The following is a 72089-nucleotide window of genomic DNA, read 5'->3' as shown; positions in this document are numbered from 1 at the left end:
TATAACACGATGTATGAGCAATATATAAGATAAATATGCAGTAAAGACTAAGGCACGATTTATGGAAGTTCGAAGTCTTAATCCTTCTACGTCTCTCCTTCTTCCACTTAGGAAGGAATTCACTAGAAGACTTTGGTTATTACAACGTCTTGCAATACACCACTTCAGACTTAGGACTTATCCAATGCCTAATCCGAAACTCCTAGATTTACACAGATAAGATTCTAAGTTCTTATCAGACTGGTGGAAGCTTTCAGAGTAGCTTCAAGTCTCTTCAATAATGAATACAGTCCGGTTGAGCTTCTCAAACTGCAGAGCGGTCGAGAGGCTTGGAAACCCTAGGATGATCCTTGAAGATCAGATATGTAAACTGTAGGCGAGGGTTTATTTGAGCAGCAAGTGAATGATCTTGTAAGTGTGCTCAAGTATTTCTTCAGTATATCAGATGAGGACTTCTGATAGTATTCAAGTGATTGAGTTGATTGAGATTTTTCGTGTTGCTTGTCTTCTTGTCACTTCTTGAGCAATCTTCCCTTTATATAGGTCAATCAACAACGTCTTTATTTTTGAACGTTCTGATGCTGCATTGAATGCACATTTAATGCTTCATAAATGCATTGATGATTCTGCATGAAGATCGTACACTTCTTTAAATGCAGACAACTTTCAGGGTTCAAAACTGGTATAAACGGTCGAATGCTTTATCTGTAGCCATTCTGCGTTTTTGCCATTTTAGTGCAACCTGTTGTCTCGATGCAAGAGTCAACAGATCTTCTGATACGCCGGTTTATCTCTCGATGCAAGAGTCAACAGATCTTCTGATACGTCGGTTCTGCTTTTGATAAAAGATCTTGCAATGAAGGTCTTGTCTCAAGTATTTGTCTTGAGATATCTTGATAAGCAGTGGACATTCTACCGGTAGATAGATTTATCCTCTGCTGGTTTGAATAACCAGTCGATAGGCTTGTGACTTCAACCGGTCGAGAGACAAAGGCGGTTGACAAGCTTCCGGTAGATAACTTGAAGGGTTTAGACGGTTGCGGTAGGAGTTGTAGTAGATTCCTGAAATACAAAAGATTGGCAGCACATTCCTATACAATGAGTTGTTGTTTATTATCACCAAAATGTCGGATTCAACAATTTCCCCCTTTTTGGTGATGACAAAACTTAAGTGCTCCGAAAGCAATATGAAAGCATTAAAATGAACTTCATTGAGAGAATGAATTTCATTAATTACAATAAGCATTCTTATTACACCTAATGAAGAAAAACAAAATGAGATACAGCTGCGATAAGTAAAGAAGAGACAAGTTGTTCATCTTTTGAACCAACTGGCTCCTCCTGACCTATCGCCTTCTCTTCTTCTTCTGTCGGCTTCTTCCTTTCTTCTGGATTCTTCTTCATGTCTTCTTGCCTCTGCTGCTCTTCGTTGCTCTTCTTCCCCCTTTTTGGCATCACCTTGGTTGAGTCGAAGGATGATCTCAGTGAGTTGAGTGCCAAGGCAGGCTTGCATAGTATCAATTTTTGCATCTAGTTGAGCAATTAGAGTAGCTTGCATAGTGTCCATCCGATCATTCAACTGCCTATGAAGGCGGTTTTCGGATCTGACAACTTGTTCGGAGACGGTAGAGAGCGTTTTGATTTGAGTGCGATGATGGGCAGTGATCTCTTTGGACAGATGAGCAAGGTCTCTAGACACGGTCTCAAAATGCCGAATCATCGTCTTGCGTGAATTGTCAACCCATGAGGATGTGTTTGTGATGTCTTGTGAAAAGGATCGAACTGTTTGCATGAGCTCATGAAGCCTATTTATCAATGTGTGATCCAGAGCTGCTGCCATGGCTTCAATATATGAGTCATCAGTCTGAAGCATTTGACTCTGTGTGTCATTCCTTGGTGAAGCCGGGCCAGACTCAAGATGATGTGGTGCTGGTGATCTGGCTGGTGAGCTAGCTGATGTACCTTCCAATAGTGGTACAGTTGGAGATGTAGGGGTCTCGACTGCAGCCAAGATGGTTGGTGGAGTAGCAGGATCAGCACTCGGTTCATCCATTAGGAGATCTTCCACAAACTTTTCAGTAGATGGAGACGGTTGAAGTACTGGGTCAGCATCAGTCACTGGCTGTTCTGGAGGTGCAAGTAATACAATAGTGCTTGGTATCTCTGTTGGGGGCACTACTGCTTCACTGCTGCAAGGAGCATCTGTCACAGAGGTGACAGGAATTTCTTGTTCAATCACTTCTAAAAAATCTTGTAGACGACTGGGAGAGGTGTGAGCGATCGCCGCTGGAGATGAGTGAGCAGTCACAGCTGCTTCCGGTTGAATTACTGCTTGAACTGCGGTTGAGGCGGGGTCGACCGATGAAGATAATCCCACAATCGATCCTAGAGCGGATGACTGAAACAGGTCAGCAGTGATGAGACCGGTCAGAATCCCATCTGAAAGAGTAATAGCAGAGACGTCTTCTTCACCCTGGTCTTGGGTAAGAAAAGTCTTCATCATCACCTGTGCTTCCAGTCCATAAGCCTGTATACAAGCTGCTGAAGCTGTCGTCTTTATGTTGTTAAGAGCTTGGAAGTGCTGAAGTAGTTGAGTGATTTGACGTAGACTATTCTGTAGTCCAGTCAAAATCACAAAGTCATCGGTGGCGGTAGGACTCTTGGATTTGAAGTTCTTGAGACGCTCAGTAATCAACAGAGATATCAGGCTTCCTCGAAGCTTCAAGTCGATGAGCTGTCTTCTTCCCAGAGCCTCCACGATGTCTTCAGTGTCAGCAAAAAGAAGCATCTTCTGCTCAATAACGTTCAGAGCTTTCCACTTAGGAAATATTTGAGCAAGCGTCAGGTGAGTACGGGAATGATGCCATCTGTCAAAACGCTGTAGGTGACGCTTGACAGTGCGGAGAACGTGAGAGATGATCAAGTTGAGCTCTACAGTAGCTGCTGGTTGAGCCTTAGGTGAGTAGATCATCACACCTTTCCCTTTGTCCTTGGGATCGAGAGTGACCTTTGGAGTTGATGAGGCACCTTCCATGATTATCACACCCTTAGTAGGACGTGGAGCAGTAGTAGCAGTAGTGGTAGTAGTCTCGACCGTTGGCAGAATTGGTGTTGGAACGGTAGGAGCAAGTCCAGAAAGGGACTTTAACTTCTTGTGCTGCCTCTTCTTCTCGCCTGCAGGCGTGGATGGCACAGCTGCTTTGGAGACAGAAGGAGACGACTTGCTAAAGGCTTGAATCAGTGGAACGTTCTCACGTGATTCTTCTTCAGAGTCAGACTCTATGATAAGTTGACGCTTCGCAGATTTCTTGGTATGGGCTGGTTTGGCCGCTACCGGGACTGTTGAAAGCGGTTGAGTGACAGCAACAACACTTTCGGTTGAAGGCAGAGTGTCGACCGCAACCTCTTTCTTGTTCAGAAACTTGAAGATTGTAGACTTGTTGAGCCATTTGGTGGGATGCAGAGGCTCAGTCTTGGAGAAGTCTACTCCAAGGACGCTCAAGGTGTGGCAAATTTGCAGAGCAAATCCCTCGGATTGCCCTTTTCCCCTGATCATTTCACATAAAGTAGTGAACAATATGTCTGACCAGTTGATGTTGATTTTGGAGGCGATACAAGCCATGTATTGGAATTTCTCCATCGTCACCTTGTCGTACGATCCAGCCTTGGCAAGAAGATTCTTGGCCACGATGTTGGTCAATAGCCTGAATGGAGCTTTAAGAGATGTCTTCTGAGCCGGCAGTTTGATCGGAGCATCAGTGGTTGAGAATTCCTTCAACCAGTATGAGCAGTTACCATCGGGAAGATCCGCGCATTTTTTCAAACCCCTGGAGGGCAGATCAAATGTGCTGGCGAAGAACTTTTGATTGAAGGAGTAGGACTCTGTCCGGATCAAGCATTTGACAGTCCCATGCTCGATTTGAGCGGTTGCAAAGAACTCCTTCAAGACAGGCAGATCGCAGATGGCGCTGCTTCCCAAAAACTTCTTCAGTCCAGAGGCTTCAAGCATGGTGAAGACCTCAGTGATTCCTGCATTGTTTGCCTCAATAACGGAATCAAAGTTGATTGCAAGGCAAGTCTTCTGGATCGACATGATAGCTGTAGATAAGAACTCGAGCAGAGAGTAAGCAAAAGCTTGATAGTAATACGATAGAACTTTTAATGCAATATGAAAGCTTTAGCAACGGTGAAAGGTTGATATACGAGTGTAAAGAAGTATATATAGGAACCTATGGGCCATATGGTGATGTCATGAAAAGTATTTTTGAAATTCAAAAAGTTTTGAAGAGTATAATCACCGCGCCCAATCAATGTCATTTGGTTCAAAGCACAAAGCTGTTAGTACGGAGCCTGTCAGAGACTAGCTAAAGGCGGATGATATGCCAACATTTATGGCAATGTAACAGCTAAGCTATTAAAGTCATACTAGCAATCATTCCCCCTAAAAGCATGCATACTAACTTAGATCTACTAAGCCAAGAATATTTCGAAAATATGAAAACTTAGCGTCCGGTAAAGGCTTGGTGAATATGTCTGCTGCTTGCTGATCGGTAGAGATGTATTCCATCCTGATTTCCTTCTTTAAGAAATGATCTCGGATAAAGTGATGCCTGACATCAATGTGCTTTGTCCTAGAGTGCATCACTGGATTGTGAGTGATGACTATGGCACTTGTATTGTCACAGTAGATTGGAGCTTCACTCGACCGGATTCCATAATCATTAAGCTGCTGTTGAATCCAGAGTATTTGAGCACAACAGCTGCCAGCAGCAAGGTATTCTGCTTCGGCGGTCGAGGTAGCAATTGATGTCTGCTTCTTACTTGACCACGAAATTAGTCTATCTCCAAGGAATTGACATGTGCCACTTGCACTTTTGCGATCAATTCTACAACCTGCATAATCTGCATCTGAATAGCCAATAAGATTAAGATTTGAATCTTTGGGATACCAAAGACCCACATTAGTAGTTCCTTTAATATATTTAATTATTCGTTTGGCGGCAATGAAATTAGATTGCTTAGGTGCTGCTTGAAATCTAGCACATAAACAAACTGAATACATGATATCCGGTCGACTGGCAGTCAAATAAAGCAATGAGCCAATAAGGCCTCGATACATTGTTACCTCGACCGGGATTCCCCCTTCATCTTTATCAAGCTTGATTGATGCACTCATGGGGGTAGATACAGTTGAGCACTGTTCCATTCCAAACTTCTTTACCAATTCCTTGGCATACTTGGATTGATTGATAAATATTCCAGTTTCAAGTTGCTTCACTTGCAATCCAAGAAAGAAATTTAGCTCGCCCATCATGCTCATTTCAAATTTCTCCTGCATCATCTTAGAGAACTTTGAGCACAACTTGGGGTTAGTTGACCCAAATATAATGTCATCAACATAAATTTGTACTAGTAACACATGATCACCTTTTACAAATTTAAACAAGGTCTTATCGACCGTTCCAATTTGGAAATCATGTTCCAGTAAAAATTTTAGTAATGTATCATACCATGCACGCGGTGCTTGTTTTAATCCATAGAGGGCTTTGTCAAGTTTATAGATATATTGAGGATGAGTAGGATTGACAAAACCTGGTGGTTGTTCAACGTACACCTCTTCTTGAAGTAGACCATTGAGGAATGCAGACTTGACATCCATTTGATAAACTTTAAAGTCCTTGAAAGCTGCATAGGCAAGAAAGATGCGGATTGCTTCTAGTCTTGCAACTGGCGCGAAGGATTCCTCAAAGTCTATGCCTTCTTCTTGTCTAAATCCTTGTGCAACAAGCCGAGCTTTGTTACGCACAACAGTGCCATGTTCATCGAGCTTGTTACGAAACACCCATCTAGTTCCAATCACATTTTGATTTTCCGGTCGAGGAACTAGATGCCAAACATTGTTGCGGGTGAATTGATTCAACTCTTCTTGCATAGCTTCAATCCAGCTGGCATCTGATAGAGCTTCATCTATCTTCTTGGGCTCTACCTGAGATATGAAAGCTGCATGCAAGAATTCATTAATCATTTGACCACGTGTTTTTCGAGGAGCAGAAGGGTCACCTATGACCAACCCAGGTGGATGATCTTTGTTCCACCTAAAATAATTTCCTAAAGGGTTGTCATCAATTGGTTGACGAACGTCCTCGTTTACTGGATCATCATTGGCAGGAGGATCGTTATCAACCGGTGGATCCTCTTCTGGCCTTGTTTGATCACACACGGTAGAGGGAACTGGATCATCCTTCTTTGGAGGATATGGATCACTGGCACTCTCTTCCTGTAGATTTGTGTTTTTCAGTCTATGACTCAGATCATTTATGCTCCCTTGAGTTTGTTCTGTACAAAGAGTAGATTCATCAAAAACAACATGAATGGTTTCCTCGACCGTTAGTGATCTTTGATTGAACACTCGATAAGCTCTGCTAACGGCTGAGTAACCAATAAAAGTTCCTTCGTCTGCTTTGGCATCGAAGGCTGTCAAATGATTTTTTCCATTGTTGTGGATAAAGCATTTGCACCCAAAGTTTGAAGTATGAAATATCAGGTTTTGTGCCATTCCAGATCTCATATGGAGTTTTGTTAAATCGTTTATTAATCATAGATCTGTTTTGAGTATAGAAAGCTGTGTTAACTACTTCTGCCCAAAGCCTTTGAGAAACATTTGAATCAGCAATCATAGTTCTGGCTGCTTCTTTTAAAGTACGGTTCCTTCTTTCAGCCACCCCATTTTGCTGTGGGGATCTAGCAGCTGACAACTCATGCTTGATTCCCTGATCATCTAGATAAGTCATAAGAGTGGTGTTTAAAAATTCAGTCCCTCTATCACTCCTGATTCTATCTATCACAGTAGATTGTTCATTTTGCAAGCGTTTAAAAAGCTTAATCAGGTGAGGTGCAGTTTGATATTTTGAAGAGAGAAAGATGACCCAAGTAAATCGAGAAAATTTATCTATAACAACAAGAGCATATCTCATTCCCCCTATGCTTCTTACTGGTATAGGACCAAATAGGTCCATGTGAAGTAAATCTAAGCATTTGGAAGAAGACATACACCCTTTATTTTTAAAGGTTGCTCTCACCTGCTTTCCTAGTTGACAAGCAGGACAAACTTTGTCTTTTATAAAATCTCCTTCAGGCAGACCAGAAACCAAATCATGCTTCCTCAAGTTAGAGATGGACTTAAAATTTAGATGATTTAACCGCTTATGCCACAACCAATGTTTATCATGATGAGCAATAAGACAAGTAGGTGAAGAAATATGTGAGCAAGACCAGTTTACCTTGTAGGTGTTTAGGTCTCTTACACCGGTCATAAGAGTCTCACCTTTGTCATTTTTGATGATGCAAGTGTGTTTGTGAAACTCGACCGAATGATCATTGTCACATAGTTGACTAATACTTATCAAATTATAGCACAGTTTGTCAACAAGCAACACATCTTTAATAATGATGTTACCATGGATAATCTTACCCTTACCCACGGTTTTACCTTTGGAGTTGTCTCCAAAGCTGATCTTTGGTCCTTTGCACAGCACAACTTCTGTTAGAAGTTCTGGATTCCCTGTCATGTGCCGTGAGCAACCACTATCTAAGTACCAGGTAGTGTCCTTGATAGAAGTGGTCTTCTCGCCCGTTTGGACTTTTAGTACCTGCAAAAAGTGAAGAACTTTTGGTACCCATATCTAGTAGGGTCCAGGTCGGATTAGCCCTTTTGGGACCCACACCTGGAACACCCTTACAGGTTTGCCCGTGTGTGTGTCCAGAAATCTGTGCGGTCGATAAGCAGTAAATGTGTGTGATTGTGAGGTTGCTGTGTGCTGCTTGCCTTTTTGATCTTTATCAGTTAGCCTGTACCTCTTTTGAACTGGCCTGCAATTAAAGTACTGGTAAGGCTTCTCCTTTGACCATCTTCTCTTAGAGTAGTTAGACTCATTCCATGGCCTTTTGAAATTAGATTGGTTTCCCTTTATTCTTTCATTAGGTTTTGGTTTAATCCAAGTTTCTCTTTGATTAGAGATCTGGGGATCCACATATCCCAGCCCTCTATGCTTAGAGCTTCGTTCGTTAGATACTTTATGATTTTTGTCAAAGATGCACTCATCATGTTCATATATCGTGCTGGACCTGACAAATCTTATTTTGTTAAGATTGCTTTTGTCCAGGCTTGACTGAATACAAGATTCCATAGACTGTTCATTTGTTCCAAACCCTAGACCGGTTTTGTCATGTGCCGGTCTTTGGATTTCTTGAATCTTGTCAATGGTTACAGAAGATTTATTCCAAGCCTTAATTGTTTCAAGTAGTTTTTTGTTCTCAGTCAAGGTTGCTTGGAACACTCTTTTCAAGGTGTCATTCTCAGTAGCCAGCAGACTTAGCTTGACCTTAAGACCATCAAGCTCTTTTCGCTGCATGCAGCTTAATTCGCTTGACTTATCTTTTAGGTCAGCTCTTTCTGCCTTTACCTCCTCGAATTCCTTGGATAATGCTTTGTATTCATTAGCCATTTCGTGTAAATCAGTAACTAGATCACTGTGAGTAAATTCAGGTGAACCAAAGTCAAATACCTCCTCAGCTTCTTCTTTGATGTCAGCCATAAGGCATTCCACCTTTTCATCATCGCTGTCATCTGAAGAGCTTCCGGTATTGGGGTTGTCAGAGTCAGACTCAGACCACTTGCTTTTGCTTTCGTCTGCTACTAGAACCCTTTGGTCTCTTCCTTTTCTAAACGTCCTCTTGTCCTCCTTGCCCCTTCTTCTTTCGAAGAATTGCTTCTGATCATTGCTCTTAGGCTTGGTGCAATCTGCAATGAAGTGGCCTGGCTTGCCACAATTAAAACAAGTAGGACCATCGTATGTATGGTCCGATTTATGATAATTTTTAAATTTAGAATTGTTTTTACGCATAAATCTACCAAATTTCTTGACAAAGAGTGTCATGGCTTCGTTGCTGATTTGCTCAGCTGATCTCTTTGGAGCTTCCTCGACCGGTGGACGTATCACCGTTGAGGTTAAGGCCTTGGTTGGTTGAGAGGTAGATGGTTCATCTTCTGTCCTCATGTTGAGCTTGAACTCGTAGGCTTTGAGATCTGCAAAGAGATCATGCAGTTCAACCTTGCTTAAGTCTTTTGACTCCCTCATGGCCACTGTCTTGATCTCCCATTCTTTGGGCAAAGCTCTCATAACCTTCACAGCAATTTCACGGTTAGTATAAGTTTTTCCTAAAGCAATAAGATCACAAATGATACTACTGAACCGTTCATCAAATTCAGCCATGGTTTCCCCTGGCTTCATTTTGGCATTGTCATATTTTTGAATGGCCATGGTGAGCTTGTTTTCCTTGGTCTGGTCATTTCCTTCACACAGCTGAGTGAGCTTCTCCCAAATCTCCTTTGCTGTGGAGCATGACTTGATTTTGCTGAACATGTTCTTGTCCAGTGTTTTGTATAGGATGTTCCGGGCCACATTGTCAAGATTGGCCTTCTTTTTGTCCTCAGTAGTCCACTCAACTCTTGGTTTCTCAATCATTTGTCCTGCACCATCGGTTAGAGCTGGGTTGACCTTCATGATTTTGATAGGACCGTCTGTTATGACATATAGCATGTCATCGTCCTGTGCTGCAAGATGTGCCTGCATGAGAATTTTCCAGTCATCATAATCTTCTTTAGAAAACATAGGAATTTTGTTGAAAGAAGTCATGATTTTAAAACTTTAGATCAGCAGTTGAGAAAGGAACCCGCTCTGATACCACTTGTTGGGATCGGTTCAGAGGGTAGAGGGGGGGGGGTGAATACACTCTGAAACTTATTTTCTTTCTTTTCAAAATGATCAAGTGAAGTTTAGTTCACTTAATCTGTTTTCTCAACTTCTAAAACGGTTTGAACAACTTAAATAGTGCGGAAATAGTTCAGAGGTTTTAGTGATGCAAAGGCAAGTTATAACACGATGTATGAGCAATATATAAGATAAATATGCAGTAAAGACTAAGGCACGATTTATGGAAGTTCGAAGGTTTAATCCTTCTACGTCTCCCCTTCTTCCACTTAGGAAGAAATTCACTAGAAGACTTTGGTTATTACAACGTCTTACAATACACCCACTTCAGACTTAGGACTTATCCAATGCCTAATCCGAAACTCCTAGATTTACACAGATAAGATTCTCAGTTCTTATCAGACTGGTGGAAGCTTTCAGAGTAGCTTCAAGTCTCTTCAATAATGAATACAGTCCGGTTGAGCTTCTCAAACTGCAGAGCGGTCGAGAGGCTTGGAAACCCTAGGATGATCCTTGAAGATCAGATATGTAAACTGTAGGCGAGGGTTTATTTGAGCAGCAAGTGAATGATCTTGTAAGTGTGCTCAAGTATTGCTTCAGTATATCAGATGAGGACTTCTGATAGTATTCAAGTGATTGAGTTGATTGAGATTTTTCGTGTTGCTTGTCTTCTTGTCACTTCTTGAGCAATCTTTCCTTTATATAGGTCAATCAACAACGTCTTTATTTTTGAACGTTCTGATGCTGCATTGAATGCACATTTAATGCTTCATAAATGCATTGATGATTCTGCATGAAGATCGTACACTTCTTTACATGCAGACAACTTCCAGGGTTCAAAACTGGTATAAACGGTCGAATGCTTTATCTGTAGCCATTCTGCGTTTTTGCCATTTTAGTGCAACCTGTTGTCTCGATGCAAGAGTCAACAGATCTTCTGATACGCCGGTTTATCTCTCGATGCAAGAGTCAACAGATCTTCTGATACGTCGGTTCTGCTTTTGATAAAAGATCTTGCAATGAACGTCTTGTCTCAAGTATTTGTCTTGAGATATCTTGATAAACAGTTGGCATTCTACCGGTAGATAGATTTATCCTCTGCTGGTTTGAATAACCAGTCGATAGGCTTGTGACTGCAACCGGTCGAGAGACAAAGGCGGTTGACAAGCTTCCGGTAGATAACTTGAAGGGTTTAGACGGTTGCGGTAGGAGTTGTAGTAGATTCCTGAAATACAAAAGATTGGCAGCACATTCCTATACAATGAGTTGTTGTTTGTTATCACCAAAATGTCGGATTCAACAGATTAGAATTAAAAAATATATTTTTTAAACCTTTATATTTTTGTATAGATACGAAGAAGAACAAAATTTTAAATAATAATTATACAAACTTAATTAATATATAATTATATCAACATAATATTACTCACTTTTTATTGGCTAATAACATTGTTTATTATTTTTAGAATTTAATAATTTAAAATATCATTGCATATATAATTACTAATATAATTTGATATTCATAATTTTGGAGATGATATTGTTTTAGAAAATCATATTTCCAGAAATTTATTTTAAAAACATTAGAATGTATTAAAATATCTAAATTTTTTTTAAGTAAATTAGATGTATTTGTAATTTGTCATTTAACAAATTAACTATGTATAAGTTTTTTGTTTTTTTAATTTCTCATACTTGTGTATGTAAAGTAATGGTATTGGATGAAAAGTAAGGCCTTTGATAAAAATAGATAGTTAATTAATTATTATTTTTTAAGAAAAACGGTGTGTGTTATAAAAATATTTATTTATATGATCTGTGATTATAACCATGCATATTATTATTATTATTATTATTATCATTTTGAATGTTAATTTAAAATTATGAATCTTAAAATTTTGAAAATAATAGAGTCAGACTATGAGTAGTCAAAGTAATAAAGAAAAAAGATTTATCAATTTTTTATTATTTTATTTTATTTTTTTTGCGAAATCTTTCTTATAAATATTTCATTATATATTTCGATTTTCGAAGTCATAAAATATTTCAAATTCAGTCCCGTGTCTACAAAAAAGAATGAAAAATACTTCTTCTCTATGTTTAACTTCTGGAGGCAACCGAAGCCAAGCTGAATATTGCAAGGATTCGTATAAATCAGCGAATGGGGCTTCCTCGTGGGGTGAGGAGAGCAAGTGAGCGTGGGGCTGCCTCGCCCCTTGAACATGCTTTAATATTTTTCAAAAATAGTTTAAGAAACGAGTATTTTTTTCAGAAACAATACTCCTAGGCATGCCATGCAATCTAACAATTTCACTAAATGATAAATCAGCAACATGCGAAGCATCATCAGATCTATGACAAACAATGAAATGTGTCATTTTTGAAAATCTATCTACCACAACATAAATAGAATCACTCCCCTTTTTAGACCTCGGTAACCAAGAACAAAATCCATAAAAATGTCCACCCAAGGTTTACTAGGTACTATAAGTGGGGTATACAAACCATGCGGTTGGGATATAAATTTTGTCCTCTTACAAGTCACACATATATCACATATTTTCTCAACATAATGCTTCATGCGAGGTTAATAAAAATGTTCATGCAATATTTCATAAGTTTTAGTCACACTGAAGTGTCCCATTAAACCCCTGCCATGAGTAATCCACGAATAGAAGATCTAGGAATGCACAACTCATCTCCCTTAAACAAATACTCATATCTTAGATTCATAAGCGTTTAAATCAAAGCGACCAATACTTTGCACTTATATAGGTGATCTCCTATCAAGAGTATCATGTGTTACTCTACCTTATAGGTATAGGAATCATTAAAAGAAAACTTAATCTCACCACATGTTGCAAGTATTATTTACTTGGATGTTTTAGAAATGAGTGAGTAAAGATTCTAAGCACTCAAACTAATACTTAGTTGTCTCATTGAACCAAGGTTTTGGGATCTCCAATTCTTAAGGTTGGGTTACCGCTATAAATATTTTATTTTGTGGATTTTAAGCTCATTTCTCTTAGCAGTTTGTATATTTGATCTTTATTTATACTCTTTGTAAGCGGATCCGCAAGGTTTTCGTTTGAATTTACATAATCAACCGAAATAACCCCGTTTGAGATCAATTGTCTTATGGTATTGTGTCTCCGACGAATTTGTCGAGATTTACCATTGTACATACTATTTTGTGTTCTTCCTATTGCTGATTGACTGTCACAATGAATTGTAATGAAAGACACCGGTTTATTCCAACAAAGAATATCTTCTAAAAAGTTTCGAAGTCATTCGGCTTCTTCCCCAGCTTTATCTAAAGCAATGAACTCGGATTTCATAGTCGGCCGAGCTATACATGTTTGTTTCAAGGATCTCCATGACACCGCTCCTCCACCAATTGTGAACACATATCCACAAGTAAACTTGGAGTCTTTCGTGTCAGAAATCCAATTTGCATCACAATATCCTTTTATGACGGCATGATATTTTTTACACATTATTCCATAATTTGAAGCGTATTTCAAATATCGAAGCACTCTCATTTATGTTTTCCAATGATCCTCACTTGGATTACTTGTGAATCGACTTAGCTTATTTACTGTATATGCAAGATCAGAACAGATACAACTAGTTAGATTATTAAACTTGCTATTACCCTAACAAATTGTCTTGGTGTCCTAGCTCATTAAATTCATTGAGGGGATTATTAATCGTTTTGATCCAAACAAATTAAAATGATTACTTGAATTAATCATGCCGTAGACTTATATTTTGTACACATAAGCAAGTTTAAAAATAAATCAATAATTACGGTATGGAAGTAGAATAAAAATAGAAAATGACCATTTGCTCGAATTAAAAACATCAGGGTCAACTCTTGGTGTCCTACCTCATTAAATTCATTGAGTATATATATTATATAATTTTTTTTTTTGAAAAAATATATATTATATAATTAATCGTGCGTGGACTTCAATTTTAAGCTATTTTCTAAACAAAAACAAAATTATTTCAAATCCTCAAATGTAAGTGTTATTCAATTATGTTGTTCTATATTCACCACTCAAATAAAATAGTTCGGCTCTTGCACCGTTGCACGTCCTTACTAACTTTTTTATTAAGCGATTTTAAATTTTCTTATTGCAAACTTATTTGTCAAATATTTTTGTCAAATGCATTTTACAATGAAGACCACAATGTATACATTCGTATTCATGTATTATTATGTTTGTTTTATTAGGCGAAGTAATTTTAAGCTGTTTATAAATTTATGGATTATCAATTTTTAGTATGTTTAATTAGCACGTAGCATCGTATTTCTTTAATTTTAAAAACAAGCTGGAAATATGTTTGTTTTTTAATCTGCTGGAATTATGTTAAAAATAATCCAGTTGGGGTTTGAATTATTAAAAATTTCAAATTGAACTGAATAAGAAAAACAATTAGCGACATTTTGCGGATATATTGAAATTTTACTAACCTTAATTTCACTTTCATCACTTTAAAATAATACATCTATGTAATTCACTTGGGTTTTTAATTAAAAATTTTGATTGAATCGAATAAACCAAAAAAAAAAAATGGTTAACGACTTTGCGGATGTATTGACATGATTAAGCGTTTGTTAGAAATGTAATAATTTTTTAATAAAAACATGAAATGGGCGATTGATTAGAAAATCACATTTATTGGCTAAAATTAATTTCTACTCACATTTTATTTTTAATGTGTAACAAGGGAGTAAATGAGATTTATTTTTGTTCACGGAGTTAAAGTCATAAATAATTTTTACAAAACATGAGAAGATTTGAGAATTTGAGGGAGGTAAAAAACTAATAAAAATGGAATTAATTAACTTAGTTTTTTTAACTTAGATTTAAGTTAAATATAAAATGAAAATTAATGTATATGTCGTTATTAATAAAAAAAAATTATCAAATGAGCGGACGGTTTTTTCTACAAATTTGCCACCACACTATTATTTGCAGTGCAATTTGAGAATTTTTATGAAATCGCGGTTTATTTAAAACTTTAGGATAAAATGGTTTGATTTGGTCGGTTAAGACGATTTTCGAGAAAATTTGATGACCCCAGCTTCCATCTCTGTTACGTGATATGCATGAGAGTTATTTAATTAATGTTGTGGGATCGTATTTCGTCGCTGCCCGTGGTGTTGAAGTTGAAAATTTCCTCATGTTCAATGACACTTTGCATTGGTTTTCACCTTTTTGATTCGTTTGATGGACAAGTAGGTCGAGGTGATATAGGAAATGTACTCTGGAGTTGAAGCATTCTCTTGCGTGTATTATTTTGTTGTTATTATTATATATATGCTGTTAAGTGAAGACTTAGACTTTTTTTGTAATGAAAAATAAAATATACAAAAATAACTGTAATTAAATTATACTTTAAATTGAAATTCGATGTATATACATGCATCGTAGTACTCCTAATGCTGGTAATATGTACATGTCTGCGTGAGAGAGATAGTATAGCTTTCGATATCGGTTCAGTTAACCACCTCAGCCTTTAGGCCCTTTACCACTAATTTAAATTAAATTTATTTAATTTATAGGTGATAGATAACTATATTTTAAAACTCAAATTACTTTTTCCGAAATAAAATTCTCATTGGCATAACCATTTAATTATGTTATTTATGTCAATGGAGGGAAAACGTACATAAATCCCATTAATTATGAAACTAGTAATAAAATGGAAGCAAACCTATAAAAAGAAAAGATACCACCTAATCTATATATAAATATCTATATATAAATCTCAATTGTCCTTTCTTAATTGTTGTTTAATTTGTAATGTGAAAAGTCAAGGGGGTATTTTATGTCATTTTCACCAAATTAATAAAACTAATTTAATTATTTGTTGTTGCATTGATTATGGTTTTACTATTACTATTATTATTATATTTACTACTACGGAAATACATATGTTTAAACAATTGTTATCAAATTAGATTGAATTATTAATAATAACTATTACTATTATTTAAATATTATTATTAAATAATGTCTAATTGTTCTTTTTAAAATTGTTTAATATAATTAATTATGTAGGAAGAAACATGAATAGCATAAATGATTAATTATGTAGGAAGAAACATGAATTGCGTAAATGATTTTGAAAATAGATATGAAATCATATTAATACCGGATTTATTTGAAATTTAACTCATTACATATCATGCTAATGTTAACTAAATTAATTTTCATTAAAAAATATTAATATAAAATAAATTTTAAAATTTTATTTAGAATGTAATAATTGGAAATGTCTCATCAATTGTCTTTTAAAAGCAACAACATTTATTAAACCTTAATCACATTAGCTTAATTTTGTAACATATTTTTCCCAAAAACTTTTTTTGTAAAATGTTAGTATAAATTATTAAATTAGGTTAACATATGCGTATTTATGACCTCATTGAATATATCTAAAATGCAATTTTTTGAAATAGCTTTTGAATCATGAACATATGTACCATGATAAGATAATTTTAAAAAAAAAATACAGTTATTTTTTAAAATTCCTGGAATGAAGATTGTTCCAAATATATTTTTTTAGCCAAAATATATTTTTCTCTCATCATAAAAATGTATTAACTTGCTACAAGGAGTTTGTGTTCTATTAACTTCTTTTGTATTGTCAAGTATTTTTGCTTAATTAATTTTTATATCGAGTAATTATATTAATTTAAAATTTTTACGTTCATCTATTTTTGTTTTAATTAATCAATTTTGAACTGTCTTCAATTATATGAATGAATAAAAATATAGCATTGAAACAATAGAACAAGAATGAAGATTTTACAGAGCAAGATTAAAATAGGCAGTATAGTTGTTGAATCAAGATTCAAGATTCAACAACAATGAAATCATTGTTACGACAGGAAATATAATTCAGATCGGAACGCCCTCGATCGGCCGAATACTAGATAGCTAATGTTTAACATGAACTTGATTCTCGATAAACATTATCATTCAACAAACAAGCCAATAATAAAACAATTGAAGATATCATATTGTTGCTTCCGTTTTCAACTTCAAATGAAAACCCATGCATAGTAAAATTAAGCCTAAGCTTCGATTATCGAACCCCAAAAAAGACGAAAATTAGTTGATTAAATGTAAAATCAAAATATAATCAAAGGAAATTGAACCAGCAAACAACAGCAACACAGATCAAATCAAAATCCAAAGAAGAAAATTTTGATGAGAATTTATAATACATTCGATCCGTCAGTCGAGCTCGATTATCACCATAGAAGAAAACAAGCCGTGGGAGGCGGTTCAGGCAGCAGCGATGGATTCAAAGTTGCTTGATCACCGCTGCTGCTCGATTATCACCATAGAAGAAAGCAGGCCGTGTAGGAGGTTAGCTCACATTACAATCACAAACCACGTTATTGATTATTTAAGATGTGCATATTGGCATATATAAGACGCGTGCTGATTTCAAATTATCATTGTTTGCATATCTGCTCCAAACCAACAGTAACAGTATATTGGATCAAGATAATATAAACAACAGAATAAAAAAAATAGGAATACATGTTAGTTAGTGCTCACGGGAAATAATCATCAATTTTCAGGGGCCAAGATTCACTAGCAGCATGTTTTGCATCCGTGTATATAGATGGTGTTGAATATAATGCATTCATCTGGCCATACTGTTTCAGTAAACTCTCTCAGACTCATTTTATGAAATAAGATGAACACAGAATGCAATCTTGAGTCATCACAAATTTATCACACAAACTCTTCAAGTTCTGCACTGATGGCTAATTCAGGATTTAGAACAATCATTTCTAGTACAAACAAATATGCAAGGAATCCAAATAGATTCAAAGAAACTCAAACTAACTGGAACAAGTTCAAGAACACTTACAAAAGTTTAAAACAAATTCACAACGTAAATGTAGATTTGTTAAGGATTCCAATTCAAAGTTCCGCTTTTTAACTGTAAAAGATTTAAAAAAATTCAAATAGCGTGAGTTGGAAAGTGAAGAGATTAATGGATCGAAAGTTAGCTAAATTCACCAAAATAATAAAAGCAATTCACTCACCAAATCCCAGAATTGTATCTATATTCGGTTGTAGCCTCGAACAGGATAGAGCGCGTCGAGCTTCCTCCGGAGAGAAGCTTAGAAGAAAGCTCATAATGACGCCGAAATTGGCGTCGACACTCAGCAAAGAAGCGGCAGAGACTCCAGCGATTAGCCGTCGTCGGAACACTGATTGTAGTGGCCTGAATCACTCGGCCGCTTGCTGAAAACTGCAGCAGACGAATTGAAGATTGGGATGTGACGAGGGCGAATGTTGAGAAAACTGTGAGAGGTTTGATGGGGATCTAGGGTTCAATCGACTTTGAGAGTGGCCGGATAGCTGTAGTATATTTAATTAGAATTATTTCTTTAGGCAGTCTTCTTACGCTTTTTCAAATTATTTTAAAGAAAGCGTTGTAAAAGAAATAAAAAGAACTCTCATTTACAACTTTTTTAAAAAGCGTTGTGAATGACAGAATAAATGTTATCATTTATAGATTTAAAAAATAAAAAAAACTGTCATCCACAACTCTTTTTAAAAAGCGTTGTGGATGACAAAATTTTTTTTGTCTTTTATGGATTTAAAATAATAAATACAACGCTTTCTCATAAAAGCGTTGTGTTTTTTTTTTTAACAACGCTTTTTGTAAAAAGCGTTGTCTTTTAACCGTTGTTAATGACCATTTTTGTTCTAGTGATTGTTCTTTTTTAAATAGTTTAATATATAATTAATTATGTAGGAATAAACGTGAATTGCATAAATGATTAATTATGTAGGAAGAAACATGAATTGCGTAAATGATTTTGAAAATAGATATGAAATCATATCAATACCGGATTTATTTAAAATTTAACTCATTACATATCATGCTAATTTTAACTAAATTAATGTTCATTAAAAAATATTAATATAAAATAAATTTTAAAATTTTATTTTATTTTAATTTTTTACATTTTATTCAAACCCTAAATTTTATAATCTAATTTCGAATGTAATAATTCGAAATGTCTCATCAATATTTGTCTTTAAATGCAACAACATTTATTAAACCTTAATCACATTAGCTTAATTTTGTAACATATTTTTCCCAAAAACTTTTTTTGTAAAATATTAGTATAAATTATTAAATTATGTTAACATATGTGTATTTATGACCTCATTGAATATATATAAAATGTAATTTTTTGAAATAGCTTTTGAATCATGAACATATGTACCATGATAAGATAATTTTTAAAAGAAAATACAGTTATTTTTTAAAATTTCTGGAATGAAGATTGTTCCAAATATATTTTTTCAGCCAAAATATTTTTTTCTCTCATCATAAAAATGTATTCATCACTTGCTACAAGGAGTTTGTGTTCTATTAACTTCTTTTGTATTGTCATGTATTTTTGCTTAATTAATTTTTATATCGAGTAATTATATTAATTTAAAATTTTTACGTACATCTATTTTAATTTTAATTAATTAATTTTGAACTGTCTTCTATTAAATTTTACATCAAAATTAAAGAGCACGATATTTCTCTTAACATTAAATTTTATGCACGTGTTATGTTTGAGGAACTGCGAGTTTTATCCTATAATTATGTCATTTTTGTAATTTAGGTCATTTATATTATCACATTTCAATTTTAGCCCTGAAATTTTTATTTTTGGCAATTTTTGCTCTATTTCATTGGTAGTATTAATGTAACATTGTACACTTCAACACTTCACCAGCACTGTATTTGTTCAATTTCAGTACCAAGTCGGAAAAAGGACTAAAAGTATCATAAAAAACAAAGATATGTCATACTAAAATTAAAAATTTTTAGTGTTCGCATGAAATCGAATATTAATTTACAAAATATTCATTCTGATATAAAATTAACTAACAGTAATATTTAATTCTATAAAGAAAACCAGGAAAGATACCCAAAATCTAGAAGAGCTTAATTTAATGAATATTTTTTGTGGTTTTATTTTGCATTACTAAGATACTTTTGTTTCATAAGATAATTTTAATTGATAATTGTTTGTCATTATTTGTGTTTTATTTGAATTTATAATGGTGGTTTGTGTATTGGTCGAATTTTTTATTTTTAATTTAATTTCTTTTATTGATTTCCTCTGGATTGAGAAATATAATTTCTGATTTTTAAACGTATACATGTTCCAATAGGAAAAATAGTTTTTTGGTACATTAACTTATTCATTTTTAGGTTTAGGTCCATTAACTTTTTAAAATTTTGTTTTGGTATACTAAATTTTAAATTTCGCCTTTATTTTGGTCCAACGGATGATGTGGCACCGAAAAATCCTGATGTAGCATCAGAAAATGTTGGTGTGGGACTGGAAAATGCTAATATGTTAAGTTGTCACATTAGCAACCGAAAATTAAGTTACTGCACCAAAATCAAAATCTGAACTTTAATAGAGCAAAGCCAAAAAAATGAATAAGTTTATGGACAAAAAAATCATTTTCTTTGTTCTAATATATATATATATATATATATATATGAGTTTCTTTCAAGTGCCCACCTATCATGCCCATCAATGATGTGGCACTATTCTATTGGATGTGATAATATATATATATTTAAAAACTATGCATATTTTTTTGTATGTATATATTCTTAATTAGTTATTGAATTATGTAAATGTATATGCATCTTTTGTCATGTATTTACTATTTTTGTTGGGGATCGAGTGCGTGTGTAGAGGGAGAGTGAATACTCACTCTAAAAATATTTTCCTTAAATACTAAATTTTGAGTAAATATTACTTCACTCAACTAATTTTCTTAGCTTCCTAACTCAATATGAGCTACTAAATTTAGTGCGGAAAATAGCTCACTCGAGGTGATAAAGATTAAAATAATGACACTAGATTTTATGGATGTTCGAAAGCTCAATCCTTCTACATCTTCCCTTCTTCCACTTGGGAAGGAAACCCACTCCTAGATTTTCACAGAGAAGATTCTAAGTTCTTATCAAACTTCTTTCAATAATAGTGTTTGTTGCTGAGCTCGTAAACTCATATTCCCAAAACCGTAGTGCTTGACTTGTGCTCCTTAATCAGCAACTGGACTTGAGTAACCTTTTTAGGATCTCTTGAAGATCAGATATTATTTTGTCCTATCTGATTTTTCAATGTTGTATGCATCATAGGTCCCATCTGGTAAATACTTTAATGGAGACACTTTTCTTCTTAAACGGAACAATGGCTGCTGAAGTTTGAATATGTGTGCTTCAAGTTTCCAATATGTTCATTCAATTTGTCTTCATGACCATAAATGCTTCATAAGGCTCATTAAATGCATCGGACGGCTCATTAAATGCTTTGTACTTTTTCATTTAAGTTATTTTGTCAAAGTTCCGTTAATCAATGCATATGGATCTAAGAAGCTGTTGACGTCTCTGAGGACAGTTGGTAGATGTGAGATCGGTAGATGTAGACTTTAGATCGATTGATTTCTGAAGACTGGTTGAGGTAATCAAGTCGTCTAATATCTTGAAAGTGGTTGATATACTCAAATCTCTTGAGTTTCTTAGAGTAGTTGATTTTTGTATATGGGTTGAAATACTCATCCGTTGATATCTGTATATTGGTTGAGTTGGTTATGATTTGGCTGTTGATATACATACATGTTAATACAATGACATAAACAATGATATATTGTTTTGTTATCACCAAAATTTAGAAATTCAACAATTTTTTAACTTAAAAATAAAATATAATTTTTACTAACTTTAGAAATATTTACGTGTGCATATAATGATTATTATGTGACACAGTAATTTTTTTTCAAGGAGAAACTAAACTTATTTTATTAAACTTTCTTAATTATAAATTCTTTGAATATTTTTGTCTCTCTCAAATAATGTCTATCTACTTCCTTTTATCACAATAGTTTTTTTAATCTATTAATTAACCGCTCTTGAATTGTCATTTAGATTCACCTAATATTTATGTCAAGTACTTATATAAATAATTTTTAAATTATTATGTACATTTATTTTAATTACATCATTTTTGCGAGTGTTTTTCATTCAAATAGAAAATTATGTCATTATCTATGCTATGTAATTAAAATGGAGCAAGAACTTTAGACTAAAGGTGATATTTTGTTAAAAAAAATTATTATACAACATATTTCTTATATAAGCATAATATATTTTAGGGAGAAGTGTAATTTTCCTATAAGTTGGGTTATTTTGTTTTTTTGTTTTCATATAACTTGTTAAATTTTGGATTCCATCCTGTAAATTGTTTTTTTTTTTTGACTTTTTTGTTACTCGAAATCACTAAATACACTAGAGATTGCTTATTTGACAATGATGCTCTTTTACGTGTCTAACGTGATAAAAATAAAGTTTATGTTACACATTAAAAAAATTTACCTAGAGTACATTGATTTTTTTACTTTGTGATTTTGGTCCTCCATGTTTTCATATTTTAATTTTAGTCTTGTGCGAAATTTTTAGCTATTTTAGTCCATTGATGATGCATTAGCGTCACATTCGAGAAAATGGCTAAAATTGCCACACACAAAAAAACAAAAGACTAAAACTGAAATCTTACAATATAGAAGGCCGAAATCACGAAGTGACTATTTTTAGGGATTATAATGCAATTTCCCAAATAAAAATAAGGGAAACAAAAAACTTTTTCCCTCCTATATTGATGTTTTGATGATAATTTTTCTTTACTTTCCTCTTTTTTTCACCTAGATGAATTTTAATGTGTGTAATATAAATTTTATTTCAACACACATGGAATGTAGAAAACCACCGGTTTCAAATAAACCATATTCTGTAGAAAAAAGGAAAAAAAAATTCTATAGAAAAAAGGAAAAAAAACTAGAAGTTATCGGATATAAACTATATTTTGACAATCCACATAACACAAAGCCAAAATATGCTTAACTTACAAGGATAAAATTGTAAATTTTTCGTACTTCAGTTTTTGAGTTTATTTCCCTTATTTTTAATTTTGAAACTTAACAAAGTACCCATAATGAACATTATGATTTTTAAGTTATTGGTGTTATATACTTTTGTTTAATTTGAAAATAATGTCTATGACCATTGTCCATCATATATCTTTAATGTTTATTATATATATTAATAAACATACATATAATTTTAGGTTTATCACGTGCTGCATCGCACGTGCACTTTCCTAGTATATATATATATATATATATATATATATATATATATATATATATATATATATATATATATATATATCATGATAGACACATTAATTACAAGTCTTTATTATTCAAATAATGACATTAATAATGGGATCAAAGTGTATTAAACATACGACTTACCCATCCAATTATGGGTAAATAAGATCTTACCTAAGAGTTCCCCAAACAATATCTAGAGATTTATCCAGACCCCACATATATTGATTAATTTTCACAGTTGGATGAACAATAAAGACACTTTTTATACAGGTAGGTTTTATATATAAAGGTAGGTTGAAATGATCTTAAATTATCTACGGCAGCCATCGTGTCCATTTATATATAAAGGTAGGTTGAAATAAAGAGTTCCCCAAATAATGCGCAAGCCCTCCTGCACGTTTCTGCATGGCAACTCTCCTAATGAATTTCTCCGACATTTCAATGAGCAACACATCCTTGAGATTGGTTAGATGGTCGATGCCCTCTGGCAACTCCTCCATTAGTTTACAATCCCAAAGTGTCATTTTTACCAGATGAGGCATGCAACCCTTCTCCACTCTCACACTTGTCAATCTTCTTAGTTCCCGAAGACGCAGAGTCTTGAGTTTCTGAAATTTTCTGTCCTTGAAAATTAATTCTTCACCTTCATATGAAAGCATACTCAAGACTAGGTATAACAGATTGGGCAAATCTCCCAGGTGTTGTAATGGATCCTCTCTTAATCTGCTCCAGGACAAGTGTAGTTCCGTGAGCCCTTCAAGGGAATACAAGAAAATTTTTCGAAGCTCACAAACACAAGAAAAAGTTTGATATGGAAAATGCTATGAGCAAACATGGAAATAATATCATGGAAATTTGCATACCGGATAGTGGTACAACGCACACTATTCTGCGAGATGAAAGATATTTCTTGGAAATAAAACCAACAAAAACAATGGTGAATACAATATCAGGTCCTGTAGACTTGATTGAGGGTTGTGGAAAAGCACATTTTTTGTACCTAATGGTACAAAATTTTTGATAAATGATGCTTTGTATTCACCAGAATCGAAAAGAAATTTGTTGAGTTTTACTGACATATATTCTCATGGATATGATACTGAGACGATAACTGATGGAAATCAGAAATATATGTGTCTTACCACATATAAATCAGGAAAGAAATATGTGGTTGAAAAATTATCAATGCTTCCTTCTGGATTGCATTATACACATATAAGGCCAATCGAATCAAATATGGTGGTTAATAGTTCTTCAATATTAACCAATTGGCATGATCGATTGGGACATCCTGGTTCAATAATGATGCGAAGAATTATTGAAAATACGCATGGTCATCCATTGAAAGACCAGAAGATCTTTCAGAATAATAAGTTTCAATGTAAAGCATGTTCTCTTGGAAAACTTATTATAAGACCATCGCCAGCTAAAATCCAAACAGAATCACCCATATTTCTTGAACGTATTCAGGGTGATATTTGTGGGCCAATTCATCCACCATGTGGACCATTTCGATATTTTATGGTATTGATCGATGCCTCCAGCAGATGGTCACATGTATGCTTATTGTCAACTCGAAATGTGGCATTTGCAAGATTAATGGCTCAAATAATAAAATTGCGGAATCAATTTCCCGATTATACAATCAAGAAAATAAGACTTGATAATGCTGGAGAATTTACTTCCCAAACATTCAATGACTATTGTATGTCAATGGGAATTACTGTTGAACATCATGTTGCTCATGTTCATACACAGAATGGATTAGCTGAATCATTGATTAAACGTCTACAACTGATTGCTAGACCAATGATTATGAGAACAAAGCTCCCTATTTCTATATGGGGACATGCAATTTTACATGCTGCGGCATTAATTCGCATCAGACCAAGTGCATATCATAAATTCTCCCCATTGCAGCTTGCATTTGGTAAAGAACCAAATATTTCTCATTTGAGAATTTTTGGATGTATGGTGTATGTGCCTATTGCACCACCTCAACGATCAAAAATGGGTCCTCAAAGAAAAATCGGTATTTATATCGGTTATGATAGCCCATCAATCATTCGATATCTTGAGCCTCAGACAGGCGATGTGTTTACAACACGTTTTGCTGATTGTCATTTTAATGAAGAAATCTTTCCAATGTTAGGGGGAGAAAAGAAACACATCGAAAAAGAAATCACATGGTATGTACCATCATTGTTACATTTGGATCCAAGGACCAAACAATGTGAGAAAGATGTACAGCAAATTGTGCACTTGCAAAGAATTGCAAATCAAATGCCAGATGCATTTGCAGACACAAAAGGGGTAACAAAATCATATATACATGCTGTAAATGCCCCTGCTCGAATTGAAATTCCAAAGAAACAAATTGAAGACACTCATGATGTCATAAAACGCTTGAAGCGTGGAAGGCCAGTCGGTTCCAAGGATAAAAATCCTCGGAAAAAAAAAGGCATAGAGAAACACGATGATCATAAAATAGAAAATGGTGTTCCAGAAGAAACGCCTGATGATGAAAATGTTCTGTCAGAACCACAAACTGACGAGAATCGTGAAATCTCTATCAATTATATTAATACTGGAAAAATATGGAACCGAAAAGACATAGAAAATATTGATGAGATATTTTCTTATAATGTGGCTTGTGACATCATAAATGAAAATGAGGATCATGAACCAAAATCTTTTGGTGAATGTAAAACTCGTCATGATTGGGCCAAATGGAAAGATGTCATCCAGGTTGAATTGGATTCGCTGAATAAACGTAATGTTTTTGGACCTATAGTCCTCACACCTGAAGGTGTAAAACCTGTTGGATACAAATGGGTTTTTATTCGAAAAAGAAATGAGAAAAATGAAATAGTCAGATATAAATCTAGACTTGTTGCACAAGGTTTTTCTCAAAGGTCTGGAATTGATTATGAAGAAACGTATTCTCCTGTTATGGATGCAATTACGTTTCGATATTTGATTAGTTTGGCAGTGTCTGAAAATTTGGAAATGTGTCTTATGGATGTTGTTACAGCATACTTATACGGATCACTTGATAGTGATATATACATGAAAATCCCTGAAGGATTTAAGATGTCTGAAGCACAAAGTTCAAAACCCAGAGAATTTTATTCTGTAAAATTGCAAAGATCATTATATGGGTTAAAACAATCCGGCCGAATGTGGTATAATCGACTAAGTGAGCACTTGATGAAAAAGGGATATGTAAATGATCCAATATGCCGTTGTGTTTTCATCAAGAAAACAACATCCGGATGTGTAATTATTGCTGTATATGTTGATGATTTAAATATCATTGGAACAAATAAAGAAATTCAAGAAGTTATGATGTACTTGAAAGAAGAATTCGAAATGAAGGATCTTGAAAAAACCAAGTATTGTCTGGGTTTGCAAATTGAACAAAAAGAATGTGGAATTTTTGTTCACAAGGCAAATTATACAGAAAAGATCCTTAAACGTTTTAATATGGATAAATCAAATCCATTAAGTACTCCAATGGTTGTAAGATCATTAAACATAGAAAAAGATCCATTTCGTCCATGTGAAGGTGATGAAGTTATTCTTGGTCCTGAAGTACCATATCTAAGTGCCATTGGTGCCCTTATGTATCTTGCAAATTGCACTAGACCTGATATATCTTTTGCTATAAATTTATTGGCAAGATTCAGTTCATATCCAACAAAAAGGCACTGGAACGGAATTAAACATATATTCCGTTATCTACGAGGAACGACAGATTTGGGACTTTTGTACTCAAAAGACACCAATCAAAGTATCATTGGTTATGCTGATGCTGGATATTTATCTGATCCACATAAGGCACGTTCCCAAACCGGATATGTATTTACTCGTGGAGGCACCGCAATTTCTTGGCGTTCACAGAAACAAACACTCGTAACAACTTCATCAAATCACGCCGAGATTATTGCATTACATGAAGCAAGTCGTGAATGTGTATGGTTAAAATCAATGACACAACATATCCAAACTTCTTGTGGATTATCAGTAGACAAGAAGCCTGTGACGTTATATGAAGACAATGCTGCATGTATTTCTCAAATGAAAGAAGGATACATCAAAAGTGACAGAACAAAACATATCCCCCCAAAATTCTTTGCCTACACTCAAGAGCTTGAGAAGAATAAAGATATTGATATCTGTTACATTCAATCAAGTGAGAACTCATCAGATCTCTTCACAAAGGCACTTCCCACGACGATATTCAGAAAGCATATATACAACATTGGGATGCGCAATCTACGGAATATGTGAAGAATCACTCATATTAACATGAGGGGGAGTTTACGTGGCTGCACTCTTTTTTCCTTGCTATGGTTTTTATCCCACTGGGTTTTTCCTAGTAAGGTTTTTAACGAGGCAGCATAAACAAGTAATAAAGACAGTCATCATATCACGATCATCATCACAAGGGGGAGTATTGTAAATTATATATTAAAATTAGATTGAAAATTATTGTGATGGTGATGTGATGATATTTTTAATTTTTGAATATGTAATGGATGACATATTTATTTCTTGGACATTTCTCAATTGATGGTCTATAAATAGACCTCAATATTTGTGAAGAAAATACACAATTTTAGAGCGAAGAATTATAAAGTTTAGTGTTTGATATATTTTAAGTTTTTGGAATTTTTACTTTTTACTATAAATTTTTACTTTTTCACAACAGTATCAAAGTTTATTAAACATACGACTTACCCATCCAATTATCTACTTCAGCCATCGTGTCCTTTTATTATTGACACGTACCCTAACTTGAGAAACATGCGCTAGCTTACGCTCAACCCCTTTCTGCATATTTTTAATTTTGAAACTTAACAAAGTACCCATAATGAACATTATGATTTTTAAGTTATTGGTGTTATATACTTTTGTTTAATTTGAAAATAATGTCTATGACCATTGTCCATCATATATCTTTAATGTTTATTATATATATTAATAAACATACATATAATTTTAGGTTTATCACGTGCTGCATCGCACGTGCACTTTCCTAGTATATATATATATATATATATATATATATATATATATCATGATAGACACATTAATTACAAGTCTTTATTATTCAAATAATGACATTAATAATGGGATCAAAGTGTATTAAACATACGACTTACCCATCCAATTATGGGTAAATAAGATCTTACTTAAGAGTTCCCCAAACAATATCTAGAGATTTATCCAGACCCCACATATATTGATTAATTTTCACAGTTGGATGAACAATAAAGACACTTTTTATACAGGTAGGTTTTATATATAAAGGTAGGTTGAAATGATCTTAAATTATCTACGGCAGCCATCGTGTCCATTTATATATAAAGGTAGGTTGAAATAAAGAGTTCCCCAAATAATGCGCAAGCCCTCCTGCACGTTTCTGCATGGCAACTCTCCTAATGAATTTCTCCGACATTTCAATGAGCAACACATCCTTGAGATTGGTTAGATGGTCGATGCCCTCTGGCAACTCCTCCATTAGTTTACAATCCCGAAGTGTCATTTTTACCAGATGAGGCATGCAACCCTTCTCCACTCTCACACTTGTCAATCTTCTTAGTTCCCGAAGATGCAGAGTCTTGAGGTTCTGAAATTTTCTGTCCTTGAAAATTAATTCTTCACCTTCATATGAAAGTTGGCCCATGTATAGGAATAACAGATTGGGCAAATCTCCCAGGTGTTGTAATGGATCCTCTCTTAATCTGCTCCAGCTCAAGTGTAGTTCCGTGAGCCCTTCAAGGGAATACACCCATTGAGGAAACTTCTCCATACGTCCCCTCAGAATGACTTTACTAAGAAATGGCAAAGGCGAAGAAGAAGATAAAGAGTAATGTGCGCAGTTTGGTAAGTTTCCCTAATGAGGAGCAAAGATCCTTTCCGTCTTCTCTTCTCAGCTTTGTAATGCCTAATCTTGGCAGTTGAGTTAGCTTCCCTATTTCCCGCACTATTTTTATGCCATCTGCTGCTTCATCTGCATCTATAAAACAAAGCTTTTGTAAGCATGTCAAGTTGCATCCTATTGAATACGGAGCCTTCAAGGTTCTTGCAATAGAATGAAAAGTTTTTATATCTCCGTATGTGTATACAAGTAGATGGCGAAGCTTGTGAAGTTTCAGAATCTCAATGGGCAATTCGGTCACTTTGGATTTCTTGAGATCTAAGGTCTCTAAGTTTTCAAGATTTCCGATTGATTTTGGAATGAGTTTGATGTTTGTCCTCCTTAAGCCGAGATATGTGAGGTAATAGAGTTGGAACACTTCAGTTGGGATGCTTTCTATTGGAGCTCCTCTTATATCTAAAATTTTCAATAGTCTACAACGACCCCCCAAAACCTTTTGGAACATCATCATTCCAGATTCTGAATCTGCAAAGTACTCCAACCAAAACAAAGAGCGAAGATACTTAAAGTTGCAGCTTTCCTTTGTTGAAGTACTAATTGCCATGCGTCGGATCTTATCAGGACAGCTCATTTCTTCTCCACAGGCTACTGTGAGAAGATTTTGTTCTTTTGATTTTGAAATGATGAAGTTTCGTAGAATGTCATGGATACGAAACTTTCTTGGCCTTCCATCTTGATATGTATCTGCTACCTGGATTAGACTTCTGTTGAGAAGCTCGTTAAGGTAGGACTCTGCCACTTCTTCTGGTGTATTTCCCTCTTTTGCCACCACGAAACCTTCTGTTATCCATAGTCGAATTATTTTCCACTTTAAGAGCAATTCATCTTCTGGAAAAATGCTCAAATATAAGAAGCAAGCTTTGAGATAGTAGGGCAGGTCGTAATAGCTAAGAGACAGCAATTTGTTCATTCCTTTGAGAGAGTCCTCTTGTGATTCGACACCAATCTTACGCTCAAACATTTTCCAATCTTCAAGATTGTTGTCTTTGGTTGCTAAGAGGCCGCCAATAACTACAATTGCAAGCGGCAAGCCCTCACATCTTCGTAAAATACTTCTTGAGATTTCAGTTAAATACAGGGGACATGAATTACGCGGAAATGCCTTTCTGTAAAACAACTCTTCCGATTTTTCAGGAGCCAAACAATTTAAATGATACAGATGATCATTTTTCTCGCAACAGGCAACATTGCCTACTTCTTCCAAACGTGTGGTGATGATGATGCGTCCACGAGCACTCGTTCTTGGAAATGCGCGTCTAATGGATTCCCATGCACCGACTTTCCAAACATCATCAAGGACAATCAAGTAAGTTTTATCCTTGAGAAACTCATGAACATACTCTTTCATTTTGGCACCAGTCATTGCTTCCAGAATTTGAGGCCGTGGAAGGTTGATTTCATTAGCAAGATCTTTAATCATTTCTCGCAAAAGATGCTCCAAGTTGAAGTTTTCTGAAACAGTAATCCACACATGGCTATTGAAATTGGCCTTCACCGATGCATCATCGTAGATCTTTTTAACAAGGGTTGTTTTACCCAAACCACCCATGCCTACCACTGAAATGACCTTAAGCCCATCATCATCACTCTGCATAAGCCAATCTAAAAGTTGTTTCTTTGGCTTTTCGATGCCCACGACCTCTGCTTCTTCCAATAGAAGCGCATCACCTCGAGTGTCATATGTTTTATTGCTTGATCGTTCATTCATATCATTGTACACGTCTTTGAATCTCTCGCGACTCTTGGAAACATTTTCCAGTCTCAACTTGATAATTTGGAATTCAGAAGCAATTCGATGGCGGGATCTCAAATTTTTCATCGAGCAATACATCTTTTTTATGTACCGATTCAACCAACTCGTGTCACGACGTTGATAGGAAAATCGGAGCATGTACATGGCAAGAACATCTTCAGTGTCGTAAGTGATTTCACGCACTTGCTTGACCCATTCTTTGAGTAGCTCATCGCTTTCTTCTTTTGCATCAGCAGCTCGAAGGAAGGCCCTCATGTGTCCCAATTCATCTCGAATGTAGACTGCATTATTTCCAATCCCTCCAAGCAATTTTCGCTCCTCTAAGAGCAACACAGTAAGCTGATCCAAGAGAAAAGATACTGCACTCTCTGCCATTTTTTGCTTCTTCGAGTCCTTTCAAAATATTGTTATGCTGCAAAATATAAAGATTACAAGGAAATATTCTCAATTAATATCTATTCTAGAACTAGAAATTCAGTTTTTAAAAAGATGCGACCTTTACGTCAAAATGAGTGCTCTACTTTACTTCAAGTACTACTCTACTTCAAGTCGTGAACGAGATCGAGCTAGATTGAGTATCAATGGAGGTTGAGATTTCTTGATTGTATTAGCCAAAATTGGATTTTTAACATTTATGCTCAATTCATTCGCCTAAGACAAACCCATATTAATTGGAGGAAAATAAACCTACCTTATTCCCTTGTACTAACTATCGATTATGCAATCACACTCGTTGATTCTCATTCTGCCTTTTCTCTACTCAATTTAAAAAATATAATATTAATATAGATCAAGGTCAGTTTTTTTTCAAAAATAAAAATATTTTTTTTATCTCACTATAAAAAATCATACCAAACACAATATTATTTTATCACTTTATATTACATTACTATATCAATAATTTTTTTTTATCATTTATATATTTATCATTTAATAATCTCATTTTATTAAATGAACTAGAAAACTTACCTGGATGATCAGATGTACATTTAATTTTTCGGCCAAAAAGAGGATTCGTGATCAAAGTATATACACAGATCTGGTTCTTGCTGATCATTTGGAGAAAGAACAATAAATTAAATATTATTCTTATATTAACAAATATTTTATACATGCGCAAACATACATACATAAGTTGAAGAAGCACATCGATGAGATAGCCTATGGGAGTAATTGATCGGAGACTCGCAGCACTACTGAATTGCAATTTTTTATTTCATCCACATAAAAAGAGAAAAAATATCGCAATTAATGTTGCAAGCTGTATTTGTTGAATTATTGGTGTGCTCTTTACCAACAGTCTAGATTGTGACTTATCAGAGAACGACCAAAACCCAACCGGTCAACCACTCAAATTATTTATTTATTTTTTTGTGACTTATCAAAAAACGACCTACCAACTACTCAAATTATTTATTTTTTTATGACGTTGAAACCCATAATCGTTATTTTTTTGTGTGAACGTAAGTCTCGAATTAACACAATAGTTTACAAACGTATAATTCACCTATTACATTAGGGGTGTCAAAATTCAACCCAATCCGTCAACCCGACACGACTAGGGGTGTCAATCGGGTCGGGTGGGTCGGGTTTCGGGTTAACCCGCAATTTTTTTTTTTCAACCCGAACCCGAAGCAACCTGAAAACCCCCAACCCGAACACGAACCCGCCTAACCCGACTCAACCCGCCTAATCCGCCTAACCCGAATTTTATTTATTTTTTTAATTTTTTTGAAAAAATTAATGAAAATAATTCGAAAAAATAAAAATAATAATAATAATATTTAAATTTAAATACATAATGACAAAATCTCTGATTTAAATTTGAAAGTTTAATTGTAAAAAATTAAAATTATATTTACTAAATCAAATAAACAATTGTTTAAAAAATAAAAAAATGTACAAAATAAATATTAAATGATAAAAATTTATCATATAAATATACAATAAATTTTGTTCAAACAAACTATATATAAAAATATATGTAATATTTTCCAAAAAAAAAAAAATTCGTGCCAACCCGCGACCCAACCCGAACCCGCCTAACCTAGCACTAACCCGAACCCACTCAACCCGAACCCGAAAAACCCCAACCCAAACCTGATTTTTTTCGTATTGGTTCGTGTCGGGTTGACGGGCCGTGTTGCATTTTGACACCCCTAGACACGATTCAACCCGAAAAATATCAGGTTAGGGTTGGGGGTTTTTGGGTTTGGGTCGAATCGGATTGACCCAAAAACTAAACCGAAAAAATTAATCGGGTTTCGGTTGGGTTAGGATCAATCCGGGTTGACCCGAAATAACCCGAAACTTTTAATTATTATTATTTTTATATAAAATTAAGATAGATTTACTACATTTTTATACGTTGTATGCTTGAAAAAAAATTATTATATATTGATATAATATATTTTCTAAATTTAATGTTTATTTTGTACAATTTTTATTTTTTAAAATATTTTTTTATTTTTTGTATTAAATATTAAGTATACTTTAAATTTGTTATAACTAAAAGTTCAAATTTAAATTATATATAAGTTTAGATTTTGTTATTATGTGTTTTAAATTAAATATTATTATTATTTTTGTGTTTTTTGAATTTTTATTTAATAATTTTGTTTTAAAAAAATCGGGTTGGTTCGGGTTGGTCGGGTTCGGGTTCGGGTTTGGGTGGTTTGGGTTGGGCATTTTTGGGTTGATTCGGGTTCGGGTCGAGTTCGAATTGAAGAAATTTTTAGAATTATTTTCGTCAAACCTACCGGGCCCACCTGAATTAACACCCCTATTAATTACACTAACTTGGACACTCCAAGTGATGCTCAAATTAATTTATTGCATGTGTATTATACATACGGAACAAAAGTTTAAGGAATCTTAGATTTTTTTTTATAATTTTTTATTATATTTTTATGTACTAGTAAAATGCACGTGCGATGCACGTGATGTCACTTTGTTTTTATAATATATATTTATTATTTTTTATAATAATTATATTTAGTTAGATTTTCACGGCCTCATGATAAAAGTCATATTTGAATTATTAATTATGAAAATCAACTGAAATAATATAATAATTATTAACAAGTTTTCACATGTCCGTCTTATTATTGATATTTGAAAATATAATGATTCAAACTAAAATTAATGATAATTAAATAAATAATTTAATCATTAAATTACTAAACTATTATATTAAAAAATTACTAAACTACTAAGTTATTTATTATTTTAACTCTTTAATTATATTTTTTTAAATATAATTTTTATTATAAATTATTAAAATATAAATAAGAATACATTTTTCAACAAAAAATCATATAAAATAACGAAAAAAATACAATTTTGATATTTTTATTTGTATAAATGTTTCGTTTTTTGTTCTATTAATGATAAATTTGTATTTTCAGTCTTATAACTCCTCTTTTTTTTGTTTTTGGTCATGTTACAGTATATTTTCATTTGTATTCATGTAGCTTCTATAATGTTTTTATTTTTTTTGTCAATTAAATCACACTCGTTGTTTCTCATTCTGCCTTTTCTCTACACCCCACAAATAAAAAAAAAAAAAAGCCTATTTCTACTCAATTTAAAAAATATAATATTAATATAGATCAAGGTCAGTTTTTTTTCAAAAATAAATTTTTTTTTTATCTCACTATAAAAACTCATACCAAACACAATATTATTTTATCACTTTATATTACATTACTATATCAATAATTTTTTTTTATCATTTATATATTAATCATTTAATAATCTCATTTTATTAAATGAACTAGAAAACTTACCTGGATGATCAGATGTACATTTAATTTTTCGGCCAAAAAGAGGATTCGTGATCAAAGTATATACACAGATCTGGTTCTTGCTGATCATTTGGAGAAAGAACAATAAATTAAATATTATTCTTATATTAACAAATATTTTATACATGCGCAAACATACATACATAAGTTGAAGAAGCACATCGATGAGATAGCCTATGGGAGTAATTGATCGGAGACTCGCAGCACTACTGAATTGCAATTTTTTATTTCATCCACATAAAAAGAGAAAAAATATCGCAATTAATGTTGCAAGCTGTATTTGTTGAATTATTGGTGTGCTCTTTACCAACAGTCTAGATTGTGACTTATCAGAGAACGACCAAAATCCAACCGGTCAACCACTCAAATTATTTATTTATTTTTTTGTGACTTATCAAAAAACGACCTACCAACTACTCAAATTATTTATTTTTTTATGACGTTGAAACCCATAATCGTTATTTTTTTGTGTGAACGTAAGTCTCGAATTAACACAATAGTTTACAAACGTATAATTCACCTATTACATTAGGGGTGTCAAAATTCAACCCAATCCGTCAACCCGACACGACTAGGGGTGTCAATCGGGTCGGGTGGGTCGGGTTTCGGGTTAACCCGCAATTTTTTTTTTCAACCCGAACCCGAAGCAAATTGAAAAACCCCAACCCGAACACGAACCCGCCTAACCCGACTCAACCCGCCTAATCAGCCTAACCCGAATTTTATTTATTTTTTTAATTTTTTTAAAAAAATTAATGAAAATAATTCGAAAAAATAAAAATAATAATAATAATATTTAAATTTAAATACATAATGACAAAATCTCCGATTTAAATTTGAAAGTTTAATTGTAAAAAATTAAAATTATATTTACTAAATCAAATAAACAATTGTTTAAAAAATAAAAAAATGTACAAAATAAATATTAAATGATAAAAATTTATCATATAAATATACAATAAATTTTGTTCAAATAAACTATATATAAAAATATATGTAATATTTTCCAAAAAAAAAAAAATTCGGGCCAACCCGCGACCCAACCCGAACCCGCCTAACCTAGCACTAACCCGAACCCACTCAACCCGAGCCCGAAAAACCCCAACCCAAACCTGATTTTTTTCGTGTTGGTTCGTGTCGGGTTGACGGGCCGTGTTGCATTTCGACACCCCTAGACACGATTCAACCCGAAAAATATCAGGTTAGGGTTGGGGGTTCTTGGGTTTGGGTCGAATCGGATTGACCCAAAAACTAAACCGAAAAAATTAATCGGGTTTCGGTTGGGTTAGGATCAATCCGGGTTGACCCGAAATAACCCGAAACTTTTAATTATTATTATTTTTATATAAAATTAAGATAGATTTACTACATTTTTATACGTTGTATGCTTGAAAAAAAATTATTATATATTGATATAATATATTTTCTAAATTTAATGTTTATTTTGTACAATTTTTATTTTTTAAAATATTTTTTTATTTTTTGTATTAAATATTAAGTATACTTTAAATTTGTTATAACTAAAAGTTCAAATTTAAATTATATATAAGTTTAGATTTTGTTATTATGTGTTTTAAATTAAATATTATTATTATTTTTGTGTTTTTTGAATTTTTATTTAATAATTTTGTTTTAAAAAAATCGGGTTGGTTCGGGTTGGTCGGGTTCGGGTTCGGGTTTGGGTTGGGCATTTTTGGGTTGATTCGGGTTCGGGTCGAGTTCGAATTGAAGAAATTTTTAGAATTATTTTCGTCAACCCTACCCGAACCTACCGGGCCCACCTGAATTAACACCCCTATTAATTACACTAACTTGGACACTCCAAGTGATGCTCAAATTAATTTATTGCATGTGTATTATACATACGGAACAAAAGTTTAAGGAATCTTTGATTTTTTTTTACAATTTTTTATTATATTTTTATGTACTAGTAAAATGCACGTGCGATGCACGTGATGTCACTTTGTTTTTATAATATATATTTATTATTTTTTATAATAATTATATTTAGTTAGATTTTCACGGCCTCATGATAAAAGTCATATTTGAATTATTAATTATGAAAATCAACTGAAATAATATAATAATCATTAACAAGTTTTCACATGTCCGTCTTATTATTGATATTTGAAAATATAATGATTCAAACTAAAATTAATGATAATTAAATAAATAATTTAATCATTAAATTACTAAACTATTATATTAAAAAATTACTAAACTACTAAGTTATTTATTATTTTAACTCTTTAATTATATTTTTTTAAATATAATTTTTATTATAAATTATTAAAATATAAATAAGAATACATTTTTCAACAAAAAATCATATAAAATAACGAAAAAAATACAATTTTGATATTTTTATTTGTATAAATGTTTCGTTTTTTGTTCTATTAATGATAAATTTGTATTTTCAGTCTTATAACTCCTCTTTTTTTTGTTTTTGGTCATGTTACAGTATATTTTCATTTGTATTCATGTAGCTTCTATATTGTTTTTATTTTTTTTTGTCAATTAAATCACACTCGTTGTTTCTCATTCTGCCTTTTCTCTACACCCCACAAATAAAAAAAAAAAAAAATCCTATTTTTACTCAATTTAAAAAATATAATATTAATATAGATCAAGGTCAGTTTTTTTTCAAAAATAAATTTTTTTTTTTATCTCACTATAAAAACTCATACCAAACACAATATTATTTTATCACTTTATATTACATTACTATATCAATAATTTTTTTTTATCATTTATATATTAATCATTTAATAATCTCATTTTATTAAATGAACTAGAAAACTTACCTGGATGATCAGATGTACATTTAATTTTTCGGCCAAAAAGAGGATTCGTGATCAAAGTATATACACAGATCTGGTTCTTGCTGATCATTTGGAGAAAGAACAATAAATTAAATATTATTCTTGTATTAACAAATATTTTATACATGCGCAAACATACATACATAAGTTTAAGAAGCACATCGATGAGATAGCCTATGGGAGTAATTGATCGGAGACTCGCAGCACTACTGAATTGCAATTTTTTATTTCATCCACATAAAAAAAGAAAAAAATATCGCAATTAATGTTGCAAGCTGTATTTGTTGAATTATTGGTGTGCTCTTTACAAACAGTCTAGATTGTGACTTATCAGAGAACGACCAAAACCCAACCGGTCAACCACTCAAATTATTTATTTATTTTTTGTGACTTATCAAAAAACGACCCCAACTACTCAAATTATTTATTTTTTTATGACGTTGAAACCCATAATAGTTATTTTTTTGTGTGTAAGTAAGTTTCAAATTAACACAATAGCTTACAAACTTATAATTTATCTATTACATTAGGGATGTCAAAACTCAACCCAACCCGTCAACCCGACACGACTAGAGGTGTCAATCGGGTCGGGTGGGTCGGGTTTCGGGTTAACCCGCAAATTTTTTTATCAACCCGAACCCGAAGCAACCCGAAAACCCCCTACCCGAACACGAACCCGTCTAACCCGACTCAACCCGCCTAACCCGAATTTTATTTATTTTTAAATTTTTTTTAAAATTTAATGAAAATAATTAAAAAATAAAAAATAATAATAATATTTAAATTTAAACACATAATGACAAAATCTCCGATTTAAATTTGAAAGTTTAATTGTAAAAAATTAAAATTATATTTACTAAATCAAATAAACAATTGTTTAAAAAATAAAAAAATGTACAAAATAAATATTAAGTGATAAAAATTTATCATATAAATGTACAATAAATTTTGTTCAAACATACAATATATTAAAATATATGTAATATTTTCCACAAAAAAAAAATCGGGTCAACCCGCAACCCAACCCGAACCCGCCTAACCTAGCACTAACCCGAACCCACCCAACCCGAACCCGAAAAACCCCAACCCAAACCTGATTTTTTTTCGTGTTGGTTCGTGTCGGGTTGACGGGTCGTGTTGCATTTTGACACCCCTAGACACGACCCAACCCAAAAAATATCAGGTTAGGGTTGGGGGTTCTTGGGTTTGGGTCGAATCAGATTGACCCAAAAGCTAAATCGAAAAAATTAATCGGGTTTGAGTTGGGTTAGGGTTGACCCGAAATAACCCGAAACTTTTAATTATTATTATTTTTATATAAAATTAAGATAGATTTACTACAATTTTATACGTTGTATGCTTGAAAAAAAATTATTATATATTGATATAATAGATTTCTAAATTTAATGTTTATTTTGTACAATTTTTTTTTTTAAATTTTTTTTTTTTTGTATTAACTATTAAGTATACTTTAAATTTTTTATAACTAAAAGTTCAAATTTAAATTATATATAAGTTTAGATTTTGTTATTATGTGTTTTAAATTAAATATTATTATTATTTTTGTGTTTTTTGAATTTTTATTTAATAATTTTGTTAAAAAAATCGGGTTGGTTCGGGTTGGTCGGGTTCGGGTTCGGGTTGGGCATTTTCGGGTTGATTCGGGTTCAGATCGAGTTCGGATTGAAGAAATTTTTAGAATTATTTTCGTCAATCCGACTTGACACCCCTATTAATTACACTAACTTGGACACTCCAAGTGATGCTCAAATTAATTTATTGCATGTGTATTATACATACGGAACAAAAGTTTAATCTTTGTTTTTTTTTTTTTACATTTTTTAATTATATTTTTATGTATATATATATAAATTTTAAAATTGTGATCCCACATTTTAGAGTAATTATTCGTACATGATGAGAAGGGTTCACACTTCACACTTCACACTTCACACTTCACACTTCACACTAGTATAAGGTAGTACCTTAGTATTGAATCCAACTACCAAGAATTGATTTAGACCCGTGAAATTCATATAAATATATGGACACACTCAAATTCAAATTGAATCATTAGATTTAATATATAGATATTACCCTTGCGAACATCTCATCAACTGATGAGAAGATCATGAATGAAAAATGACCAAAGATAATTTTTAAAACAAAAACAAAAAAACTGATCAAGATTATATTTTCGAGTGGAAAAACTAGCTTTTCATTCGTATAAAATTTAAGGTAATATTACATGTACACTGAAAGTTACACGTTGGGTTGCACATTACATTTGAAATTACATAATTATCCCTGGACTTTATTTGAAATAAAGCCCAGGGATAATCATGTAATTTCAAGTGTAATGTATAACCCAACGTGTAACCCTCATTGTACATGTCAGATCGCCCCAAAATTTATTGCAACTATTCCAATTTATTTCCACCACTAACCATCATCCGATCACAATTATTATTTCATATAAAAGTAAAAATAGAAAAAATAAATTCATTTGATATTCGCCAGCTGTTTATGAATTATTGGATAGGGACATGTCAAGAAAAGACAAGAATCACTTTAGAAGGCCTAGACGGACTTGAGTTGGCCGCGGGTTAGGACCTAGGAGAATTTTTTTTTTCCTTCTCACCAATATATATAATTTTTGAGTTATTTGCATCAACCACGCTACCGTGAAATATTGAAAATGCATATTTCTCCCATGTGAAATTTTAATATGCATCTTCAATCCCGAACTTTTAAAAAATTAGCACACTCGCCCCTTCAGATGAGTGATTGTTGCGCACGCGCCCTTCATGCGACTGGACAAAGATTTTGATTTTTTTTTGCACCAAATACACCTGTGAAATATTAAAAATGCATATTTGACCCCTGTAAAAATAATTTTTAAATATATTCAACCCATAATACACAATTTTTATTAAAATTTAATTATAAAATATTTAGCAAATATTTTTTGTTTTATTAATTTTATTTTTAATTTTAAATTTATTATGATTATATAATTGTTTTTTAAAAAATATTATTATTTTATCTTATTATCATTATTTTATTAAATTTTCTTCTTGTTTCTAACTTCTCCATTAAAAATTCATTCATACACGAGATTTAAATACCTAAAAGTACCAAAATATTAAATCAAGATGAAAAGCGAATGATAAGTACCAAAAATTTTTAATTTTATATATTTTTATTTTTAGTTTTAAATTTATACTTTTTAATTAATTTATTTTTAAAAAAATATTTTATCTCGTTATCATTATTTTATCAAATCACTTCGTGTTTTCAACTTCTTTATTAAACATGATTCATAAATAAGGATAAATATCTAAAAATACCAAAATATTGAACCAAATGATAAGTTCATGAATGTTAATTTTTCGATTTAGAATTATATAAGCATGTTATTTTTTTTTATTTATTACAAATTGTACAATGCATATTCTCAAAAAATTTAAATTTTGGTTCAATAATATATAGTTCTAAGTTAAAAAAATAATATGTTAGAACTTATCAGTTTAGTTCAATATTTTGTTAATTGAAATTATTTAAATACTTATTTATGAATGCATGTTTAATGTAAAAATTGGAAATACGAAGTGAATTTAATAAAATAATGATAACATGATAAAGTAATAATGTTTTTTAGAAAATAATTAATTAATGATAATACATTTAAAATAAAAAATAATAAAACAAAAAATGTTTTCTAAATATTTATAATTGGATTTTATTAAAAATTTTGTATTATGGGTTGAATAGATTTAAAAATTATTTTCACATGGGTCAAATATGCATTTTTAATATTTTACAGGGGTATTTGGTGCAAAAAAATTATCAAAATCTTTGTCCAGTCGCATGAGCGGCACGTGCGCAACAATCACTCATCTGAAGGGCAAGTGTGCTAATTTTTTAAAAGGTCAGAGTTGAAGATGCCTATTAAAATTTCACAGGGGAGAAGTGTGCATTTTCAATATTTCACAGGGATGGTTGGTGCAAATAACTCTATAATTTTTTAATGAAAGTCATAATTTTTTTTTTTATTAATTGATTTATATAAAATTTAAACGTGTGCAATCAATACTTAAAAATTTTATTAATATGTTTCTATTAATATTTATATTTATGAATGAAATGAAATTTATAATTAATGATACCTGGTTTTTTATTTTATTTATTTATTTTTATTTGTGATGAGTCAATCTATGGGCCCATTCTAACTCGTAATCCATTTTGAGTTTGGTTGGGTCGAGAATTTCTAGCCCATCAAAATGGTGGACTAACTCGCCCTCCATCCGTCAAACAATGGTTGTTGATGGACGGACCTATTACATCATGGGTTGAATCGGTAGACAAAGTCCCAAACTATGCTCAACTTCCTTGAAATTGTAATCCAGTAGTGATTCTCCTTGTTCAGAGCACCACGTATTCGGTATTTCTTAGCGTCCTCGTCGGTCTCCTCCATCGTACAATTAATAATTACAAAAATATGTAAATTCTTAGTCAATTACGATTCGACTCAACTCATAATTATTATTATAAATAGAATAAAATTTTCAGAAATAAATCCTCAACTTTGTCTCTTAGCTTTTAAGATTATAGATCATTTGATTCTATAACTTTGTAGAAAGTAACGAGAGAATGATATATATCTCAAGAATAATTATATAAAATGTTTATATACAACAATAAGGGTTAAAGAAAAAAAAATTACAAAAAATAAAAGATTACAAGATAAAAAGAAATATAACATACAATAAATATACAATATATTCCAATAACCTCAAGATGTCGGACTCATAGAGACATCAATCTTGAAACATAGGAGACGAAGACCTGAACCAGAGAACGACTTTGTTAAGGCATCGACCAACTGGTCAGAGGACGAGACATGAGAAACACGAACTTTGTGGCTCTAAACCAGCTCACCTACAACATAATAATCCAAAGAAATGTGCTTCATGCGAGAATGGAACACATGATTCGCACATAAATAGGTAGCACCAATGTTGTCACAATAGATAGGAACCTGAGAGGACGCACGAACAACACCAAGTTCAGCAAGAAGAGAGTCAACCCATTGCACCATAACAGCAGCAGAGGTGACAGGACGATACTCACCTTTCGTAGAGGATCGAGCAACAGAGCTGTAAGACCCGTGTTAGTTATATTTTATTTGGAATTAATTAGAGATAATTATTTTAAACTGAGGAATTTAAAATAATTAGTTTAAACGTGTGTTTAAAAATATGTATTAGAAAATATCGGATTTATAAGTGATATTAAATATATATTTGAATTTAAGAGCACACGAGTGTTGGAAATAACTCAAGCCAATTCAAGTGTTAACCCCGAATGAATAGAATAAGACACACGGTTAAACCAATACATATCTAATTAAATAGATACGGATATACATGTATATGATATATACGAGTCTAGGGGTGCAAACAAATCGAGCTAATTCGTGAGCTTTACGATCCCACTCGATAAATATTTGATTCGTATTTGAGCTTATCAAACTCGAGCCGAATTCAAACATGTTCGAACTTTTTTTCGAGCCGAGCTTGAGCCAAAATTATTATGTTCGATAGTTCGCGAATAGTTCGCGTGCCTTAATATTTAATTAATATAATTGTATGATAAGTATAAATAAATTTTGAATTTTTTCGAACATTTCGAGTTTTTAGAACCATAATATCCGAGCAATAATTCATGAATAGGTTCGAATGTTTCGAGCCAAGCTCGAGCCAAAATATTTGAAATTATCGAATTTTGAATCGAGCTGGAACTCAAATATACTCTTATCGAGCCTAATTCAAACCTTTTTTTATTAATATCAAATAGGAAAAATTGCTTTTTTAGTCCTGTATGTTTGTCACTTTGCGATTTTGGTCCTCTATATTTTTAGATTTTAGTTTTAGTCCGCTATCTTTATTTTTTTTGGCAATTTTAGTCTTTTTTCTGATGTGATGCTGATTTGGCACCAATGCAGTGCTGATGTGGAGCTGACTTGTATAGTGCCACGAAAGCAATTTCGAATAAAAAGTACTGAAATTTCCAAAAATCAAAACATACATGACTAAAATTGAAATATAAAAATATAGAGGACCAAAATCGCAAAATGACAAACATAAAGGGCCAAAATTGCAGTTTTCCCTATCATCATCAAATATAAATATGTAATATATATAATTATTTTTTAAAATATTAAACATTTTTTTACAAGTAAAATTGTAAACATCAATAATAAATTACAGAGAATAAAAAAAATATTGTACACAAATTAATCTTGAAGCTTTAATTTTAATTTTATTCTTAAAATATTTTTTTCAATTTAAATATAAAAATAAAATCGAAAAAACCGGAAATCCAAATCGAAAAGATCAAAGACCGAACAGAACCGAAAATTGTATTTTGTAATTCAGATATAAATATTAAAATCAAAGTTTATTTGGTTTGATTTTGGATTATATATGTCAAAACAGAACCGACCGAAAAAATCGAAATTGAATTAAATTAATAATTTTATTTGTATTTTATATTTATATTATATATGTTATGAGATGATATTTAGTGAATAAATAATCATTTTGAATAATTTTTAGTTGATTGTTGTTTATTTATTCATTGTTGTCGTTTATGTAATTTATAGTTGATTAATTGAATCTTGTTTATGTAATTTTTATTTGATTGTTGTTTATGTAAGTCATTTAAACTTTATTTTTAAAGTTTTTACTAAGAAATCATGTAAAAAAAACATATTATATTTTACAATATATTTATATTATTAATTTTAATAATTGTATCAAAATCGGAATAACCATATCAAAATTTGTTTTGTTTTTTTTTAATACTAGTAAAAAGCATGTGCATCGCACGTGAGTACACATAATTAATTTATAATTTGTGGGTCATATCACTTAAAGTTATAAACATTTTTTTAGAATTTATTTCCTGAAATTAAAATTCATCTCCTTAATATATATGATAATAATTTTAATAATTTAGTTTGATTAAAAAAAAATTAGAATTTTCTACAAAATATAGGTGTTACCTAAATTTAATAAATTTAGTCCTAATAATATATAAGATGATGTTTTCTATCCGTATATTTTTTAAATCACATTTTTTATAGTTGTAAATATGAATTAAGATTTAGAAATAGTTCTTTTCTAGAATTAAAAAATCATGTTCATTTTTTTAATCTACTCAAAAAATTTTAACTTTAATTTTAATTTTATTATTAATATGTATCTCAAATTAATTTGAATGTTCAAATCATACTACGAATGATAAACAACTTAAATATTCAAATTTTGTCATTTTCATCGTAACCACTTGGACATCCGATCCATTCTTCTGTTTTATTATGTGTTTTCTTCTTTGAGTAAACGCAGTTAGTTTTTCGTCATCTTCGATATCATGAATTCATGTGCTGGTTGTTTCGATATTCGCTCATCTTATTTCTTATTTATAGCTTTTGGTGAATCTTTTTTTTTTCTTCGGTGTCATTTGCTCTCTTGACGTTTTAGCTAGTTTCGAAGATTATTTGCCATGGTATTTGCAATCCTTCCGTGACAATACAGAGAGGCGCTTCTTTTTTAATTTTTACTAAGTTATTTATCTATCTTGAAAAAAAATGTATGCTTTTTCATGATTGGGTAGTCAAGTACTCGTTATTTTTTCTTCGGCTCTATGATCTTATTATCATATATTTTCCATGTATTTTATATCATGTAATTTACAATCATGTATAAATTTTGAAACGAAAAAAAAACATTTTATATAAAAGTAAATACATACAACGATATATAAATGTAAAAGTCAAATATTGGCTAGGACATAATTTTTATATAAATAAATTCAAAATACAAGGCTTACTAATTTTGAAAAGAGAAACCTTTCAAACAAAAAAAATTGATAGAAGAAAAACAAAAATTTAAAACTTCTGATAACAATTTAAAAAAGATTAGAATTAAAAAATATATTTTTGAAACCTTGATATTTTTGTATAGATACGAAGAAGAACAAAATTTTAAATAATAATTATACAAACTTAATTAATATATAGTTATATCAACCTAATATTACTCACTTTTTATTGGCTAATAGCATTCTTTATTATTTTTAGAATTTAATAATTTAAAATATCATTGTATATATAATTACTAATATAATTGATCTAACATTTCATTCACACAATAAAAAAATAAGATCTTCATAAATTGCATATCATGAATAAATTTCTATGAAAACAAATTAAATGAAATCGTCATGTTAAGTAACGGAGTCTTGTCCTAAATTTTATTTTTTTATTGATACTTGTTTTATTATTAAAATATCATTTCTTCTAAACCTGTTTTATGGTTATTGTTAATATTATTTAAAAATAACATTGTTTATTATTTTTGAAATTTAATAATTTAAAATATCATTGTATATATAATTATTAATATAATTGATCTAATATTTCATTCACACAATAAAAAAACTATCATCTTCATAAATTGCATACCATGAATAAATTTCTATGAAAACAAATTAAATGAAATCGTCATGTTAAGTAACGGTGGTCTTATTCTAAATTTTGTTTTTTTATTGACACTTGTTTTTACTATTAAAATATCATTTCTTCTAAACCCGTTTTATGGTTATTGTTATTATTATTTAAACATAGCATTGTTTATTATTTTAGAATTTAATAATTTAAAATATCTTTGTATATATAATTACTAATATAATTGATCTAATATTTAAACATAATCAATTTATAATTTGTGGTTCATATCACTCAGAGTTATAATCATTTTTTAGAATTTATTTTATGAAATTAAAATTCATCTCCTTAATATATATGATAATATTTTAGTTTGACTAAAATTCAGTTAAAATTTCCTACAAAATATAGGAGTTATCTAAATTTCATAAATTTAGTCCTAATAATATGTATAATGATATTTTCTATTCCGATATTTTTTAAAACACATTTTTATGGTTGTAAATATGGATTAAGATTGAGAAATAGTTCTTTTCTGGAATTCAAAAATCAAGTTCATTTTTTTAAGCTACTCAAAAAATTTAACTTTAATTTTAATTTTATTATTAATTGTGTATCTCAGATTAATTTGAATGTTCACATCATACTACAAATGATAAATAATTTAAATATTCAAATTTTGTTCTTTTTTTATCGTAACCACTTGGACATCCGATACCATTCCTCTGTTTTATTTTGTGTCTTCTTCTTTGAGTAAATGCAAACAGTTTTTCGTCATCTTCGATATCAACGATTTCATGTGTTGGTTGTTTCGATATTTTCTCTTCTTATTTATTATTTATAGATTTTGGTGAATCTTTTTGTTTCTTCTTCGTTATCATTTACTCTTTTGAAGTTTTAGCTAGTTTCGAAGATTTTTTGCCAAGATATTTGCAAGCCTTCCGTGACAATTTAGAGGGACACTTTTTCTTTAATTTTCACTAAATTATTTATCCATCTTGAAAATAAATATATGTTTTTCCATGATTAGGTAGTCAAGTACTCGTTATTTTTTCTTCATCTTGATGATCCTATGATCATATATTTTCAATGTATATTATATCATGTAATTTACAATCATGTATCAATTTTGAATTGAAAAAAAAAACATTTTATATAATTGATCTAATATTTTATTCACACAATCAAAAAAATGTCCTTGTATATATTATTCATATTTTAGTTGTAGAAGACCATTTTGACCAATTAAATGTCAATAATAAAGGCTTAATAAAAAGATATATGAAACCATTATGAGGCACTAATTAATGTCCTATAAAAATTTACTTATATGTCCTTACACAAAATGTACTATTTGTATTGTATATTACTTTTATATCCCTATGTATATTTATTAGGAATACATGGGCAAGAGAATAAAAGGGCAAAATCGATAATTCACAATCGTAAAATTTTGTTCTTTTATTCACTCTTTTAGATAGATATAGAATATATTAGCTAGTTTCGAAGATTATTTGCCATGGTATTTGCAATCCTTGAGTGACGATACATAGAGACGCTTTTTTTTTTTAATTTTTACTAAGTTATTTATCCATCTTGAAAAAAAATGTATGCTTTTTCATGATTGGGTAGTCAAGTACTCGTTATTTTTTCTTCTTCTTGATGATCTTATTATCATATATTTTTCATGTATTTTATATCATGTAATTTACAATCATGTATAAATTTTGAAATGAGAAAAAATATTTTATATAAAAGTAAATACATACAACAATATAAATGTAAAAGTTAAATATTGGCTAGGACATAATTTTTATATAAATAAATTCAAAATACAAGGCTTACTAATTTTGAAAAGAAAAACCTTTCAAACAAAAAAAATTGATAGAAGAAAAACAAAAATTTAAAACTTGGGATAACAATTAAAAAAGATTAGAATTAAAAAATAGATTTTTGAAACCTTGATATTTTTGTATAGATACGAAGAAGAACAAAATTTTAAATAATAATTATACAAACTTAATTAATATATAATTATATCAACCTAATATTACTCACTTTTTATTGGCTAATAACATTGTTTATTATTTTTAGAATTTAATAATTTAAAATATCATTGCATATATAATTACTAGTATAATTTGATATTCATAATTTTGGAGATGATATTGTTTTAGAAAATCATATTTCCAGAAATTTATTTTAAAAACATTAGAATGTATTAATATATCTAAATTTTTTTTAAGTAAATTAGATGTATTTGTAATTTGTCATTTAACAAATTAACTATGTATAAGTTTTTTGTTTTTTTAATTTCTCATACTTGTGTATGTAAAGTAATGGTATTGGATCAAAAGTAAGGCCTTTGATAAAAATAGATAGTTAATTAAGTATTATTTTTTAAGAAAAACGGTGTGTGTTATAAAAATATTTATTTATATGATCTGTGATTATAACCATGCATATTATTATTATTATTATCATTTTGAATGTTAATTTAAAATTATGAATCTTAAAATTTAGAAAATTATGAATCTTACAAGTCACACATCTATCACATATTTTCTCAACATAATGCTTCATGCGAGATCAATAAAAATGTTCATGTAATATTTCATAAGTTTTAGTCACACTGAAGTGTCCCATTAAACCTCTGCCATGAGTAATCCACAAATAAAAGATCTAGGAATGCACAACTTATCTCCCTTAAACAAATACTCATATAGATTCAAAAGTGTTTCAATCACAGCGGTCAATACTTTGCACTTATATAGGTGATCTCCTATCAAGAGTATCATGTGTTACTCTATCTTATAGGTATATGAATCATTAAAAGAAAACTTAATCTCACCACATGCATGTTGCAGGTATTGTTTACTTGGATGTTTTAGGAATGAGTGAGTAAAGATTCTAAGTACTTAGTTGTCTCATTGAACCAAGGTTTTGGGATCTCCAATTCTTAAGGTTGGGTTACCGCTATAAATATTTTATTTTGTGGATTTTAAGCTCATTCCTCTTAGCAGTTTGTATATTTGATATATATTTATACTCTTTGTAAGCGGATCCGCAAGGTTTTCGTTTGAATTTACATAATCAACCGAAATAATCCCATTTGAGATCAATTGTTTTATGGTATTGCATCTCCGACGAATGTGTCGAGATTTACCATTGTACATACTACTTTGTGTTCTTCCTATTGCTGATTGACTGTCACAATGAATTGTAATGGAAGACACCGGTTTATTCCAACAAGGAATATCTTCTAAAAAGTTTCGAAGTCATTCGGCTTCTTCCCCAACTTTATCTAATGCAATGAACTCGGATTTCATAGTCGACCGAGCTATACATGTTTGTTTCAAGGATCTCCATGAGACCGTTCCTCCACCAATTGTGAACTCATATCCACTAGTAAACTTGGAGTCTTTCGTGTCAGAAATCCAATTTTCATCACAATATCCTTTTATGACGGCATGATATTTTTTATACATTATTCCATAATTTGAAGTGTGTTGGGATCGGTTCAGAGGGTAGAGGGGGGGGGGGGGGGTGAATACACTCTGAAACTTTTCTTCTTTCTTTTCAAAATGATCAAGTGAAGTTTAGTTCACTTAATCTGTTTTCTCAACTTCTAAAACGGTTTGAACAACTTAAATAGTGCGGAAATAGTTCAGAGGTTTTAGTGATGCAATGTTTATAACACGATGTATGAGCAATATGTAAGATAAATATCAGTAAAGACTAAGGCACGATTTATGGAAGTTCGAAGGCTTAATCCTTCTACGTCTCCCCTTCTTCCACTTAGGAAGGAATTCACTAGAAGACTTTGGTTATTACAACGTCTTGCAATACACCCACTTCAGACTTAGGACTTATCCAATGCCTAATCCGAAACTCCTAGATTTACACAGATAAGATTCTCAGTTCTTATCAGACTGGTGGAAGCTTTCAGAGTAGCTTCAAATCTCTTCAATAATGAGTACAGTCCGGTTGAGCTTCTCAAACTGCAGAGCGGTCGAGAGGCTTGAAAACCCTAGGATGATCCTTGAAGATCAGATATGTAAACTGTAGGCGAGGATTTATTTGAGCAGCAAGTGAATGATCTTGTAAGTGTGCTCAAGTATTGCTTCAGTATATCAGATGAGGACTTCTGATAGTATTCAAGTGATTGAGTTGATTGAGATTTTTCGTGTTGCTTGTCTTCTCTTCACTTCTTGAGCAATTTTCCCTTTATATAGGTCAATCATCAACGTCTTTATTTTGAACGTTCTGATGCTGCATTGAATGCACATTTAATGCTTCATAAATGCATTGATGATTCTGCATGAAGATCGTACACTTCTTTAAATGCAGACAACTTCCAGGGTCCAAAACTGGTATAAACTGTCGAATGCTTTATCTGTAGCCATTCTGCGTTTTTGCCATTTTAGTGCAACCTGTTGTCTCGATGCAAGAGTCAACAGATCTTCTGATACGCCAGTTCTGCTTTTGATAAAGATTTTGCAATGAACGTCTTGTCATAAGTACTTGTCTTGAGATATCTTGATAAGCAGTTGGCATTCTACCGATAGATAGATTTATCCTCTGCTGGTTTGAATAACCAGTCGATAGGCTTGTGACTGCAACCGGTCGAGAGACAAAGGCGGTTGACAAGCTTCCGGTAGATAACTTGAAGGGTTTAGACGGTTGCGGTAGGAGTTGTAGTAGATTCCTGAAATACAAAAGATTGGCAGCACATTCCTATACAATGAGTTGTTGTTTGTTATCACCAAAATGTCGGATTCAACAATTTTCCCCTTTTTGGTGATGACAAAACTTAAGTGCTCCAAAAACAATATGAAAGCATTAAAATGAACTTCATTGAGAGAATGAATTTCATTAATTACAATAAGCATTCTTATTACACCTACTGAAGAAAAACAAAATGAGATACAATAAGTAAAGAAGAGACAAGTTGTTCATCTTTTGAACCAACTGGCTCCTCCTGACCTATCGCCTTCTCTTCTTCTTCTGTCGGCTTCTTCCTCACGTCTTCTTGCCTCTGCTGCTCTTCGTTGCTCTTCTTCCCCCTTTTTGGCATCACCTTGGTTGAGTCGAAGGATGATCTCAGTGAGTTGAGTGCCAAGGCAGGCTTGCATAGTATCAATTTTTGCATCTAGTTGAGCAAGTAGAGTAGCTTGCATAGTGTCCATCCGATCATTCAACTGCCTATGAAGGCGGTTTTCGGATCTGACAACTTGTTCGGAGACGGTAGAGAGCGTTTTGATTTGAGTGCGATGATGGGCAGTGATCTCTTTGGACAGATGAGCAAGGTCTCGAGACACGGTCTCAAAATGCCGAATCATCGTCTGGCGTGAATTGTCAACCGATAAGGATGAGTTTGTGATGTCTTGTGAAAAGGATCGAACTGTTTGCATGAGCTCATGAAGCCTATTTATCAGAGTGTGATCCAGAGCTGCGGCCATGGCTTCAATTAATGAGTCATCAGTCTGAAGCATTTGAATCTGTGTGTCATTCCTTGGTGAAACCGGGCCAGACTCAAGATGATGTGGTGCTGGTGATCTGGCTGGTGAGCTAGCTGATGGACCTTCCAATAGTGGTACATTTGGAGATGTAAGAGTCTCGACTGCAGCCAAGATGGTTGGTGGAGTAGCAGGATCAGCACTCGGTTCATCCATTATGAGATCTTCCACAAACTTTTCAGTAGATGGAGACGGTTTAAGTGCTGGGTCAGCATCAGTCACTGGCTGTTCTGGAGGTGCAAGTGATACAATAGTTCTTGGTATCTCTGTTGGGGGCACTACTGCTTCACTGTTGCAAGGAGCCTCTGTCACAGAGGTGACAGGAATCTCTTGTTCAACCACTTTGAAAGAATCTTGTGGACGACTGGGAGAGGTGTGAGCGGTCTTCGCTGGAGATGAGTGAGCAGTCACAACTGCTTCCGGTTGAATTACTGCTTGGACTGCGGTTGAGGCGGGGTCGACCGATGAAGATGCTCCCACAATCGATCCTAGAGCGGATGACTGAAACAGGTCAGCAGTGATGAGACCGGTCAGAATCCCATCTGAAAGAGTAAGAGCAGAGACGTCTTCTTCACCCTGATTTTGGGTAAGAAAAGTCTTCATCATCACCTGTGATTCCAGTCCATAAGCCTGTAAACAAGCTGCTGAGGCTGTCGTCTTTACGTTGTTAAGAGCTTGGAAGTGCTGAAGTAGTTGAGTGATTTGACGTAGACTATTCTGTAGTCCAGTCAAAATCACAAAGTCATCGGCGGTGGTAGGACTCTTGGATTTGAAGTTCTTGACACGCTCATTAATCAGCAGAGATAGCAGGCTTCCTCGAAGCTTCAAGTCGATGAGCTGTCTTCTTCCCAAAGCCTCCACGATGTCTTCAGTGTCAGCAAAAAGAAGCATCTTCTGCTCAATAACGTTCAGAGCTTTCCACTTAGGAAATATTTGAGCAAGCGTCAGGTGAGTACGGGAATGATGCCATCTATCAAAGCGCTGTAGGTGACGCTTGACAGTGCGGAGAACGTGAGAGATGATCAAGTTGAGCTCTACAGTAGCTGCTGGTTGAGCCTTAGGTGAGTAGATCATCACACCTTTCCCTTTGTCCTTGGGATCAGCGAGAGTGACCTTTGGAGTTGATGAGGCACCTTCCCTGATTATCACACCCTTGGTAGGACGTGGAGCAGTAGTAGCAGCAGTGGTAGTAGTCTCAACCGTTGGCAGAATTGGTGTTGGAATGGTAGGAGCAAGTCCAGAAAGGGACTTTAACTTCTTGTGCTGCCTCTTCTTCTCGCCTGCAGGCGTGGATGACACGGCTGCTTTGGAGACAGAAGGAGATGACTTGCTGAAGGCTTGAATCAGTGGAGCGTTCTCACGTGATTCGTCTTCAGAGTCAGACTCTATGATAAGTTGACGCTTGGCAGATTTCTTGGTATGGGCTGGTTTGGCCGCTACCGGAACTGTTGAAAGCGGTTGAGTGACAGCAACAACACTTGCGGTTGAAGGCAGAGTGTCGACCGCAACCTCTTTCTTGTTTAGAAACTTGAAGATTGTAGACTTGTTGAGCCATTTGGTGGGATGCAGAGGCTCAGTCTTGGAGAAGTCTACTCCAAGGACACTCAAGATGTGGCAAATTTGCAAAGCAAATCCCTCGGATTGCCCTTTTCCCCTGATCATTTCACATAAAGTAGTGAACAATATGTCTGACCAGTTGATGTTGATTTTGGAGGCGATACAAGCCATGTATTGGAATTTCTCCATTGTCATCTTGTCGTACGATCCAGCCTTGGCAAGAAGATTCTTGGCCACGATGTTGGTCAATAGCCTGAATGGAGCTTTAAGAGATGTCTTCTGAGCCGGCAGTTTGATCGGAGCATCAGTGGTTGAGAATTCCTTCAACCAGTATGAGCAGTTACCATCGGGAAGATCCGCGCATTTTGTCAAACCCCTGGAGGGCAGATCAAATGTGCTGGCGAAGAACTTTTTATTGAAGGAATAGGACTCTGTCCGGATCAAGCATTTGACAGTCCCATGCTCGATTTGAGCGGTTGCAAAGAACTCCTTCAAGACAGGCAGATCGCAGATGGCGCTGCTTCCCAAAAATTTCTTCAGTCCAGAGGCTTCAAGCATGGTGAAGACCTCAGTGATTCCTGCATTGTTTGCCTCAATAACGGAATCAAAGTTGATTGCAAGGCAAGTCTTCTGGATCGACATGATAGCTGTAGATAAGAACTCGAGCAGAGAGTAAGCAAAAGCTTGATAGTAATACGATAGAACTTTTAATGCAATATGAAAGCTTTAGCAACGGTGAAAGGTTGATATACGAGTGTAAAGAAGTATATATAGGAACCTATGGGCCATAGGATGACGTCATGAAAAGTATTTTTGAAATTAAAAAAGTTTTGAAGAGTATAATCACCGCGCCCAATTAATGTCATTTGGTTCAAAGCACAAAGCTGCTAGTACGGAGCCTGTCAGAGGCTAGCTAAAGGCGGATGATATGCCAATATTTATGGCAATGTAACAGCTAAGCTATTAACGTCATACTAGCAATCATTCCCCCTAAAAACATGCATACTAACTTAGATCTACTAAGCCAAGAATATTTCGAAAATATGAAAACTTAGCGTCCGGTAAAGTCTTGGTGAATATGTCTGCTGCTTGCTGATCGGTAGAGATGTATTCCAGCCTGATTTCCTTCTTTAAGACATGATCTCGGATAAAGTGATGCCTGACATCAATGTGCTTTGTCCTAGAGTGCATCACTGGATTGTGAGTGATGACTATGGCACTTGTATTGTCACAGTAGATTGGAGCTTCACTCGACCGGATTCCATAATCATTAAGCTGCTGTTGAATCCAGAGTATTTGAGCACAACAGCTGCCAGCAGCGAGGTATTCTGCTTCGGCGGTCGAGGTAGCAATTGATGTCTGCTTCTTACTTGACCACGAAATTAGTCTATCTCCAAGGAATTGACATGTGCCACTTGTACTTTTGCGATCAATTCTACAACCTGTATAATCTGCATCTGAATAGCCAATAAGATTAAGATTTGAATCTTTGGGATACCAAAGACCCACATTAGTAGTTCCTTTAATATATTTAATTATTCGTTTGGCGACAATGAAATGAGATTGCTTAGGTGCTGCTTGAAATCTAGCAAATAAACAAACTGAATACATGATATCCGGTCGACTGGCAGTCAAATAAAGCAATGAGCCAATAAGGCCTCGATACATTGTTACCTCGACCGGGATTCCCCCTTCATCTTTATCAAGCTTGATTGATGTACTCATGGGGGTAGATACAGTTGAGCACTGTTCCATTCCAAACTTCTTTACCAATTCCTTGGCATACTTGGATTGATTGATAAATATTCCAGCTTCAAGTTGCTTCACTTGCAATCCAAGAAAGAAATTTAGCTCGCCCATCATGCTCATTTCAAATTTCTCCTGCATCATCTTAGAGAACTTTGAGCACAACTTGGGGTTAGTTGACCCAAATATAATGTCATCAACATAAATTTGTACTAGTAACACATGATCACCTTTTACAAATTTAAACAAGGTCTTATCGACCGTTCCAATTTGGAAATCATGTTCCAGTAAAAATTTTAGTAATGTATCATACCATGCACGCGGTGCTTGTTTTAATCCATAGAGGGCTTTGTCAAGTTTATAGATATATTGAGGATGAGTAGGATTGACAAAACCTGGTGGTTGTTCAACGTACACCTCTTCTTGAAGTAGACCATTGAGGAATGCAGACTTGACATCCATTTGATAAACTTTAAAGTCCTTGAAAGCTGCATAGGCAAGAAAGATGTGGATTGCTTCTAGTCTTGCAACTGGCGCGAAGGATTCCTCAAAGTCTATGCCTTCTTCTTGTCTGAATCCTTGTGCAACAAGTCGAGCTTTGTTACGCACAACGGTGCCATGTTCATCGAGCTTGTTACGAAACACCCATCTAGTTCCAATCACATTTTGATTTTCCGGTCGAGGAACTAGATGCCAAACATTGTTGCGGGTGAATTGATTCAACTCTTCTTGCATAGCTTCAATCCAGCCAGCATCTGATAGAGCTTCATTTATCTTCTTGGGCTCTACCTGAGATATGAAAGCTGCATGCAAGAATTCATTAATCATTTGACCACGTGTTTTTCGAGGAGCAGAAGGGTCACCTATGACCAACCCAGGTGGATAATCTTTGTTCCACCTAAAATAATTCCCTAAAGGGTTGTCATCAATTGGTTGACGAACGTCCTCGTTTACTGGATCATCATTGGCAGGAGGATCGTTATCAACCGGTGGATCCTCTTCTGGCCTTGTTTGATCACACACGGTAGAGGGAACTGGATCATCCTTCTTTGGAGGATATGGATCACTGTCACTCTCTTCCTGTAGATTTGTGTTTTCCAGTCTATAACTCAGATCATTTATGCTCCCTTGAGTTTGTTCTGTACAAAGAGTAGATTCATCAAAAACAACATGAATGGTTTCCTCGACCGTTAGTGATCTTTGATTGAACACTCGATAAGCTCTGCTAACGGCTGAGTAACCAATAAAAGTTCCTTCGTCTGCTTTGGCATCGAAAGCTGTCAAATGATTTTTGCCATTGTTGTGGATAAAGCATTTGCACCCAAAAATTTTGAAGTAAGAAATATCAGGTTTTGTGCCATTCCAGATCTCATATGGAGTTTTGTTAAATCGTTTATTAATCATAGATCTGTTTTGAGTATAACAAGCTGTGTTAACTGCTTCTGCCCAAAGCCTTTGAGAAACATTTGAATCAGCAATCATAGTTCTGGCTGCTTCTTTTAAAGTACGGTTCCTTCTTTCAGCCACCCCATTTTGCTGTGGGGATCTAGCAGCTGACAGCTCATGCTTGATTCCCTGATCATCTAGATAAGTCATAAGAGTGGTGTTTAAAAACTCAGTCCCTCTATCACTCCTGATTCTATCTATCACAGTAGATTGTTCATTTTGCAAGCGTTTAACAACAGCAGGTGAGGTGCAGTTTGATCTTTTGAAGAGAGAAAGATGACCCAAGTAAATCGAGAAAAGTCATCTATAACAACAAGAGCATATCTCATTCCCCCTATGCTTCTTACTGGTATAGGACCAAATAGGTCAATGTGAAGTAAATCTAAGCATTTGGAAGAAGACATACACCCATATTTTTAAAGGTTGCTCTCACCTGCTTTCCTAGTTGACAAGCAGGACAAACTTTGTCTTTTATAAAATCTCCTTCAGGCAGACCAGAAACCAAATCATGCTTCCTCAAGTTAGAGATGGACTTAAAATTTAGATGATTTAACCGCTTATGCCACAACCAATGTTTATCATGATGAGCAGTAAGACAAGTAGGTGAAGAAGTATGTGAGCAAGACCAGTTTACCTTGTAGGTGTTTAGGTCTCTTACACCGGTCATAAGAGTCTCACCTTTGTCATTTTTGATAATGCAAGTGTGTTTGTGAAACTCGACCGAATGATCATTGTCACATAGTTGACTAATACTTATCAAATTATAGCATAGTTTGTCAACAAGCAACACATCTTTAATAATGATGTTACCATGGATAATCTTACCCTTATCCACGGTTTTACCTTTGGAGTTGTCTCCAAAGCTGATCTTTGGTCCTTTGCACAGCACGACTTCTGTTAGAAGTTCTGGATTCCCTGTCATGTGCCGTGAGCAATCACTATCTAAGTACCAGGTAGTGTCCTTGATAGAAGTGGTCTTCTCGCCCGTTTGGACTTTTAGTACCTCCTCAGCTTCTTCTTCGATGTCAGCCATAAGGCATTCCACCTTTTCATCATCGCTGTCATCTGAAGAGCTTCCGGTATTGGGGTTGTCAGAGTCAGACTCAGCCCACTTGCTTTTGCTTTCGTCTGCTACTAGAACCCTTTGGTTTCTTTCTTTTCTAAACGTCCTCTTGTCCTCCTTGCCCCTTCTTCTTTCGAAAACTTGCTTCTGATCATTGCTCTTAGGCTTGGTGCAATCTGCAATGAAGTGGCCTGGCTTGCCACAATTAAAACAGGTAGGACCATCGTCTGTATGGTCCGATTTATGATAATTTTTAAATTTAGAATTGTTTTTACGCATAAATCTACCAAATTTCTTGACAAAGAGTGTCATGGCTTCGTTGCTGATTTGCTCAGCTGATCTCTTTGGAGCTTCCTCGACCGGTGGACGCATCACCGTTGAGGTTAAGGCCTTGGTTGGTTGAGAGGTAGATGATTCATCTTCTGTCCTCATGTTGAGCTCGAACTCGTAGGCTTTGAGATCTGCAAAGAGATCATGAAGTTCAACCTTGCTTAAGTCTTTTGACTCCCTCATAGCCACTGTCTTGATCTCCCATTATTTGGGCAAAGCTCTCATAACCTTCACATCAATTTCACGATTAGTATAAGTTTTTCCTAAAGCAATAAGATCACAAATGATACTACTGAACCGTTCATCAAATTCAGCCATGGTTTCCCCTGGCTTCATTTTGGCATTGTCATATTTTTGAATGGCCATGGTAAGCTTGTTTTCCTTGGTCTGGTCATTTCCTTCACACAGCTGAGTGAGCTTCTCCCAAATCTCCTTTGCTGTGGAGCATGACTTGATTTTGCTGAACATGTTCTTGTCCAGTGTTTTGTATAGGATGTCCCGGGCCACATTGTCAAGATTGGCCTTCTTTTTGTCCTCAGTAGTCCACTCAGCTCTTGGTTTCTCAATCATTTGTCCTGCACCATCGGTTAGAGCTGGGTTGACCTTCATGATTTTGATAGGACCGTCTGTTATGACATATAGCATGTCATCGTCCTGTGCTGCAAGATGTTCCTGCATGCGAATTTTCCAGTCATCATAATCTTCTTTAGAAAACATAGGAATTTTGTTGAAAGAAGTCATGATTTTAAAACTTTAGATCAGCAGTTGAGAAAGGAACCCGCTCTGATACCACTTGTTGGGATCAGTTCAGAGGGTAGAGGGGGGGGGGGTGAATACACTCTGAAACTTTTCTTCTTTCTTTTCAAAATGATCAAGTGAAGTTTAGTTCACTTAATCTGTTTTCTCAACTTCTAAAACGGTTTGAACAACTTAAATAGTGCGGAAATAGTTCAGAGGTTTTAGTGATGCAAAGTTTATAACACGATGTATGAGCAATATGTAAGATAAATAGCAGTAAAGACTAAGGCACGATTTATGGAAGTTCGAAGGCTTAATCCTTCTACGTCTCCCCTTCTTCCACTTAGGAAGGAATTCACTAGAAGACTTTGGTTATTACAACGTCTTGCAATACACCCACTTCAGACTTAGGACTTATCCAATGCCTAATCCGAAACTCCTAGATTTACACAGATAAGATTCTCAGTTCTTATCAGACTGGTGGAAGCTTTCAGAGTAGCTTCAAATCTCTTCAATAATGAGTACAGTCCGGTTGAGCTTCTCAAACTGCAGAGCGGTCGAGAGGCTTGAAAACCCTAGGATGATCCTTGAAGATCAGATATGTAAACTGTAGGCGAGGATTTATTTGAGCAGCAAGTGAATGATCTTGTAAGTGTGCTCAAGTATTGCTTCAGTATATCAGATGAGGACTTCTGATAGTATTCAAGTGATTGAGTTGATTGAGATTTTTCGTGTTGCTTGTCTTCTCTTCACTTCTTGAGCAATTTTCCCTTTATATAGGTCAATCATCAACGTCTTTATTTTGAATGTTCTGATGCTGCATTGAATGCACATTTAATGCTTCATAAATGCATTGATGATTCTGCATGAAGATCGTACACTTCTTTAAATGCAGACAACTTCCAGGGTCCAAAACTGGTATAAACGGTCGAATGCTTTATCTGTAGCCATTCTGCGTTTTTGTCATTTTAGTGCAACCTGTTGTCTCGATGCAAGAGTCAACAGATCTTCTGATACGCCGGTTCTGCTTTTGATAAAGATTTTGCAATGAACGTCTTGTCATAAGTACTTGTCTTGAGATATCTTGATAAGCAGTTGACATTCTACCGGTAGATAGATTTATCCTCTGCTGGTTTGAATAACCAGTCGATAGGCTTGTGACTGCAACCGGTCGAGAGACAAAGTCGGTTGACAAGCTTCCGGTAGATAACTTGAAGGGTTTAGACGGTTGCGGTAGGAGTTGTAGTAGATTCCTGAAATACAAAAGATTGGCAGCACATTCCTATACAATGAGTTGTTGTTTGTTATCACCAAAATGTCGGATTCAACAAAGTGTATTTCAAATATCTAAGCACTCTCATTAATGCTTTCCAATGATGTTCATTTGGATTACTTGTGAATCGACTTAGCTTATTTACTGTATATGCAAGATCAGAATGGATACAGCTAGTTAGATATATTAAACTTGCTATTACCCTAACAAATTGTCTTGGTGTCCTAGCTCATTAAATTCATTGAGGGGATTATTAATCGTTTTGATCCAAACAAATTAAAATGATTACTTGAATTAATCATGCCGTAGACTTATATTTTGTACACATAAGCAAGTTTAAAAATAAATCAATAATTACGGTATGGAAGTAGAACAAAAATAGAAAATGACCATTTGCTCGAATTAAAAACATCAGGGTCAACTCTTGGTGTCCTACCTCATTAAATTCATTGAGTATATATATTATATAATTTTTTTTTTGAAATTAAGTAGTTTCTTTACCGAAGATAAGTAAATTTCGGGTCAATGCTCAAGTCTCGTCGGTTGTGTGAGCAATTTATTTCCGTTGTAATTGTGATATGATGAAATATTGTAATTGTACTCCAAAAAAAAATTTGTAATGCTTCGATTTGAATATTTGTATGTTGTAATAATTTATTTTAGGTTTTAAATATTTTTATTTTAAGATTTTATTATTATTTTTTTTACGTGTAACTGCTACTAAACTAATATATATATATAGTTTCCTTTAAAAAAAAAACTAATATATATATATATAGTTGTAATTTGTTTGATATAATCATTGCATTTGGGGGGTGGCGCTACATAAGTTAAGATGGTTATAAGTAATTGATTTATAAAATTTTAAATTCTTCATAAATTAATTGTTGAACTATATAAATTATAAATTAACATGCAGTCGGTGTGGCGCCACATATAGAGAAGAGACAAGGAAGACATAATTATTTTTCATAAAACAATTAAATATCCTCCGAATCCTTCCATAATGAACCTAACAATAAGCGTTTCAAGAGTGAAAAAAATTGTCTTTGTTCTTTGTTATGATATGAAACGACTACCCATGTATCATGCGAGTGACGTGTAATCCCATGATTGGTCAAAATCAGTGAATTCCATGTGGGATCCATTAATTTTGACCAATCATGATCCGTCACGCTATCCCTAAGACACTAACCTGAGAGTAGCATCGAACTAACCTATCCAACAATCTACGACAGCCATCTTGTCCATTTATTATTGACCAGATTGCTACCCCAAACTTGAGAAACATGCGCAAGCTTCTTCCACTCAACCCCTTGTTCATCTTTCTGCATTACTACTCTCCAAATGAATTTCTCCGACATTTGAATGAACGCCAATTCCTTAAGATTGGTTAGATGCTCGATGCCCTTTGGCAACTCTTCAATGACTTCACAATCATGAAATGTCATTTGTACCAGATGAGGCATGGAACCCTTCTCCACTCTCACACTTCTCAATCCTCTTAAATACCAAACATGCAAACTCTTGAGCTTCAGAAATTTTCTGTCCTTGAAAATTAATTCTTCACCTTCATATGAAAGTTTACCCATGTATAGGAATAACAGATTGGGCAAATCTCCCAGTTGTTGTAATGGATCATGATCTTTTAATCTGCTCCACTGCAAGTGTAGTTCCGTGAGCCCATCAAGGGAATACACCCATTGAGGAAGCTTCTCCATACGTCCCTTCAGAAAAACTTTACGAAGATATGGAAAAGGCGAAGAAGAAGAAGAAGATAAAGAGTAGTGATCCAAATCCAACACCTCATCCTCCTCAATGGAATAAATGTATAAGCTGCGCAGTTTGGTAAGCTTCCCTAATGAGGAGCAAAGATCCTTTCCGTCTTCTCTTCTAAGCTTTGTAATGCCTAATCTTCGGAGTTGAGTTAGCTTCCCTATTTCCCGCACTATTTTTATGCCATCTGCTGCTTCATCTGCATCTATAAAACAAAGCTTTTGTAAGCATGTCAAGTTGCATCCTATTGCGTAAGGAGCCTTCAAGGTTCGTGCAATACAATGAAAAGTGGTTACATCTCCGTATGAGTACACTAGGAGATACCGAAGCTTGTGAAGTTTCAGAATCTCAATGGGCAATTCGGTCACTTTGGATTTCTTGAGATCTAAGGTCTCTAAGTTTTCAAGATTTCCGATTGATTTTGGAATGTGTTTGATGTTTGTCCTCCTTAAGCAGAGATATTTGAGGTAATAGAGTTGGAACACTTCAGTTGGGATGCTTTCTATTGGAGCTCCTCTTATATCTAAAACTTTCAATAGTCTACAACCACCGCCCAATACCTTTTGGAACATCATCATTCCAGATTCTGAATCTGCAAACTCCAACCAAAACAAAGACCGAAGATACTGAAAGTTGCTGCAGCATTCCTTTGTTGAAGTAGTAATTGCCATGCGTCGGATCTTATCAGGACAGCTCGCTTCTTCTCCACAGGCTATTGTGAGAAGATTTTGTTCTTTTGATTTTGAAATGATGAAGTTTCGTAGAATGTCGTGGATACGAAACTTTCTTGGCCTTCCATCTAAATATGTATCTGCTACCTGGATTAGACTTCTGTTGAGAAGCTCGTTAAGATAGGACTCTGCCACTTCTTCTGGTGTATTTCCCTCCTTTGCCTCCACGAAACCTTCTGTTATCCACAGTCGAATAATTTTCCACTTTATGAACAATTCATCTTCTGGAAAAATGCTCAAATATAAGAAGCAAGCTTTGAGATAGTAAGGCAGGTCGTAATAGCTAAGAGACAGCAATTTGTTCATTCCTTTGAGAGAGTCCTCTTGTGATTCCAGATTGATGCTACGCTCAGACATTTTCCAATCTTCAAGATTGTTGTTCTTGGTTGCTAAGAGGCCACCAATAACAACAATTGCAAGAGGCAGGCCCTCACATCTCTTTAAGATACTTTTTGAGATATCCTTTAAATATGGAGGACATGATGAATTTCTTGGAAATGCCTTTCTGTGAAACAACTCTTTTGATTTTTCAGGAGTTAAAGGATTCAAATGATACAGATGACCATTTGTCTCGCTACAGGCAGCATTGCCTACGTTGTATAAGCGTGTGGTGATGATGATGCGGCCACGAGAACTCGTTCTTGGAAATGCGTATCTAATGGATTCCCAAGCATCGACTTTCCAAACATCATCAAGGACAATCACGTATGTTTTATCCTTGAGAAACTCATAAACATACTCTTTCATTTTGACACCACTCATTGCTTCCAGATTGGGAGGCGGTGTAACCATGATCTCCTTAGCCAGATCTTTAATCATTTCTCGCAAAAGATGCTCCAAGTTGAAGTTTTCTGAAACAGTAATCCACACATGGCTATTGAAATTGGCCTTCACCGATGCATCATCATAGATCTTTTTAACAAGGGTTGTTTTCCCCAAACCACCCATGCCTACCACTGAAATGACCTTAAGCCCATCATGATCACTCTGCATAAGCCACTCTAAAAGTTGTTTCTTTGGCTTTTCGATGCCCACCACCTCTGCTTCTTCCAATAGAAGCGCATCACCTCGAGTGTCATATGTTTTCATATTGCTCGATCGTTCATTCATATCATCGTACACGTCTTTGAATCTCTCGCGACTCTTGGAAACATTTTCCAGTCTCAACTTGATATTTTGGAATTCAGAAGCAATTCGATGGCGGGATCTCAAATTTTTCATCGAGCAATACATCTTTTTGATGTACCCATTCAACCCACTCGTGTCACGGCGTTGATAGGAAAATCGGAGCATGTACATTGCAAGAACATCTTCAGTGTCGTAAGTGATTTCACGCACTTGCTTGGCCCATTCTTTCAGTAGCTCATCACTTTCTTCTTTTGCATCAGCAACCCGAAGGAAGGCCCTCATGTGTCCCAATTCATCTCGAATGTAGAGTGCATTATTTCCGATCCCTCCAATCAATTTTCGCTCGTCTCGGAGCAACACAGTAAGCTGATCCAAGAGAAACGACACCGCACTCTCTGCCATTTTTGCTTCTTCAAGTGCAAGATGTTATGCTGCAAAATATAAAGATTTATAAGGAATTATTTAAATTGAATGATAACAAATTTCACACATTAAATAATTTTCAGGGAAAAAAAAACAATATTCGATCGGAAAACATTTAATGTTTACATAATCAATGGAGTCAATATATTATATATTGAAAGGAAACACAAAAATGATGGATTGAATACTTACCTGCAGAAGGATGATCAGATGTCCATTTAATATTTCTGCCAAAAAGAGGAATCAAGATCAATGTATATACCCAATTGCAATTTTTCATTTCGTCCACATAAAAAATAATAAAAAAATAATGGGAATCGCATTATCGCAATTATCCAAAAATCTAGATTGTGACTTTGAATTATTATTTATTTTTTCGTACATGAGAATATTATATGGAAAATGACTGAAGATAGTAAATTACAAATTAAGACCAAGACAGAAAGACTGTAATTCCAACTGGAAAAACTAGCGTTTACGAAATTTATTGCAAATATTCCAGTTTGTTTGTCATTATTCACACCACCAAACCGATCGCGATTATTATTATTATTATTATTATTTCGTAAAAGTAAAAATTGCCTCAAATTCATTTAATGGTCACCAGCTGTTTATGAATTATTGGATAGTGACTTGTCAAAGAATACCAGAACGACCCAAAGGTCCCAAACTAATTAAATCCTATACAATAGAGCCGTTTAGTTTCGTCGGGTCGGATCCATTTGTCTCATCACATAATTTGATTGTGTTGAGTTGAAATATGTTCCATCCAACTCAAAGCGGGTCTAAATCCAAACTATGCTCAACTTTCTTGAAATTGTAATCCTATGCAGATCGTGATTATTTCTGATTCGACCTGACCCAACCCATAAACAATATTAATAAGTATTACTCTTAAGAAAAATATTAGATTTACATCTTGTAATGTACATATAGTGTACATCTAATATTACTTTACTCTTAATTGCCATTATAAATCAATCAATCAATCTCACGTTTATAAATATATAAGATCGTCTAAAAAAAAAACATATTCATTATAATATATAATACACAACCTTGGTTGAACGGATATATTAAATGTATGATGTATGATAAAATGGTATAATAAGAATTGAAAGATGATATATATATATATATATATATATATATATATATATATATATATATATATATATATATATATAAAATTTAGCGTGATAAAATATATGATATTTGGATGATTCTAACTTTCTTTATTGGGACTTCATGAACCCGAAAAATGAATCAAGTTCGGTTAAGTATATTCGAGTTCGAGCTCGATTCAAAGATCGAAAATTTCAAATATTTTGGCTCGAACTCGCCTCGAAATGAAGTTCGAGTTCGGCTTAAAATATTCGAACATATTCGTGAACTATTCGAATTATTGCTCGGATATTGAGATTTTAAAACTTCGTTCAAAAGGTCGAAATGATCGAAAATGTTTGAAATATATATTTGTTATATCATTATATTATATTAAAAAAATATTAAAACTCGGAAACTATTCGCAAATTATTGAACAAAACAATTTTGGCTCGAGCTCGACTCGAAAAAAATTCGAACATGTTCAAGTTCGGCTCGAGTTCGATAAGTTCAAATACAAATAAAATATTTATCTATCCGGCTCGAAAAGCTCGCGAACCGTCTCGATTCATTTGCAACCCTTAGACTCTACCGGAACAAGTGGAAAATTTAATCTTTAATTATAATTTTAATACATATTTTGTAAATATAAAAAATTTTGTGAGACTCTTTTAAGAGTTAATTTTTTTAGACAGATCTTCAATTCAATCTGACACATGAAAAAATATTTTTTATGTCATAAATATTATTTTACACTCTACATATAGATTGAGTCGACCCATCTTAAATGATACCTACCTTGAATAGTGATTAGTGATCTATGTCTTCCTCACGAAATACCCTTAAGCTTACTTGCTAGAATTCTTCTTTTTTAACTTCACTAAAAAAAGACTTCACTTGCATTGCACGTGACAAGAATTTATTTATCAAAGACTGAAATTATCATATGTCGTTTTAAATTGTTTACCTTTTTAAATTAATTTTATATTTTTTTACGGCTAGTTTCAAACTTCGTTCGCCATGATTTGATATCTAGTTAGTTATGATAGAGAAAACATTATATATGTTTTTAACTTTTATCTTTTGTGATCAATTTGTCGCTATTTAATCGACGTTTTTCTTACCATGTATTACATGTTTTCTGCCTTGATTTTGATTTATTTTTTAACTAACTTTAGAACAATAACATATTTATATCAGTTGAAAATGGTATTATATATATATATATATATATATATATATATATATATATATATAATGCATGAGGGTGCTAGAATAACCGTTTTTGGTCATTTTAATGGTTGTATCAAATTACCCCCACAAGCATATAACTACCCCACTTTTTCACATTCTACTCCATGTTATTTTCTTAACCACCTATTTTGTAATAGTGAGAAATAAATCACGATAATATATATATATATATGTAAATACATAGGATTATATATTATATCACACGCAAAGCGTGTGCATGAATGCTAATATGTAAATACATAGGATTATATATTATATCACACGCGAAGCGTGTGCATGAATGCTAGTATATATATATATATATATATATATATATATATATATATATATATATATATATATAAACTATAAGAACGAGTGATTTGCGTTTTACTAAAAATTGTAATTGATGGCGCTGATGTATCTCAAATATTTAAACTTTACAACAGCTCAAACGCCATGTTATAATTTTTTTCACAAACTCTTTCCCATGATAATTATCCTTGCAATCAATGAGAATCAAAGTTGTGACCTGACTCTAATATCAATTGTATGACTAAAAGTTATAACTGCTGATAATACTACTCAAATTTTAAACTATGTAGTAATTCAAGCGTCATATTTCGATTGTTCTACACAAAAAAGACAATTATTGCACCCCAAACATAAGCAATATAGGTTAAATGATAATTTTACTACTATTGAATTATAAGTAAAAATAGTAATTTTATTTAAGAGAATGTGATTTTTTGTTCTATATATATATCAACTCGTTCAATTTTGAGTTTTAGCCCATTAAGTTGCCAAATTTTGATTTTTGGTACACTGACTTTTAATTTTCGACTATTTTAGTCTAATTGTTGACGTTACATCTGACAAGTCAACAATTTTCGATGCCACATCATCATTTTTATGTTATGTCAGCATCTTTCGATTTCAAGGGCAGAGCCGAGCCATGATAATGGTGCCAAGGCCTAGTACACTTGGGCTTTTTAAATTGTCGAGGACTGGCTCGGGCTTTTGGCAAGGACTGGGCCAAGCCATGATAATGGTGCCAATGCCTGGTACACTTGGGCTTTAAAGTAAGCAAGGTCCAGGACCAAGTAGGGTGCTGAGGATTGGCTCGGGCTTAAGGCAAGGGCTGGGCCGAGCCATGATAATGGTGCCAAGGCCTTGATACACTTGGGCTTTTTAAATTGCCGAGGACTGGCTCGGGCTTTTGGCAAGGACTGGGCCAAGCCATGATAATGGTGCCAAGGCCTGGTACACTTGGGCTTTAAAGTAAGCAAGGTCAAGGACCAAGCAGGGTGCCGAGGTTTGGCTCGGGCTTAAGGCAAGGGCAGGGCTGAGCCATGATAATGGTGCCAAAGCCTTGATACACTTGGGCTTTTTAAATTGCCGAGGACTGGCTTGGGCTTTCGGCAAGGACTAGGCCAAGCCATGATAATGGTGCCAAGGCCTGGTACACTTGGGCTTTAAAGTAAGCAAGGTCAAGGACCAAGATACTGAAGATGCCGAGGAATGGCTCGAGCTTAGGGCAAGGTCGGAGACCGAGCCATGATAATGGTGCCAAGGCCTGGTACACTTGGGCTTTAAAGTAAGCAAGGTCAAGGACCAAGCTACTGAAGGTGCCGAGGACTGGCTTGGGGTTAGGGCAAGGTCGAGGACCGAGCCATGATAATGTTGTCAAGGCCTTGATACACTTGGGCTTTGGAAGGTCTCTGGCAAGAGAAAAACTCTGGCAACCCGTCTTGCAAGGGAAGAGCTCTGGCAAGGGAAGACCCGTATTGCAAAGGAAAAGCTCTAGGGAAGACCCATCTTCAAAGGGAAGATCTCTGGCAAGGGAAAAACTCGTCTTGCAAGGGAATATATCTAACAAGGGAAGAACTCTGGAAGGGAAGACCTGTATTGCAAGGGAAGATCTCTGGCAAGGGAAGACTCATCTTGAAATGGAAGAGCTCTGGCAAGGGAAGACCCGTCTTGCAAAGGAAGAGCACTGGAAAGGGAAGACCCATCTTCAAAGAGAAGAGCTCTGGCAAGGGAAGACTCGTCTTGAAAGGAAAGAGCTCTAGCAAGGGAAGACCCGTCTTGGAAGGGAAGAGCTCTGGCAAGGGAAGACTCATTTTGCAAGAGGAGCTATCCGGCAAGAGAAGACCCGTCTTGCAAGGGAAGAGCTCTGGCAAGGGAAGACTTCGTTTTGCAAGGGAAGAGCTCTCCGGCAATGTAAGACCCGTCTTGGAAGGGAAGAGATCTAGCAAGGGAAGACCCGTCTTGAAATGAAAGAGCTCTGGCAAGGGAAAAACTCTGGAAGGGAAGACCCGTCGTGCAAAGAAAAGCTCTGGAAAGGAAAGACCCATCTTCAAAGGGAAGAGTTCTGGCAAGGGAAAAACTCGTCTTGCAAGGGAAGATATCTAGCAAGGGAAGAACTCTGGAAGGGATGACCCGTCTTGCAAGGGAAGAGCTCTGGCAAGGGAAAAACTCTGGAAGGGAAGACCCGTCTTGCAAGGGAAGAGCTCTGGCAATGGAAGACCCGCCTTGCAAGGGAAGATCTCTGGCAACCCGTCTTGCTAGGGAAGAGCTCTGGCAAGGGAAGACCCGTCTTGCAAAGGAAGAGCTGTAGAAATGGAAGACCCGTCTTGCAAAGGAAAAGCTCTGGAAAGGGAAGACCCATCTTCAAAGGGAAGAGCTCTGGCAAGGGAAAAACTCTGGCAAGGGAAGACTCATCTTGCAAGGGGAGAGCTCTGGCAAGGGAAGACCCGTCTTGCAAGGGAAGAGCTCTGGCAAGGGAAGACATCGTTTTGCAAGGGAAGAGCTCTCTGGCAATGGAAGACCCGTCTTGGAAGGGAAGAGCTCTCTGTATCTGTACTCCCATCATAATCATTGATCATCACCTTGAAGCTCTAGGGTAAGGGCTCTTCCACGATCTCCTAGGAAAGAGTTGTTCCTTTTTTAACAAGAAGACCTATGCCCCTTTCACCTCATCTAATCCTTCTCCGCCTTCAAAGACCGTACTTGCACGGACAAGCTAATTTTCTCGGGCACTAACTCACTCCTTACCACCTCCGATGTCTCTTCCTTCTCTCCTCTCTCATATGTTGGAAAACGGTGTTCAGATCAATTTAAATTGATACCCGGTGCAGCGGAAGTTTAAAAATTTTATTTTCTTGACATGGAACGATTCCATATCATGGGTATCAAAACTTTTACGATTAAATTCATACAAGTAAAATAAATAACCACAATTTAATATTTTACCTTAAAATCTCGAATCAAGATTATGGACACCAACAGAACTTAATCTGCTCTTCTTGTAAATCCCGGGAACCGATGGCGTCACGATCAATCACCGGAATTAGGTCCACAAACGAAAAACAGAAACCCTCTGATTGACTGCACTAGAAATCAATCAGAAGTTTTACGTAGAGAATAAACAAATTTGATCTGTTAATTCAGAATGTAATTTTTCATAAAAGTCACAGACCGAATTTTTCTCAAAGGGGATAGGAATTTTCAAAAATCCCTTAGAAAATATATGTAGTGTTCGAAATTCGCAAGACTGAATTGTTGTGTAATTTTCGAACACTGCAGTCCCTTTTATAGATAATTTCTAGACTAGGTTAAGTTATAATTATTTTAGGACTCTAACTCCTTAGGGCCCACAATCCATAACTCAATCCCAACAAGCCAAGCCCGTTGTTATAGAAATTAATATAAAATTCATCGTGACTCCGATTGATAAACTGATTTTACCAATGTGCACAGAAACCATTTCTGCATCTTTTAGAGTCAAGATAATTTTTCTGAATCCGAATTCAGTGATTTCCAAAAATGCTCATCCCTATGTCATTTTAGGAAATCCCACTCCCTTTAGTTAAGAAGTCCAACTTCTCTTTCATTAAATTTAACTTTTTAAATTTAACTATCTCTACGGGGTTTTAGTAATCCATTACTTGTGTAACCCTCAATGGTTCAGGAATACAGCTAGCCGTGGGCTCACAACTCCTTGTGACTCGGAACAACAATTTCCGACTTACCCAACGAATCATGGTAAGAGCGTCTAGCAACATCGCCCCATGATTCCCTAGGTATTACTGATAGTTCCTGCAAGAACCAGTAGATTTTGGCTAGCGTACAGTACGGTCCCTTCAACCAAATATCCTGATCGAATCAACAACCATTGGTACATCGAGAGTCGTTCGAGATTCGATAACTATGCATTACATCTCGGAGATCAATTAGTGACATCGCATGTGTTGCTAGGAACACCAAGTAACCTAAAACACATCATGCACTCTGGCCAGAGATTCGTCACACTAATATCTCCTTAGATCGCATAGGATATCCACACTCGCAAGTATGTGGTGAATCCTTGACAACAAAGCATCGACTCCTATATGCGTCATAACTATACCCAATCCCGACACCTGATGACCCCAATAGAGTCGGTAAACAAGTCAAAGTAGAGTACTAGCATATAGAGTCTCAATGATGTTTCAAGTAATAAGGACTAATGGTGTACAACCAAAACCGCGGACTTTATCCACTCGATAAGTGATAACCACTTGGAAAGACCGAATAGGGTAGTTCGATCATTCATCATATGAATATCCATTTGCATGCTTCGAACATCTCTATTTTCCATACCAATGAAACGTGGTACTCGGCATTGCAAATGCTAGTCTCAAACTCGAGCGATCCTTATCCTTATTATCGGACGGCTCAATCGACTAGGAAATGTTTAGAATATACAGTGACTATAAGATGTGTTTCATGATAGTCATCCCAATGCACTATCACATCTTACATACACTATAGTATATTCAAAGTCTTTATCAAAACAACAATAGTATATCATAATATAACAATATGAAGAAAGATAAAGTAATTGCCATTTATAAAATATAAATTATATTAAACAAAGATTGTTTATACAAAGAGTCATAAAAGCCCTTAGCCACAAGTTGGATATCCGGGCACCCACTCTTTCAATCTCCCACTTGCCCTAAAGCCAACTAGTCATACTACGTAGTCCCATTGCTTCGCGATGTTTGTCAAACAATGGTCCTGGCAGGGGCTTAGTAAGCGGATCAGCGATATTGTCTGCAGAGGCCACTCTCTCGACTGTAATGTCTCCTCTTTCCACGATCTCCCGGATGATGTGGTATTTCCTCAGTATGTGTTTGGATCTTTCATGAGACCTTGGTTCCTTTGCCTAAGCAACGGCACCCGTGTTGTCACAGTACACCTGGACTGGACCAACAGCTTCGGGAATTACACCCAACTCTTGGATGAATTTCCTCATCCAAACCACCTCTTTAACAGCAGCTGATACAACAATGTATTCTGCCTCAGTGGTGGAATCCGCTGTGGTGTCTTGCTTGGAACTCTTCTAAGAGACAGCACCGCCATTGAGCATGAATACAAATCCAGAGGTTGATTTCGAGTCATCTACACCACTTTGGAAGCTAGAGTCGGTATAGCCTTCCAATTTCAATTCTCTTCCACCATAAACCATGAATATATTCTTAGTTCTTCTCAAGTACTTAAGAATATCCTTCACAGCTTTCCAATGCATTTGACCGGGATTGGCTTGATATCTGCTCGTGACGCTCAGAGCATAGGCCACATCCGGTCTAGTAGATATCATCTCATACATGATACTACCAATGGCTGACGCATATGGTATGTGTGTCATTTTCTCTATCTCTTCGTCAGTCTTGGGACACATAGACTTGGATAGAGACACTCCATGACACATAGGTAGATGTCCTCTCTTGGACTCATCCATTGAAAATCTTTTCAATATAGTGTCGATGTAGGTTGCTTGAGTGAGTCCTATCATTCTCTTAGATCTATCTCTATAGATCTGTATCCCTAGAATATAGGATGTCTCTCCCAAGTCCTTCATCGAAAATCTACCTGATAACCATATCTTTGTTGACTGCAACATCCCTACGCCATTCCCAATGAGTAGGATGTCATCAACATAAAGTACTAAGAATATTACCGCATCCTTAACTAATTTCTTGTACACGCATGGTTCCTCCGGGTTTTTGATGAAACCAAAGTCCTTTATTGTTTCATCAAATTTCTGGTTCCAACTTCTTGATGCTTGTTTGAGACCATAAATTGATCTCTGAAGCTTGCATACCTTATGCTCGCTTT

The 72089-nt window shown here is 34.1% G+C and overlaps 2 protein-coding genes across 7 annotated transcripts; both read right to left on the bottom strand.

Annotated features, from left to right (window-relative positions):
* Positions 1-28222: 28222 nt before the first annotated feature.
* On the bottom strand, positions 28223-37512 carry LOC140891285 (disease resistance protein RPM1-like). 4 transcript variants are annotated; one of them, XM_073299703.1, is made up of 3 exons: positions 37489-37512; positions 31687-31766; positions 28223-31129 (listed from the first exon to the last, which is right to left on the bottom strand). In XM_073299703.1, exon 3 carries the CDS (start codon positions 31090-31092, stop codon positions 28858-28860), a length of 2235 nt encoding a protein of 744 aa, XP_073155804.1. In that variant the 5' UTR covers positions 31093-31129; positions 31687-31766; positions 37489-37512; the 3' UTR covers positions 28223-28857. The 4 variants fall into 4 exon arrangements, with proteins under 4 accessions (XP_073155804.1, XP_073155802.1, XP_073155803.1 ...); XM_073299701.1 differs by lacking the exon at positions 37489-37512 and adding an exon at positions 31848-31980; XM_073299702.1 differs by lacking the exon at positions 37489-37512 and having other exon boundaries at positions 31687-31837.
* A 23014-nt stretch (positions 37513-60526) lies between these two features.
* Positions 60527-63873, bottom strand: LOC140891192 (putative disease resistance RPP13-like protein 3). Of its 3 annotated transcripts, XM_073299553.1 has the most exons (3): positions 63780-63873; positions 61866-63595; positions 61352-61510 (listed from the first exon to the last, which is right to left on the bottom strand). In XM_073299553.1, exons 2-3 carry the CDS (start codon positions 63564-63566, stop codon positions 61484-61486), a joined length of 1728 nt encoding a protein of 575 aa, XP_073155654.1. In that variant the 5' UTR covers positions 63567-63595; positions 63780-63873; the 3' UTR covers positions 61352-61483. The 3 variants fall into 3 exon arrangements, with proteins under 3 accessions (XP_073155652.1, XP_073155653.1, XP_073155654.1); XM_073299551.1 differs by having other exon boundaries at positions 60527-63595; XM_073299552.1 differs by lacking the exon at positions 63780-63873 and adding an exon at positions 63714-63756 and having other exon boundaries at positions 60527-63595.
* Positions 63874-72089: the final 8216 nt, after the last annotated feature.

This window comes from Henckelia pumila, chromosome 3 (genome assembly GCF_033568475.1).
Source record: "Henckelia pumila isolate YLH828 chromosome 3, ASM3356847v2, whole genome shotgun sequence".
In the NCBI taxonomy this organism is placed as follows: domain Eukaryota; kingdom Viridiplantae; phylum Streptophyta; class Magnoliopsida; order Lamiales; family Gesneriaceae; genus Henckelia; species Henckelia pumila.
Note: the sequence above shows the minus strand (reverse complement) of the source record. Positions and strands in the feature narration are given on the sequence as shown.

Bases quoted from the DNA above. Each gene is read 5' to 3' on its own strand.
- LOC140891192 (XM_073299551.1), bottom strand. From the start codon at position 63,566: ATGGCAGAGAGTGCGGTGTCGTTTCTCTTGGATCAGCTTACTGTGTTG.
- LOC140891285 (XM_073299703.1), bottom strand. From the start codon at position 31,092: ATGGCAGAGAGTGCAGTATCTTTTCTCTTGGATCAGCTTACTGTGTTG.